General features: G+C 40.2%; 1 protein-coding gene and 1 long non-coding RNA gene across 4 annotated transcripts in view; one reads left to right on the top strand and one right to left on the bottom strand.

Moving 5' to 3' along the window:
• The first annotated feature begins 12,031 nt into the window (after nt 1–12,031).
• LOC128694733 (uncharacterized) lies at nt 12,032–43,511 on the top strand. Its single transcript, XR_008407892.2, has 3 exons — nt 12,032–12,246; nt 40,212–40,308; nt 42,930–43,511. It is a non-coding gene; the product is annotated as an uncharacterized lncRNA (long non-coding RNA).
• A 9,392-nt stretch (nt 43,512–52,903) lies between these two features.
• Nucleotides 52,904–72,089, bottom strand: part of LOC128694732 (sialin-like) — a 48,710-nt gene continuing 29,524 nt past the window's right edge. For 2 of the 3 annotated variants that reach the window (XM_070095910.1, XM_070095911.1), the window contains 6 exons: nt 70,336–70,492; nt 69,988–70,204; nt 64,308–64,440; nt 57,109–57,264; nt 53,477–53,562; nt 52,904–53,215 (listed from right to left, as the gene is read on the bottom strand). In XM_070095910.1, coding sequence (XP_069952011.1) covers nt 53,027–53,215; nt 53,477–53,562; nt 57,109–57,264; nt 64,308–64,440; nt 69,988–70,204; nt 70,336–70,492 — 938 coding nt within the window. In that variant the 3' untranslated portion in view covers nt 52,904–53,026. Of the gene's footprint in view, nt 53,308–53,476; nt 53,563–57,108; nt 57,265–64,307; nt 64,441–69,987; nt 70,205–70,335; nt 70,493–72,089 lie in introns of all 3 variants that reach the window. The other variant, XM_053784996.2, reaches the window with a different exon arrangement.

Below are 72,089 nucleotides of genomic sequence, written 5' to 3'. Positions count from 1 at the left end.
AGAGCTCTGTATATGACATATGCCAGGCCCATCTTGGTGTACGCAGAACCAGCATGGAACCCACACCTGATAAAGCATGTTAAGAAAATGAAGAAAGGGCCGAGGCATGGAACGATACTACCCCCAGAGCTCAGTGGAAGGAACTAAAAGGAAAGACTAAATGAACTAAATATTACCACATTAGATGATAGAATAACCAGGGCAGATATGATACTGTCATACAAAATACTCGGAGAAATTGATAAGATAGACAGGGCTAGACTGTTGGATAGGCGAGAAACGGGTACACGAGGGCTCCTTTGGAAGTTCAGGATGCAGATGAGTCACAGGGATGTCAGGAAGTATTTCTTTAGCCTCATTGAGTCCAGGAAGTGGAATGACGTGACCGATGAAGTAGTAGAGACACGCGCTAGACCTAGCTTTAAAAATAAATATAACAGAACCCAAGAGTCAATGAGGGAGTCATTTTGGCAGATTGAGAGATGGGGCCAGGAGCCGAGACTCGACCTTTGCAGCCATAGATAGGTGAGTGCACTCATACACACACGCCCATACGCTCGCCCGCACGCCCATACGCCCGCCCGCACGCCCATACGCCTGCCAACGACGATTGTTCCTCACCCACCATGATAAGTCACGTTCACTTTGTTGACACGCCTCACCCCTCCCCCTCCCGCCCTTCCTACGCTCCCCCTCCCCCAGTGACCAGCCCTTGCTGGGGTGAGAGAGACAGACAGAGGCAGACAGACAGAGGCTGACAGAAAGACAGAGATTTGAGTGAGCCTGTCTCACTGTCCTAATCATAGTTACCTGCTGTGAACTAGTACTTACAGTTCACCTTCCTCTAACTTTCGTCTGTCTTAGGGTCATGGTCAGGTCATTCTTCTGAGATAGTTCCTGTATCAATGCCAAGAAGCAATTGAATGGCACCAGTCCTCCCTGCATAGTATCTTAACTGAATCTTATAATTGCAAAGTGCGTCTCCAGCTGGTTATTAAATGAATGTGTTGTGTTTACACTAACACTTGCATTGGACACTATTTAAGTAAACTACACTCTATTTTCTAAAATCTTCATTCGCATTTGTGTTGTACCTCTTGCTACAATCTTACATTCTTTTATTTTGGCTTATTGAGTCGCTTTCCACTGCAGATAGTTCCTCGTGTTCTACTGTATCGAATTTTTGTCTTAAAAGGCTTGAAAGAAAGTCTGGTAGCACGTGTTTATCAGTGCCTTTAAAAGGTCTTCCTTCGTATGCTTTGTTTATTAATGAAGGTATGAGCCTCGGTATCTTTCTTTACTGACCAATAGGAGAGATGTGTAACAGTTGGGTATCTTTATTCTTGAAATGTTTCGCATACATGGTAGTTTTCTTCAGTCAGATACAGAGTATAGGTTGAAGGCAGCAAAAGTGACGAGGCTGATGGATTGTTTATATCATATTTACCTCATCACTTTGCTGCCTTCAACCTATAATCTGTATTCGAGTGAAGAAGCCTACCGTTTAGTCGAAACGTTTCGACAGTAAAGATACCCAACTGTTGCACATGTATCTTACTTATCAACTTGTCGGTATTTTATACCATTTTCAACATATATTTCCTTGCACCCGTTCCACTTTCTCTTAACTGTGGACCAAAACCAAACATATTTTATTAAGTTTGATCTAACTAGTGTGTTAAAGACAGTTTTGTTCCTTTTATCATTATATTAATGGTATGCAATACCGACAAGTCGACGAGTAAGATACAACTAAAGCAGTGTGGTGTCTTTAATGACGAGACGTTTTGCCTGCTTCCTCAGTGGAAACACAGAGGATACAGCTTATCTACGTCTCCACAACGTCTACTGTTTCTGTATTCGCCTGCTCAGCAGGCGAAACGTCTCATCAGCAAAGACAGCATGCTGTTGCACATCTGTCATAATCTCCCATTGTGCTATTATTGTGCTGGTTCTGCTGCTCGTGGATACACTGACATCACTGTGCTGGTTCTGTTCGCGGATACACTGACATCTATCACTGTGCTGGTTCTTCTGCTCGCGGATACATTGTCTTGCACAAGTAAGGTGGTTGCTGACGACCACATAAAGTCTATCTCTTCTTTTGTCTCAACTAGTTGACAAATATTTCTCACTCGTGTTTGAGAAAATGTTGTATCCAGAATGCATTATTTGGCACTTGTCAACACTGAAACTCATCTGCCATGTCTCCGATCACTGTAGATGACCACTGATCACTGTAGATAAGCACTGACCACTGTAGATAACCACTTATCACTGCACATAATTACTGACTACTGTAGATGACCACTGACTACTATACATGGCCACTGACCACTAATAAAACTCTCCTTGCGAAGCATTAATTTTAAAATCTCTTTCGAAGTTCCTTGCACGTGGCAGGATATAAAATAAAGTTACCAGTCATCAAGAACTGCAAGAAGCCCCTATCACGTGCTTTTAACATCCTATGGAGAGGGAGCATGGACACTGGGGTCGTCCCACTGTTACTAGAAACAACATAGCCCCACTCCACAAAGGGAGCAGTAAAGCAATAGCAAAGAACTACAGACCGATAGCGCTAACATCCCATATCATAAAATCTTGAAAAAAGGCCTAAGAAGCAAGATCATCACCCATCTAGATACCCATCAGTTACACAACCCAGTGTAGCATGGGTTTAGAGCAGGTCGCTCCTGTCTGTCCCAACTACTGGATCACTACGACAAGATCCTAGATGCACTAGAAGACAAAAAGAATGCAGATGTAATATTCACAGACTTTGCAAAAGCCTTCGACAAGTGTGACCATGGCGTAATAGCGCACAAAATACGTGCTAAAGGAATAACAGGAAAAGTTGGTAGATGGATCTATAATTTCCTGACAAATAGAACACAAAGAGTAGCAGTCAACAGGGTAAAGTCTGAGGCGGCTACGGTGAAAAGCTCTGTTCCGCAAGGCACAGTACTCGCTCCCATCTTGTTCCTCATCCTCATACCTGACAGACAGGGATGTAAGCCACAGCACCGTGTCTTCCTTTGCAGATGACACCCGAATCTGCATGACAGTGTCTTCCATTGCAGACACTGCAAGGCTCCAGGCGGACATCAACCAATTCTTTCAGTGGGCTGCAGAAAACAATATGAAGTTCAACGATGAGAAATTTCAATTACTCCGATATGGTAAACACGAGGAAATTAAAACTTCATCAGAGTACAAAACAAATTCTGGCCACAAAATAGAGCGAAAAACCAACGTCAAAGACCTGGGAGTGATCATGTCGGAGGATCTCACCTTCAAGGACCATAACATTGTATCAATCGCAGCTGCTAGAAAAATGACAAGATGGATAATGAGAACCTTCAAAACTAGGGGTGCCAAGCCCATGATGATACTCTTCAGGACACTTGTTCTATCTAGGCTGGAATATTGCTGCACACTAACAGCACCTTTCAAGGCAGGTGAAATTGCTGACCTAGAAAATGTACAGAGAACCTTCACGGCACGCATAACTGAGATAAAACACCTCAGTTACTGGGAGTGCTTGAAGTTCCTGAACCTGTACTCTCTGGAACGCAGGCAAGAGAAATACATGATTATATACACCTGGAAAATCCTAGAGGGACTAGTACCAAACTTGCACACGAAAATCACTCCCTAAGAAAGCAAAAGACTCGGCAGACAATGCAACATCCCTCCAATGAAAAGCAGGGGTGTCACTAGCACGTTAAGGCCCCTGACACAGTAAGTGTCAGAGGCCCAGGACTGTTCAGCTGCCTCTCAGTATACATAAGAGGGATTACCAATAGATCCCTGGCTGTCTTCAAGCAGGCACTGAACAAGCACCTAAAGTCGGTACCTGACCAACCGGGCTGTGGCTCGTACGTTGGATTGCGTGCAGCCAGCAGTAACAGCCTGGTTCATCAGGCCCTGATACACCATGAGGCCTGGTCACAGACCGGGCCCCGGGAGCGTTGATCCCCGGAACTCTCTCCAGGTAATACTCCAGGCAGCCTGGTGTTCCAGAGTATGGGAAACGACGCCTCGCTTCGCTAGGCGCCCATGAATGTTCCGGGTTAGGCTGTGTGGCGACAATACTGTGCACTTTGATGCAGTGCGCAGGTTCCAGTCCTGTTCCGGACTGAAAATTGCACACGGGATAAAGGAAAAGAGAAAGGAATAATAGTTTTTTTTTATTTTCACTTTGAGTACACAGCAATTTTTTTTTTTACAGTGGTGTTGAAGACATTTTATGGGCGCATATAAAGTACTTTATGTAGATTTAACTTAAGATAATCCAATAAAGTTAAATAATGTGATTTATTTCCAGTCAGCTAGGCCTGTATATCTTGTGCATGTACTTATAAAAATAAATAATAATAATAATAATTTATTTTGACATGATACATGGTTGTACAAATGAATATAATGTTGGGTGCACATGACAAAAGCCCCTTTGTATGCAGAGCATTTCGGGCAAACTTAAAATTAACTTAAGAGTAATGAGACAATAACGGTTCACATGTATGACTTTAATAAGATATTATAGTGGGTCCCCTGTGTTAAAATATTCATATAGTAAGGCATGTATATATGCTATTTTAGATTATAATCTCAGTAACAATTGTAAAAATGAGAGAGAGAAAGAGAGAGAGAGAGAGCTAGAGCTAGAAAGTTACCTAGTAAAAGGAAGAGCCCGCTGGAAATAAGTCACTTTGTCTGACTTTTTTTGGGTTATCCTAGGTTTTCTATCCATATGCTGCCCTTTATGATATATTATATGTAATTGTATTTGTGTATACCTGAATAAACCTACTTACATACTTACTAATATGAATATATGAGAAAGAAAAATAGTTTTACCTATGCGGTTGTTAATACACAGAAAACGTCATTACGAATCAAGTATAAAGAAAACGAGAGCAAGAATTTGAAGGAAGACCCATGTACCTTTATATAGCGCTTGTTTATTATGGCCTTCAGAGTTATTAACCCCGAGGATTATTAAACTCGGCCGGGTAATAACACAAGACAACCAAGCGGTACGACTCACGTAGTAACGTTTTCATCTCATATCTGAAGAACCCGGGTACAATCCCGGTGAAAATAATAATGTCTTTATGAGGGCTCTGGTGGCTAAAGCTTTCGCTTCACACGGCGAGAGTCTGGGTTCGATTCCCAGGCAGGGTAGAAACATTGGGTGTGTTTCTTTACACCTGATGTTTATGTTCACCTATCAGTAAAATGGGTACCTGGGTGTTAGTCGACTGGTGTGGGTCGCATCCTGGGACACTGACCTAATTTGCCCGAAATGCTCAGCATAACAAGGGGCTTTCTATATAATAGTATGTCATTGATGTCAGCTAGGACTGTATACCTTGTACATGTACTTGTAGTAAATAAAGATATTAATAAGTACAAAGTATACAGGCAAGTAAGTTTATTCAGGTATACACAGTTACATTGATTATCATACATTGTAGCGTGTATGTAGAGAACCCAGGATAACCCAAAAAATTCAGAGTGACTTAATTCCATTGGAGTCCTTGTGATAATTATTATTTATATTTAAAAGTTAAAAATAGGTAAGTATCTTAAGTATGTAAAAGCAGTTATAATAAAAGAAGATATACCAGGGGAGAGATAAAATTAGTTATTTTCATACAAGAAATTATTCTCCTCCCTTTCTGTAGCCTTGTTCATGAGGTACATTTTGGCTCTTCTTGAACTGGCTCATGCTATGACAGGTTTTGTCATGTGCAGACAGTATATTTCACTCTTTTATTGTTGAATAGAAAAATGCCTTTGAAGCCTGACCACTGACTCTAGGTATTGCAAAGTTGTTCTCTCTTCCCCGAATTCTTTAGTTGCATTGGTTCCCGGCCTTAACAAAATAGGCCTAACTGACATCAGTGACATAATAAATAAGAAAGTAAGTTTATTCAAGTATACATAGATACAGATACATAGACTATCATACATAGCAGCATATGTGTAGATAATCTGAGATAACCCAAAAAAAGTCAGATAGTGACTTATTTCCATTGAGGTCCTTTTAATGCCTTATTATTATACTATAAAGAAGGTCATATCTTATTATCATAGTATAAAGGAGATATACTATGAATAAGGTAAAATGAGCTATTTATATTTACATGTGTGTTAGCTAAAAAAAATAAACATCACTCTGCTCCCTTTCTGTCGCTACATTCATCAGGCACCTTTTGGTGCCTGTGTAGAAAGCCCCTTGTTATACAGAGTATTTCGGGCAAATTATATCAATTTTGTCCCAGGATACGACCCACACCAGTTAACTAACACTCGGGTACCTATTTTACTGATAGGTGAACATGGACAGCAGGTGCTTTAAGTGGCTTTCTACACTCAAACATGTTCACCGCTGTACAAACATTGTGTCATACTGAAATAAAGTATCTTATCTTAATAATCCGAACAAAATCTTCTTCGCCCTGCGTCCATTATGTTGTGAATTAAATACTATAAGTCACTGCCTTATATTAATTACATTTAAACAAATTTGCTTGTATAATTTCAGCCTCATCAGCACACACACACACACACACACACACACACACACACACACACACACACACACACACACACACACACACACACACACACACGCAGAGGTATGCAACAAGACTAGTCCCGGAGCTAGGGTATGTCATACGAGGAGAGGTTAAGGGAAATCGACTTGACGAAACTGGAAGACAGGAGAGATAGGGGGGGATATGATAACGACATATAAAATACTGAGAGGAATCGACAAGGTGGACAGAGACAAGATGTTCCAGAGATGGGACACAGCAACAAGGGGTCACAGTTGGAAGTTGAAGACTCAGATGAATCACAGGGATGTTAAGAAGTATTTTTTTCAGTCACAGAGTTGTCAGGAAGTGGAATAGTCAGGGAGGCAGGATCCATACATAGCTTCAAGAAGAGCTTTGATAAAGCTCATGGAGCAGGAAGAGTGACCTAGTAGCGGCCAGTGAAGAGGCGGGGCCAGGAGCTATGTCTCGATCCCTGCAACCACAAATAGGGGAGTACGTAGTGTGAGCAGGGACATTGTTTGAGCGATAGGAAACAGGAATACGAGGATACAGCTGGAAGTTGAAAACTCAGAGGAGTCAGCAGGGATGTTAGGAAGTATTTCTTCAGCCTTAGAGTAGTCAGAAAGTGGAAAGACCTAGAGAATGAAATGATAGAGGCAGGATCCATATATAGCTTTAAAAAGAGGTACGATAAGGTTCTTAAAGCTTCTGGCGAGCGAAACTATGTTTATAAGCACATCGTATGTTATTATTGTAAGGAGTATGATATACGCTAACGGTATCGAGGTAAAAAAAAATATTAGGGTTCTTAGTTCTTGCTAAAAACCACGACATATACACACAAGTATGTGCATCTGTGTATATGTACAGATGTGTATATACACAGATAGAGATACACAGTAATGGTGAAGCTGGAGGTGCTGTCCTGGGAGACAGTAATAGTGAGGATGGAGGTGCTGTCCAGGTAGTCAGTAAATATATTCATGAAGGAATGCATATAAATGACCTCGAGGGAGACAGGAGTTGTAGTGGGGAAACAAGTGTAGTCAAGGACAAGATAAAACCAATATTACAAACTAGTAATACCACAGGAGATAGCAAACAAGGGGACTCCACTAGCAATAGTGAGGATATATTACCAAAAAACAAATGGTGAGAGCCTCATTGTTATTGTTAGTGCTAGTGAGGATAGGAAAGAGACAGGTAAACATGCACCAACAGGGAATACAGTCACAGAAACCAAAAGCAAACGAAAACCAAGCCTGTGCACATACTATGCACTTGGTATCTGTAGGCATGGGATATCTGGAAAAACAGATGGGACGTGCAACTTTGACCACCCTAGAAAATGCCGTGCCCATATAACAACAGGAAAATGCAAACTCCCTTCCTGTAAGCTTTTTCACCCTGAAATGTCTCCCTCTTCAGTACAGGAAAGACTGTGCTATAACTTAAATTGCCAGGCACACCATCTAAAGGGGACAAAAAGATACAAAACATCCAGGCCATGGGAAAACCTGGGTAGCCACAGCCACTCAAGAGGGAGAGGTTTTTTAGTGCCAGGAAGGAAAAAAAACTGGCAGGAAATGGCAGAAATCATACACCAAATCCAGTCGTTCCTGGAGTGGAACCACAGTCGATGGCCTCCACTCCAAACCAACAGATACAGATATTAATGCCGGAAAAAAAGTCCCCCCCCCCCAGTACCACCAATACTACCAGTCCGATGACATTCTTCTTTGCAAATATACAGGGTCTAAAGCCAGCAACGAACAACAAAATACCTTTCATCCGTGGACTGCTTGCAGAGGCAAATGCAATGTTCGCGGCTTTCACAGAGACCCACATAAAGGATCACTTGGACAACGAAATATGGATCCCAGGTTACAACCTATACAGATGTGACAGAGTGAGCAGGCAAAGGGGGGGGGTTGGCCTGTACATTGCAGAGTCACTTGTTTGCACAGAACTGCTTAATGCCTCAAATGATGTAGTGGAAGTTTTAGCAGTAAAGATCGAGAACCAAAGCCTAGTCATTGTGGTAGTCTACAAGCCTCCGGATGCTACGTCCCAGCAATTCCAGGAACAGCTGTTAAAAATTGACCACTGTCTGGAAAATCTGCCAGCTCCTGCCCCCAACATCTTGCTCCTGGGGGATTTCAACTTAAGGCACCTAAAATGGAGGAATATAGCAAATAATGTTGTTGCAGTGATAACACCAGGAGGCAGCTCTTACGAGAACTCACACACTCACACACACACACACACACACACGAGCTTTTAAATCTCTGCACAAAATTCAACTTAAACCAGCAAATAATAGAGCCTACTAGACTGGAAAATACACTAGACCTCATCTGCACTAACAATGATCTGATACGAAATGTCACCATATCAAAAACAATATACTCAGATCAAAATGTAATCGAGGTTCAGACATGTATGCACGGAGCCCCAGACCGACAAAATGAGATTAGTCACGAGGGAGCCTTCATCAAATTCAACTTCAATAGCAAGAACATAAAGTGGGACCAAGTAAACCAAGTCCTAACCGATATAAGCTGGGAAGATAGACTAAGCAACACAGACCCCAACTTATGCCTAGAACAGATAAACTCGGTGGCGCTCGATGTATGCTCAAGGCTTATTCCTTTAAGAAAAAGGAGGAGTAGATGTAAAATAAAAAGAAACAGGCGCTCCCTTTACAGGCGACGAAAAAGAATAACAGAGCGGCTAAAAGAGGCCAATATATCTGAAATGCGTAAGGAGTCACTGGTCAGAGAAACAGCAAACATCGAACTTAAGCTTAAGGAATCTTATAGGAGTCAGGAATCGCGGGAAGAACTAAAAGCCATAAATGAAATCGAAAGAAACCCAATGTATTTCTTCTCCTATACCAAATCAAAGTCGAAAACAACGTCCAGTATTGGGCCCCTACTTAAACAAGATGGGTCCTACACAGATGACAGCAAGGAAATGAGTGAGCTACTCAAGTCCCAATATGACTCAGTTTTTAGCAAGCCGCTAACCAGACTGAGAGACGACGATCAAAATGATTTTTTTTTATGAGAGAGCCACAGAATTTGGTTAACACAATCCTATCCGATGTTATCCTGACACCAAATGACTTCGAACAGGCGATAAATGACAGGCCCATGCACTCTGCCCCAGAGCCAGACTCGTGGAACTCCGTGTTCATCAAGAACTGCAAGAAACCTCTATCACGAGCTTTTACCATCCTATGGAGAGGGAGCATGGACACGGGGGTCGTCCCACAGTTACTAAAACGAAATGACATAGCCCCATTCCACAAAGGGGGCAGTAAAGCAATAGCAAAGAACTACAGACCAATAGTACTAACATCCCATATCATAAAAATCTTTGAAAGGGTCCTAAGAAGCAAGATCGCCACCCATCTAGAAACCCATCAATTACACAACCCAGGGCAACATGGGTTTAGAGCAGGTCGCTCCTGTCTGTCTCAACTATTGGATCACTACGACAAGGTCCTAGATGCACTAGAAGACAAAAAGAATGCAGATGTAATGTATACAGACTTTGCAAAAGCCTTCGACAAGTGAGACCATGGCGTAATAGCGCACAAAATGCGTGCTAAAGGAATAACAGGAAAAGTTGGTAGATGGATTTATAATTTCCTCACTAACAGAACACAAAGAGTAGTAGTCAACAGAGTAAAGTCCGAGGCAGCTACGGTGAAAAGCTCTGTTCCACAAGGCACAATACTCGCTCTCACCTTGTTCCTCATCCTCATATCTGACATAGACAAGGATGTCAGCCACAGCACCGTGTCTTCCTTTGCAGATGACACCCGAATCTGCATAACAGTGTCTTCCATTGCAGACACTGCAAGGCTCCAGGCGGACATCAACCAAATCTTTCAATGGGCTGCAGAAAACAATATGAAGTTCAACGATGAGAAATTTCAATTACTCCGATATGGTAAACACGAGGAAATTAAAACTTCATCAGAGTACAAAACAAATTCTGGCCACAAAATAGAGCGAAAAACCAACGTCAAAGACCTGGGAGTGATCATGTCGGAGGATCTCACCTTCAAGGACCATAACATTGTATCAATCGCAGCTGCTAGAAAAATGACAGGATGGATAATGAGAACCTTCAAAACTAGGGATGCCAAGCCCATGATGACACTCTTCAGGTCGCTTTTTCTATCTAGGCTGGAATATTGCTGCACACTAACAGCACCTTTCAAGGCAGGTGAAATTGCTGACCTAGAAAATGTACAGAGAACCTTCACGGCGCGCATAACGGAGATAAAACACCTCAATTACTGGGAGCGCTTGAGGTTCCTGAACCTGTATTCCCTGGAATGCAGGCGGGAGAGATACATGATTATATACACCTGGAAAATCCTAGAGGGACTAGTACCGAACTTGCACACGAAAATCACTCACAACGAAAGCAAAAGACTTGGCAGACGATGCAACATCCCCCCAATGAAAAGCAGGGGTGTCACTAGGGTGTCAGGGGCCCGAGACTGTTCATCTGCCTCCCAGCATACATAAGGGGGATTACCAATAGACCTCTGACAGTCTTTCAAGCTGGCACTGGACAAGCACCTAAAGTCGGTACCTGACCAGCCAGGCTGTGGCTCGTACGTTGGATTGCGTGCAGCCAACAGTAACAGCCTGGTTGATCAGGCTCTGATCCACCAGGAGGCCTGGTCACAGACCGGGCCGCGGGGGCGTTGACCCCCCGGAACTCTCTCCAGGTAAATACATAAATGTGTATATGCGCATGTGTATATCTTTGTGTATGTAACAGAGTTTAGTTTATTCCCCATTTTGAGGCGTTACAATAGTCTAAGTTATAATAGACCGACCTGTATGTTCAGGTGTGGGCTGTCTTCAGCTTGGTTGCATGTATGTTTGTGTGTGCTGGTTGGGCAGTAATCACACATTTACAGTTGAACGTGTGCTTCTTATGTATAAGTTTAGTGCTGGGATAGGGAATGTGGAGTTGTTTGTTTTTATTATTTAATGGATCACGTTACTTTGTTTATGTAACCTAAGTATAGCATACATGTATTTTTTTTTATTCGCTGTTACTCTCCCGGCCCGGGTCTTTTCCAATGTTTATTGTGTTTTTTAAATAAAATATATATATATATATATATATATATATATATATATATATATATATATATATATATATATATATATATATATATATATATATATATAAATAGCGTAAGTGTTTTTTTTTTTTTATTCGCAAGTGTTGTTATGTGTTCTAGATAATAGTTGTAAATATCCTGGTGCTGTCAGAGGTCTTACACTTATCTAATAATTTTATCTAAATTGGTGACAACAGTTTTATGAATTATAAAAATATTTTAATTTATTACAGTTCGTATTTTAGGTAGTGGAACTTTTTTAATGATAATTATGAAGGTACAAGGATAGTGCTAGGATAGTAGGGGGTGACCTGGGGGGGGGGGAATAGTCTACTCAGTAGCGCCTCAGCTGTCATCCAGGGTGGGAGTGTTAACTTCTGGTTGTGTCCATTGTTGTCTGAGGATAACTCCATATATACTAAGAGGTGTACGTTTGTTGTATATACACGAAGTTTACATTTATCCCTGTTTTATGGATTAAATAATTCTTGGCTAACCAGATGCTGCCGATTTTAGGTGAGTTTGTAACTTAAATTTGTTTTAAGTGTGTTGTGAATTTGGTGTTTATACTCCTTGCTGAAAGTAAAGATAAGAACAACATATATTTGTGTAGTTAACAAGTGGTTTTTAATTAGGGAGGTGATAGGGGCATTATTTAACTTAGCTTGTATTATAATTGTTGCTGTCAAACTTGTGGACACTACGACCACACATTAACTAACTCTTCACTCATTACTTGCTCTAAATAGCCTGAGACCTGAATATGACATACTTATATATGAAAATGTGTACAGACATACACAAATTAAGGGGTCACTTATTAAGCTTTTGTCGATTCCCTTTCACATAGGCCTCCAGGAGCATGACAAAGTTGATGACTCGCGAAATCGTAATGACACAATTGCACACAAACCATACTCCGGGTGGGGATAGAACTCGCGATCAGAGAGTCATTAAACTAGCGCGTCGGTCCAGAGTTTTATGACTAATCACGGGTTTTAACCCCGCCCGTGGTATGGTAAAGTAGATGAATTAGTTAAACCACCATTAGAGAATGTAGTGTCAGTTTAGTTCAATTCAATATACTATGCACGCCATACCCATCCTTCGGGAGGTAGTCAAAGGATTAGAGGTACATAATTGGTCCAGGGACTGGGCAAGGTTTTGATAGCTAAATAAATTAGTCTCCTCAAGGAAGGTTCCTTGATGCTGGCGAGGGGCTCTTGATCAGTGCTCCAGTTCCCTGAATTAATGCTCAATACCTTCCCCCCCCCCCACACAGGCGCTGTATAATCCTACTGGTTTAACGCTTCCCCTTGATTATAATAATGAATAAGTTAGTGGTGATTAACTATTTACATGTTTATATCTGGTTACTAGCAAGCAAGTTTAAGGCAGGTAGAACAGTAGGAACCGGCAAATCCATTATCCATCATAATGTGTAAATTCAACATATCTGTGGAGAAAGTAACAAGGTCATTAGGTTGCAAAATGTTACTGCTAGACTTGAAAAGAATACAGCATATGAATGACGTATAAGACACAGCAATATCTTGGGATCTTGATACGGGGAATTTTTCACTTGCCTAACCTATAGGTGAAAAGCTCTGTTCCACAAGGCACAGTACTCGCTCCCATCTTGTTCCTCATCCTTATATCCGACATAGACAAGGATGTCAGCCACAGCACCGTGTCTTCCTTTGCAGATGACACCCGAATCTGCATGACAGTGTCTTCCATTGCAGACACTGCAAAGCTCCAGGCAGACATCAACCAAATCTTTCAGTGGGCTGCAGAAAACAATATGAAGTTCAACGATGAGAAATTTCAATTACTCAGATATGGTAAACATGAGGAAATTAAATCTTCATCAGAGTACAAAACAAATTCTGGCCACAAAATAGAGCGAAACACCAACGTCAAAGACCTGGGAGTGATCATGTCGGAGGATCTCACCTTCAAGGACCATAACACTGTATCAATCGCATCTGCTAGAAAAATGACAGGATGGATAATGAGAACCTTCAAAACTAGGGAGGCCAAGCCCATGATGACACTCTTCAGGTCACTTGTTCTATCTAGGCTGGAATATTGCTGCACACTAACAGCACCTTTCAAGGCAGGTGAAATTGCCGACCTAGAAAATGTACAGAGAACTTTCACGGCGCGCATAACGGAGATAAAACACCTCAATTATTGGGAGCGCTTGAGGTTCCTAAACCTGTATTCCCTGGAACGCAGGAGGGAGAGATACATGATTATATACACCTGGAAAATCCTAGAGGGACTAGTACCGAACTTGCACACGAAAATCACCCACTACGAAAGCAAAAGACTTGGCAGACGATGCACCATCCCCCCAATGAAAAGCAGGGGTGTCACTAGCACGTTAAGAGACCATACAATAAGTGTCAGGGGCCCGAGACTGTTCAACTGCCTCCCAGCACACATAAGGGGGATTACCAACAGACCCCTGGCAGTCTTCAAGCTGGCACTGGACAAGCACCTAAAGTCAGTTCCGGATCAGCCGGGCTGTGGCTCGTATGTTGGTTTGCGTGCAGCCAGCAGCAACAGCCTGGCTGATCAGGCTCTGATCCACCAGGAGGCCTGGTCTCAGACCGGGCCGCGGGGGCGTTGACCCCCGGAACTCTCTCCAGGTAAACTCCAGGTAATAGGCATGACCTACTTCCACATGTGGATTTGTCCACTTTGATATCGCCTACGACTGCTTCACCTTGCCTATCTACAGTATATAAGCCACTTTGTGCATATGCTGTAATTTTTTTTATTTTTTTTTTTAAGATTGATGGACTGATTACATTGACTCCAGACCGAGGGACTGATTACCTTAAACTACTACTGATAATCACTGTTTAGGGCTGATGAAGTCACTGTGTGGTAAAATGTTTCCTAAAGAGATACCCAAATGTTGCACATGTCTAATTTATCAACTTGTTGGTTCTCTGAACCATTTGTCTACACACTTAACATGCTAAAATAAAAATTTTTGGGTCAGTGTGAATTTGCAATCAGGGCCGCCTTAAGAATATATTGCCTACCCAACCCCTTTGAGGATGGGGGGGAAGGCTCCTTGCCACAGCGAAGCAGCTATTGGTCTGAGGAATTGGACCCTTAGGTCTTCCTCAGACTGAACCTAATTACCTCCCAACACCCCGCTTTCCTGCCCCATTCCTCCTATCCCTCCCATAATCCTTTCCTGTTTTCAACCTTTGGGGTCTTTCCCTCAGGCATTCTACTTCCTAGATTGGGGGAAAGGGTACCATGGTTCATACCGTTCCGTTGAGATACTTGGTGGCAGTGTAGTTTGCCATAGAATCTGGATCGTCTGGAGATGTACTGATCCCTCTCCCATCTATTGGGGGGGGGGGAAGGCCTTGGGTGTCTTTTCAGGTGATGGGCTAATCTCTGGAGGCTAGCTGTCAAATTCCAGGAAGTGGTGGCCGAAGGAGGTATGCCCTATGGCGAGCATCTTACTGCCCTCTTTGTCTGCCGAGATGGCTCGGTATATGTGAAGTTGCTAGCCCAAATTGCAATTGCTGGTTTAAGGGCCTCAGCACAGCTAGCAGTGCATGCTAGCTGCACTGAGGCCCTCTTCGGCATGGAGGGGGATTTATGGCCCTTTCATTCATTCCTCCTAGGAGCTACCCCTCCACATCCCTACCCCATTTGCCCTGTATATTCTGCGGGTGACATTTTGTCGCATGTTCCTGATGCCAAGGTTCGGCCTGACTCCTTTGACACGTCCAACTTCAGCACGTCTTTGACCATGCTTCCAGCTTCTCCCCATACAGTGCGATGGGACACTTTAAAAGTCTGAAAGTCGGTTCCTACATCACAACAGTGTAGAAGTTGCTGGCGTTTTGGCCATTCGGTGAAATACTGCAGGTCCATAGCAAAATGCCCAATCTGTGGTGCTGCTGACCATACCATTACATCTTGTAGCCTACCTCTTGCCTTAATTGTAATGAAGCTCTAACATCTTATTCTCATCGTTACTAAGTTTACTTGAATGAGAAATCCGCTGTCTGTGATAAAGGCTTTATGTACGCCATGGTACTGTCTCGTCTGTGCCTCCATGGGAGACTTCCCATATTTCTTATTCTCGAGTTAGTAAGGGGCCTCCAACCTCAGGGGTGGGGGGGGTCCCAACTCCTGCAGTCTCCCCTGTGGTCACGCCTTCCAGTTACTGCTATATGTGTCTTTGCAGTCCTGGACTCAAAGGTCCCTTCCTCGTCACCTCATGCTGTTCTCAAATCTTTGTTTTATCGCTTGCAAGTTTTGATGTCTACAAGACTTCACACAACAGCATTCCCTTTGCCCCTCTACTTCTAAATTCCAAACCATCCACATAATGTAAATCTCTCTTAACCACCTTAATCTTCCTGGACATTTTGCCTTCTCACTCTACCTAGTTCTTCACCTCTTACTAGCTATGTTAAAAGTGTGGAGGTTCATCCTTCCCCTCGTACAGTCCCCTCCCAGATTTCTTCACAACTTAACCCTAACCCCTCTCTCTTTCCCCCCCTCCCTTTGGCAACTTCGTTGCCCCGATCTTTGCTCTCCCCTTCCCTCCTGGAGGAGGGGAGGGGAGAGTAAAAATCGGGAATGCTTGGAGCTACTCAATCTGCACAACTTTCTATTCTTCAGCATTCCAGTCCTTCACTGCTTACTCGTTTTGCACTTTCTCCACATGTGGACTTTACTGACCCTCCTAGTCTGTACACACTATTGCTTCGTATTTCCTGTATCCTTCTTTGCAAATCGTGGGTTATTTATAGTGGAATATTGGAGGCCTCAGAGGTAATCTGGGTAAGTTTCAGGTATTGTTCTCTGTTTTCGCATTTGTTTGTTTACAGGAATCCAAATTATGCTCTGCTGTTATCCATTCTGTTTCTGGTTTTATTACATTCGTTGGATCCTTTTCCTGATGAAACCTTTAATGAAAGTGCACTACTTGTATGTACTGGTATACCATACCATCCCATCAGATCTGTTCTTACTTCACTGCATTACACTGCAGTGCATATCTACTTGAATAAGTGGTATATGGTTTGTTCTTGTATCTCTCTCCTTCTTGGGTATTATCTATTCCAGATGTTGCATTTCTGGTTTCTTCATTACTGCTCATTTTAATGCTCACCATTTCTTCTAAGGGTTCTCACTGTGACCCTCACAGCATTAAGGGCTCTTTTCACTTCTCCCCCCCCCCCTCCATGATTTAACCCCTTCACTGTCAGTGCCGTAATATTACAGCTTGCAAGCCAGTGTTGGTGCCATGACATTACGCCAAAATTTTGGCGTAATGTTATAGCACCAATCTTGCAGAAGAAAGCTGATAGGCCTACATATGAGAGAATGGGTCTGAGTAGTCAGTGTGCACAGTATAAAAAAAATCCTGCAGCACAGTGCATAATGAGGAAAAAATGTTTTTGGTTTAAAATGCCAATTTTGCAGTGTATTTTAGTATATGGTTTTATTCTCGTTATCTTGGTCTCGTTTGATAGAATGGAAGATATATTACAGAAATCGACGATTTTGAATGGTTTACGGACTAAAAGTACCTTGAAATTGAGCTCAAAGTAGCAGATATATTCAAATTTTGCTGATGTTCGAGTAAACAAATCACGTCACGTGTCCAATACACGTCAACTGGTGGGTCTAATATGCTTTCACAAATGCACTGATATTATTTATACCACTTTTACAATAATGGGTAAATGGGTTGTTTCTTGTATTCAATCAATAGAACAAAAGGAGTTCTAGGGAAATAGCTTTGAGTTTGGTCGACTGGAACAATGAAATTGAAATTGGCCTAAAATAGGGCTCAAAGTGAGCGAAATCGCCGATGCATGAATGAGACCTCTACTTTGTGAAAGCGTAATTCTGTGAGTTTTCCATCAAATTTCGTACTTTTGGTGTCATTATCATTGGGAAAAGATTCTCTTATTTCAAAAGAATTTTTTAAATTCTTCGAAACTGAGAGCAAGTTTGTGAGCAGGGGTCTCAACAGTGAAAAGGTTAAATACAAGGTGCTCCCATCCATTTTGACACTCGCACTCGATCTCTTGCATTAGTCTCTGCTCTTCATCAGCTGCACTAGACTTTACCTGGTCTGTACTCAGAGATTTACATAATGGCTATTATGTTCCTATTCTCCTTACTTCATTCGTATTCTCCACCTCCTCAAAGCCCACGTTGGTAATTTGACTGAGCGAATTGGGACCTGTACTCATGTCCAGTTGCTTTTAGTGAGGATCCTTCTTCCTCCATTGATGAACTGTTACCTATTTTTGTCCTCTGTTTTTACCGCAGCTTCATTCTATACCCCATGCTCAAAAATGTGTACCTTGGTGGGCTACTTGTGATCACGCAGTATGTTTGAAATGTGCAGCGTGGGCCAGATATCGTTACAATAGAACCACAGCGACTCCTTGATTTTAAGTGGAAGAGAGCAGTTGCCCACTGTTTCATCCATGAAGCTAAATACTCATTAGCAGGATTTTCTAGTCACTTTGGCTTCCTCCTGAGTGCAGTCTGGGGAAAAAAGTATGGAAACCTGAGTGGTAAATACTCTCCAGACACGGCTCCAATTCTTCGGGTAGCCGGTGTCACTATAGCAAGCCCTCTTGAAAGTTGCCACTGAAATTGGTAATCATTTTGTCCATCTCTGGCTCCACCTATGCTCCTCGTTTCTTTCCTCCATATCTGCCAGAGTTAGAGCCCTTACTTTTTTTCTAGCAAAGAAGTCTTCGTATGCTCCAGCATTTACATCCGCCAGTCCTTGCTGTCATCTTATGTCTGTTTAATTTTATTTGGTCACGAGGAACTCTTCCCCAGCTGTGGAAATTTGCTTTTGTACTACCTTTTCATAAACCAGGTACCTCTGGACATGCTTCCCACTATCGTCTCGTTGCTTTTACCAATGCAGTTTGCAAGGTGATGGAACGTCTAGTAAGTAGACCATTGATGGGGTATTTAGTCTCTCCGCTAGTCAATATGGCTTTAGTGTCTCTTCTAATGACTCCTTACTCCATTTAGATATACACGTTTGTAATGTCTTTGCCAATAACCACTTGGTTATTTTTGATCTTTAAGGCATATGGCACTACTTGGAGATGTAACATCTTGGCTAAAGCTCACTCCTTAGGCCTCTGAGGCGATCTGCTATTTTTTCTTAACTTCTTAGCTGAGAGATATTTTAGTGTCCAGGTTAATAATTTGCTGATACTCCATTGTACCTGTATGGCTTGCATATCCCTGAACACTTCTAATTTGTTTTTTTATAGTACAGTGGACCCCCGAGTTTCGTGATTAATCCGTTCCAGATAGCCTGCCAAAAGTAGAAATTCACGAAACTCGAAACCATTTTCCCCATAAGAAATAATGGAAATAAAATTAATCTGTTCCAGACACCCAAAAATATTAAAATAAATTTTTTCAAATTAAATAGATTTATATACTGAAATCAATGAGAAATCGAGTACAGTGGACCCTTAACCAGTGATGGCATCGATTAACGATAAATCTGACTAGCGATACATTTTAACACAAAAATTTTGCAACTAGCGCTTAAAAACCCGACCAGCGCTATTCGTTCCGTACCATACGCGTCCACTTTGGCCTGAGCGCGCCTCACTTGTCCCTTGGGTGCCAGTGTTTACAAGCCAGCCAGCCACCACGGTCGCTTCCAAACATACAACAACTGGAACATTTCATGTTATCACAGCCTTTGTAGTGATTGCACCTGCAAAATAAGTCACCATGGGCCCCAAGAAAGCTTCTAGTGCCAACCCTACAGCAAAAAGGGTGAGAATTACTATGGAGATGAAGAAAGAGATCATTGCTAAGTATGAAAGTGGAGTGCGTGTCTCTGAGCTGGTCAGGTTGTATAATAAACCCCAATCAACCATCGCTACTATTGTGGGTAAGAAAACGGCAATCAAGGAAGCTGTTCTTGCCAAAGGTGTGGCTGCTGCTGCACCACAGTCAGCTGTTGTTGTTGCTGCACCACCATCAGCTGTATTACTCGAAGATGTGGAGAGTGTTGTTGGTGTGGCTTAACGTGAAACAATTGCCGAGAAACGATTAACCCCGGAGGGTTAGCCACCCAGGATAACCCAAGAAAGTCAGTGCATCATCGAGGACTGTCTAACTTATTTCCATTGGGGGTCCTTAATCTTGTCCCCCAGGATGCGACCCACAACAGTTGACTAACACCCAGGTGAACAGGAAAAAAATGCCTGGAACTAGTGCTCATATTGGTGAGGTTAGTGGGGAGGATGTGGAAGAGTTGGTGGAGGAGGACAATGAAGAACAAACCACTGATGAGCTGCTAGATCATCTTCAACAGTAAGTGGCCACGCCTGAGGAAACTGCTTCGGAGGAGGGGAGAGAGAAATTGAAGAAGTTGCCTACTTCAAAGATTAAGGAAATGTGTGCAATGTGGCTTAAAGTGCAAACTTTTTTTGATGAAAATCACCCTCACACAGCTATTGCAAGCCGTGCTGGTGACTATTACACTGACAATGTTGTGAAACACTTTAGGATAAAGGAACGAGAGGTACAGGCCTCTATGGACAGATATGTTGTGCGACAGAAGTCCAGTGACTCTGAAGCTGGTCCTAGTGGCATTAAAAGAACAAGGGAAGTAACCCCAGAAAAAGACTTGCTACCTCAAGTGCTAATGGAAGGGGATTCCCCTTCTAAACACTAACAAGATCAACGGTCTCCCCTCCTCCCATCCCATCAATCATCACCAGATCTTCAATAAAGGTAAGTGTCATGTAACTGTGCACGTCTTCTTCAGTTTGTGTGTATTAAAATTAATATTTCATGTGGTAAAATTTTTTTTTTCAATACTTTGGGGTGTCTTGCACGGATTAATTTGATTTCCATTATTTCTTATGGGGAAAATTAACTTGACTAACGATTATTTCGATTAACGATGAGCTCTCAGGAACGGATTAATATCACTGGTTAAGGGTCCACTGTACATGCATATAAAAAATATTACTTACCTTTACTGAAGACTTCTGGGTGGATGGAAGATGGGAGGAGGGGATAGGAGGAAGGTGTACACTATTGTTTGGAAGGAGAATCATCTTCCATTAGGACTTTAGGTAGCAAGTCCTTACCTGGGGTTACTTCCCTTCTTCTTTTAATGCCACTGGGAACAACTCGAGTCACTGGACCCGTGTCGCACAAAATATCTGTCCAGAGAGGTCTTTTTCTGGTGTTTCTTTAAGATTTTCCTGAAGTGGGACACAACACTGTCATTGTACATGTTGCAGATATGGCTTGTTTCAGCTTGGTCAGGGTGATACTTTTCAACAAAACTTTGCAACTCATTCCACATTCCACACATGTCCTTAATCACTGAAGAAGGAACCTCCTTCACTCTTTTCCTCCTCCTCTGAAGCAAGTTCCTCAGCTGTGGTCTGATGCTGTTCCAGTTGAAGCTCTTGCAGTTTGTCAGTGGTTAGCTCTTCCTTGTGGTCCTCCACCAACTCTTCCACATCCCCATCACTCACCTCCAACCCCATGGACTTGGCCAATGCCACAACACCTTCCACAACAGGCAGAGGGTCGGCAGGGACAGGGTCTGCCTCAAACCCTTCAAAATCCCTCTGATCGTGTTCCTCACTTTATTTACCAAAGGGCTTGCACTAGCTTTCCTTGGGTCCATGATGACTAATTTTAGCAGTTGCAAGCACAAAGAACAATGGATTATTATGAAATGTATTGTATTGTATGAACCCGCGGGGTGATGGTCACGTGTTGGTAAGCAGTGGCACACTGAGCGTGAATAGCGTGGGAGACTGGCTTGGTGTGCGCGGTGACGGGCGGATGGGTACCGGACGGTCGCTGAAACATGAGTCTAATCACGAAACTCGAGGCCAAATTTTGCCAAAACACTCGCCGAAGGTCGAATTTCGCGAAAGTCGAGGCTGGCGAAACTCGAGGGTCCACTGTATTAGCTTATACCTAGTTGTACTTTAGCTCATTCTAGTGTAACACATAGACAATATCAATTTCATTGTTTATTAGTAACTATACTCTATATGACCAAAGTGCTTTAGCAATATACTTATCCAAACCTCCCACCACTACAGAAATCAGTATTAGAACTCGCCACATAATACAGGATATAAACAACCACTATTTAAACCTAAAAGATGAATGATCACGTTGACCCTGATCTAAACCTCCATAATCTAACACACAATCAAAACTTATTGGAAAGTAACTGCCTTTATTACACAGCATCACAAGCCAGCATTATCCTGAACACTGCTCAAAGTCTATCAGTTCTTAACTACAACATCAGGTCCTTAAGCAAACACTATGATGACCTCCTGGCACTCCTTGAGTCACTAAAGACACCCTTCTGCATTATTCTTACTGAGACTTGGCTTAAGCAGGACACAATAGATACCTACCCACTACCAGGATACACAGCAATCCACAACTGCAGACCATACCAAGTTGGGGGTGGTACTGCAATCTATTACTCTAACCAACTATCTTGTATTAGCACTAATTGCTTTAGTGATGAGTATGGGGAATACATTTTTGCTAATTTTACTGTAAAAAACCTCAAGACTCCTATAACAATCGGTGCCATATACCGAATACCCCATACAAACATCTCAAACTTCAGTGAGAATCTAAAGTCACTAATAACTAACAGACAAATAAACAAGCACCACCTTCTCTTAGCTAGAGACTTCAATATCAACCTTGGCCTACCAGATGATCAGACTGTAACTGATTTCATCAACAAAATGAACAACACACTTCTCATACCAACAACTAAACCAACCAGGCTGACTGAGACAAGTGCAACCATAATAGACCACATATGGACCAATATACTAGTCCCCCTTAAATCAGGGATAATCACAGACAGCACTACTGACCACTACCCATCCTCCCTCTTAACAAACATTAGTAAGCCACCACTCGAATACAACAAAGTTTCATTTAGACTCCATGACAAGGCCTCAATAAGGAATTTCACAGCAGACCTAGAGACTGTTGACTGGCCTACAGAATTCTCCAATGCCAATGGTATTGACTATTGGACAGACATTTCTCTTAACAAAATACTTAGACTATATAACAAACATTGTCCTATAAAAACGAAACTGATCACGAATAAACGGCTTGGTTGCCCATGGCTAACCAGCAGTATTCTGAAATCCATTGATAAGAAACACCAATATGAAAAGCAATATAGACAGGGCTTAATACACACAGATATTCTTAAACAATATTCAGCAGTTCTCACCAAATTAATAAAGAAAACCAAACAACTGTACTACTCCAGCAGATTCACTGACACAAGAGGAAATATAAAAAAGACCTGGAAAACACTTTCCCAGATTCTGGGGACCCACAAACTGAAAAAAACCAAGAATATTGTTCTAACTAAACCTTATGAAACACCACTGCATCCCACTGATACAGCTAACAAGATAAACGACTTCTTCTCAAACATAGGATCTAATCTCGCCAGTAAAATCCCACGTACCAATGCCCATGCCGGGGACTACCTAGATGGGAATTTCCCAAATTCCTTCTATCTTGTACCAATTGAGCCCACGGAAGTCACCGCGATCATAGTCACTTAAAAATAACTCTGGGAATCTGTCTCATGTCCCACCATTATTGTACAAGCGAGCGGCCCATGTCCTTTCGCATGCTATTACATTATTTTTTAAAGTCAATAGAAACTAGCACTTTCCCGACACTACTCAAGACAGCAAGGGTTACACCAATACATAAAGGTGGTGACCCTACAGATGTAAACAACTATAGGCCAATATCAAACTTACCATTGCTTTCCAAAATCTTCGAGAAACTCGTGCACAGGAGACTATATTCATTTATAATGTCACAAAACATACTCAACCCCTGCCAATTTGGATTCAGGAAAAATAAAAGCACTAATGATGCAATTATAAAAATGCTAGACCTGCTTTACACAGCATTGGAAAATAAGGAATATCCGCTAGGAATTTTTATTGACCCAAGAAAAGCGTTTGACACAGTAGACCACGGCATCCTACTCCACAAACTTGACCACTATGGTATAAGAGGCTATGCGCTTGCATATTTTAAATCCTACCTTTTTAATAGGCATCAGTATGTCACCATTAACCCTTTCAGGGTCCGTCCCGTAGATCTACGGCTATTCGGTGAGTGTCCAAACTGTAGATCTACGCCAAAATTCTAGCGCCGTCAAATTTAGCGCGAAAGCGCTCATAGGCCTACATGTGAGAGAATGGGTCTGCGCCGTGGGTGTGCGCCGTAAACAAAAAATCTAGGCGCCTGCATAGCATTGTGGGAACGCCGGCTCATTCACCCTTGTTCACCATGCCTCGTCGCAAGTCATCTCTCACTCCCCGGAAAATTGGGACTCTCCTCTTCCTGTCTGATAGTTCTGACACTGATGGAAGTGGAAATGAAGACGAATTCTATGGCTTTGATAAGTTAGTGACCGAAAATAATGACCAGGATATCGATAATAGTGCAGAAAACCCCAACGATCCTCGACCTTCTACCTCTGGTGTGGGCACTCGTGACTCACGGTCGGGTGTTCCTAAACGTAAGAGAAAACTAATATTTTCCCGTGGCCAGGCCTCTGACTTCAGTAATGACGATGATTCTGACGTGGATTGTGATTTTATTGCGCTCGACGATCATTCGAGTAGTGATAGTGAGGAAACATATTCACCAGTGAAGCGTCGGTATGTTCGCCGCCGCATGCGCTTGGGTAGTGTACCCTATGCTGTGCCCAGGGGACGGAGTACATCCCGTGGCCCTACACCCGTTTTAGGTAGTGATAGTGAGGATGATGTGGCTACACTTGGCATGGATGGGCCACAGGCATCAGTGGATGGTGTTAGTGGTGCTGGTGGTGGTAGTGGCACCGCCATGCGTGACTCACTGTGCCACGCGGGGACCCACGCTGCTGACTCGTCAGTTCAAGGACAAAGCGGAGCGTCACCCACCAGCCCGCCACAACCACAACCACCCGTACAACCAACCTATGATGTCCAGTATCCACCAGCAAACCGTATCTGGGATTGGCAGCAAAATCCCAATTTTGTTCCCAGCCCTCACCACTTTGATGAATCTCAAAGTGGAATTCTACCTACCTGTCCCCTTGGAACCACGGCCAATGAACTGGAATTCTTTGAATTATTCTTTGACCAGCCATTGATGGAAATTATTGCCAGGGAAAGTAATAAGTATTTTCAGTACACCATGGCAAATACGATCTTATCACCACAGTCAAAACTACACAGGTGGAAAGAGATGACTGTTGCAGAAATGTATTTGCTTTTTGCAACAATAATGCTTATGCCTCACGTCTATAAGCATAATATAAAAGCATACTGGTCCACAGATCGGCTAATTTGTACCCCATCCTTCAGTGAAATAATACCAGTGAACAGGTTTATCTTACTCTTACGTATGTTGCACTTCTCTGACAAAACCAGGCCTGACAGAAGTGACAGGTTATACAAGATTAGAAATGTTTTCATGTATCTCAAACAAAAGTTCAGGATATACTTTTATCCATTCAAGAATCTTGTAATTGACGAGTCTTTGATTTTGTTCAAAGGTAGACTGTCATTCAAGCAGTATATACCGAGCAAGAGGAACCGCTTTGGTATAAAATTGTTTGTACTCTGTGATTGTGACAGTGGCCTGGTGTTGGATATTGTTGTATACACAGGTAGTAAAACATTGAAAGATACCAAGATGTTATTGGGTATCTCAGGTGACGTAGTGAGAAACATGATGGCACCTTATCTTGGTAAGGGCCATACATTATATACCGATAACTGGTACACAAGCCCATTACTCAGTGATTTCATGCGAGTGAACAAGACAGATGTGTGTGGCACAGTGCGTTCTAATCATAAAAATATGCCCAGGCTCAACGCAGGTGTTCGTGGTGATGACGTGCAGGTGTTTACTGCCAATGACATCATGGCATTACGGTGGCATGACAAACGAGATGTCGCATTGTTGACAACCATTCACCGTAATGAAATGCAAGACAGTGGCAAAGTTGATCGAGTGACTAATGAACGTATTCGAAAACCAGTGTCAGTGATTGATTATACACAAAACATGCGCTTGGTTGACAAGTGTGACATGCAGATTGGTTTTGTTGACTGTGTTCGTAAGAGTTACAAGTGGTACATGAAACTTTTCTTCCATCTCATGGACATTTCAATGCTGAATGCATATAATATGTACCAAATAAAGACTGGTAACAGACCACCGTATGGTGAATTTTGTTTGTCTGTTGTCAGACAACTCATAATGAAGTACCAGGTAACAACACCTGCAATACAACATGGTCCTCGAATTCATCACAATATACCCAAGCGTTTGAGGAGAGAAGGTGATCATTTCATAATACAGCTTCCTTCAACTCAAAAGAAATTTGCTCAGAAGAGATGCATTGTCTGTGCACAAACAAAACGACGGCAACAAAGACTCAGACACTCGGTTTATGTGTGAGGAATGTAAGGTGCCTCTGTGCAGTTCTAAAACCATGTCCAGTGATTGTAAATATGTAAATATATGATACAACATTAGTATTATACAATATTTGTGCATGTTTATTGTAATAAACAACAGTGGTAAACAATAATATGATAATAACTTTAGTGCAGTTATTGTGTTCAATACAGTGAGTATATATATATCAATTATATACAGTATTGGTCTCTCAGGCCCCAAATGTTAGTAGGAATAGAAAAAAATTGGAAAAGAAAAGAAAAAACAACTAAAACAACAAAATAATATAATACGCGTATGTGGAATTCGTTGATGTTGCCGCCACCACATCATTTTCTATAAACTTCTTGGCACTGTATCTCGGTAAGTAATGATCAGATTCTAATTTTTTTTGTTTTATTACCTTCACAAAAATATGCTCTTTAATTCTGTAAGAAAAAATAATTTTTTTTTTTTTTCAAAATTTCTTGGACACTGGTGCGTGACTTCAGATTTTGGCCTTGGACCCTGAAAGGGTTAAAGACACAGCCTAATCAATACGGCCACTTGATACTGGAGTTCCGCAGGGAAGTGTCCTTGGACCCCTGCTCTTCCTCATTTACATCAGTGATCTTCCAAACGTATCCCAACACCTGAAACCCATTCTCTTTGCTGACGACATGACTTGTCATCTCCCACACTAATCTTGCCACCCTCAATACCATTGTTAATGAGGAGATGCTCAAAATATCGACTTGGATGACAGCCAATAAACTTACACTTAACACTGGCAAAACCTACTATATTATGTTTGGTAACAGAGCAGGTGTTGCACAACTTGACATTAAGATCAACAACACTCTAATTGCCAGACATAATGAGGGCAAATTCCTTGGCCTATACCTCGACAACCTAAATTTCAGCACCCATATCCAACACATAACAAAAAAAGTATCCAAAACGGTGGGGATCATCTCCAAGATACGATACTACGTGCCGCAAACTGCCCTTCTCGCACTATACCATTCACTTGTATATCCATACCTCACCTATGCTATCTGTGCTTGGGGTTCAACTGCAGCAACACACCTAAAGCCAATAATAACCCAACAAAAAGCCGCAGTAAGAATAATCACTAAATCCCTTCCCTGGCAACACCCCCCTCCCCACTCTTCATAGATCTAAACTTTCTCCCTGTTCAGAACATCCACACAGTTACTACTGTGCAATCTATATCTACAGGACCTTAAATTCCAATATTAACCTTGACCTAAAATACTTTCTTGATAGTTGTGACAGGATCCACAGGCATAACACCAGACACAAACATCTGACATTCCCCGTGTTCGACTATACCTTTACAAAAATTCAATGTATTTCAAAGGACCTAAAATCTGGAACACCCTACTTGAAAACTCGAACTGCACACACATTCATCACTTTCAAAACTACAGTTAGGAAACATCTTATCTCCCTGATACACCCCAACAACTAACTCCATGATAACCACCTGGTGGTTCACAATTACTTGCCCACTGACTATAAACCCAGAAATGCTAATCTTAATCTTAAAATAATAAATCCTAACTAGTCATAAGTTTGCCTATGATACTCCAATATAGACACTTTGTATTGTGCCAAAACAAAAGCATTCACATTGCTAAACTCACAAATTATGATGTAGTCACTTAGCCTTAATACCATAATCTGTAAGGATTTAATGTTAAGAATTAATCTAAGTCTGTCCAAAATGCCTAGCCATGCTAGGTGTCATAGTGGCCTCCTCTGTAATTAGTATTTTATAACATGTAAACCACACATTACCCAAAACCTGTAAACCCCACATTGTAACCCTTATAGAGAATAAACTTGAATTGAATTGAACGTAATAGTCGGGTTTCTCGACATTGTTTGACCATCGATTAGCCTGGAAACTTAACATTACCTCCCTGAAGGCAACTTGTCATAGCCAGCTGAATCTCCTTAAAACCCTCTCTCATCTTTCAGGAAGGGGGAAAGGACTGATTGTCGAACTCTCCTTCGACTGCATTCAGCGCTAATCTTATCGAAACTAGATTATGGCAACCAGATATGTTCAGCGGCCCCTCCTGCAGCTCTTTCTGCACTTGTAATCCCTGATGATGGATGGGATCATTTGTCTAGGTGCTTTTCACTCTCTCCTGTTGAGAGCCTATATACAGAGGCGAATATTCTATCCTTGAATGATTGCTGTGATGCTCATTGCCACTATTTTGTCTGTGCTCGTGACTTTTGCAATCCTTCCACACACAGGATAGTATCAGAAGTTAGTAGAGGTCTGTTTGTTCATCGCGCATTTACTCCACTAACTTTTCCCTTTCCCCTTCAGAGGTTTCAACAGTTCGTGTCTTCTTTCCCGCTGCCATGCATGAAGGCCCAAATACCTACAGCTTGTCTTTTTCTTAATCACTTTGGTCTCATTCTCGTGTTGCAGTGTATACTGATGGTTCTAAATCCTTTAATGGTGTCAGGTTTGCAGCAGTGTTTCCAGATAGTGTAGTGCAAGAGCTTTTATTGGACTGCTAGCATTTTTACAGCTGAATTGTATGCAACTTGTAGCAATTATCCATATTGCATCTGCCTATCTTGCCATTTGTAGTTTGACTCCTTTAGTGCTTTGCAAGCTATTTAAAAATTTGATTCACGTCATCCCCTGGTTCTTCATATACAACATTGGTTACACCGCATTTCCAGCAAAAACACTTTTTTTTTTTTGTTGGCTCCCTGGTCATGTTGATGTTCAGGGCAATGAACAGGTAGACACTGCTGTGCGGTGGTCAGTACATGACCTCCGTTTCATATAGGTGTTCCATTCAGACAATTTTGCTGTAATCTCTAACCACCTTCGCAACCGTTGGCAACAACGTTGGTCTGATGACGCACAACCAATTACATTGTCAAACCAATCTTCGATTTCTGGCCATCTTGTCATCGATACCGAGGTTGGAAGACTACGCTCTCCCATCTTTTGTACCGACCACACTCGTCTTGCTCGTGGAAAGGTGCCCTATTCCACTCGAGAATTGTCAGGTTCCAGTTTTGGTTTGCCATATCCTATTGAACTGTCAGGTCTGCCATTGAGCACACAGAATTTCCCTCCGACATCGGCACTGCTCTAACACCCTTACTTTATTTTCCCTCCTTGCTGATAGATCCACCTTTGAGTCAAGACTCCCTTGTTGACTTTTTGACAGCAACTGATTTACTACTCAAACTTTGATACTTCCTTTAACTCTTCACAGCCCCTTTATATCTCGACCCCTGTTCTCTCCACCCTAATGGTTCCTTCATATAGCAGAGCCCCCTGCCCTGCAGTGCTGTATGACCCTAGTAGGTTTAGCACTTTGTTTTGATTATAATAATTGCTTCCTCAAATTATTTTCCTTTGAAACCAGTCTAATTTCTTTCCATTTTATCAGGTACCCTTGGATTATTAAAATTCTTTGCTGCACATGTTTGTGTTCACTGGTTTATACTTTGGCTGTCTTGCCCATGTACAAGAGGGCCCCTGCTTTACAGCATTTCCACTATGCAACAGTTTTCAGTTACACCCATTCTCCAAATACAGCCTCTCCTCACTTAACGATGGAATTACATTCCTAAGTGAGGAGCATACTGTAATGGTAGTGGGTTTGTGTTGACCATCTTTGATATTGTTTTAATGTCACCTTTGAGTTGGACCTTGCTAGCTTGTGATATTAGGTCAGATACCGTGCTCCTTAAGTGAATGTGACCTGACTAGGTTGGGGGCATTGGCTTAAACCAGTAGGAGACTTGGACCTGCCTTGCATGGGCCAGTAAGCCTGCTGCAGTGTTCCTTCTTATGTTCTTAAATGTTTATACAGTAGTGTTTAGAAACAGAGCTGCAAATGTTCCACTTGACATAACGCTAAACGGATCACCCATCACAAGACTTGGAGGGAAAATTCCTAGGAATCCACCTTGACAGTAGCCTCAAATTCCAGACACACAAATTTCTAAGAAAATCTCTAAGACTTTAGGCATACTATCAAAGATATGGTACTATGTTCCTCAATCAGCTCTCCTTGCACTGTATCATTCATGCATCTACCCTTATCTCACATATGGAATTTGTGTATGGGGATCAACATTAAATCACCTAAGACCACTAATAACTCAGCAAAAGGCTGCAGTCAGATTGAAGACAAATTCCCACTCCCGACAGCATACTCCACCAATATTCAAAAGTCTAAAACTGCTCATCATTAAAAACATCCATACTTACTCATGTGCCTGCTACATATATATACCCTCAAACATAAACCCTCCGCTCCAACTTCTCGCCAAACTTAACAGGACACACCACCACAACACGAGACATGGATCTCTTTTTGATGTACCTCATGTCCATATCTCACTGTGTAAAAACTATGCAAATAAAGGGCTCCAAAATTTGGAATTCATTACCAGTAAATACTAAAGTAACAAGGTCTGAACACCAGTTTAAGTTATTTTTGAAAAGCCACCTACTCACCCCAAACTACTCATTACTTAATACATATTTAAGTTTAGCAAAAACCTCCCAATTATCTAAATCTTAAAACTTCAAATCTAGATGCCCAAAGTTCATACATTATTAATACATTATCAATACTCCAACGGCAGCAGTGGCATCCTACCAGCTCTTCTTCCTCAAAAAACATCGCTCATCAAAACTTGTGATGGCCTAAGTGAAAGTACGACTACATGAACCCACGTAGACCACAAAATGACCCAAGAATACTAAGAATGTAACCCAAATTTTGACAATATTAGAAGATCTAAGGAAGACAGCCCTGCTAACCCAAACACTGCCTCCGCTGCCAGACAACCACTTAACCCAAGCTCCGAGAAAACAAGCCTTCTCCATTGCTACACAGTATCTACTTCAGTGATATTATGAAAGGATATCGCAGAAGAAACAACATCAGTAATAAAAGAATAACAGCAAGGACCCTAGAACTCAACTTGTCTACCCAGCAGGATGCCGGTGTATCATCAACCCCCCTCACCACCGCCACCCAGGGAACAATAACAACAAACATGGCTGACTCTCCCTCCAACTCCACTCCCTTCAAAGGATTCACCCATGATAACTCAGGTATGATTATTCCTGACAATATCAAGGACTACATCGTTGCTCTAGAAAACGAAATCAAAGATATCAAAGCAACACTCGAGCGACGAGAATCCAAGATAACCAACCTCGAGAACAAGATCCAAAACCTTGAAGAGAAGATTGCATCGGGAAGTGTTGACACAGAAAATACACTGAAAGCAGCTATAGCCAGTCACACTGAACAAATAACAACAATAAATATGAAGGTTGAAGAAGCAATCAAGGACTGGAATTAGAACATGCACACTCGACTAAATGAATACCTTGATTTCCAAGACGACAAAACTGAACAAGATAAGTTGTCTGATGCAGTCATAATAAACAGTCCACACATTCCTAGTGACATAACCCAGTGCAGAGAAACTGCTATCAGGATAATACAGAACCACGTACAAGTCATCGTGCAAAACAATGAAATCAAAAACACGTTTGCTAGGAAAACCAGGAAGTAAACACAGTATAATGATCCGACTTCATTCATACGATAAAAGAAAGGACCTAATTAAATCAGCAATTACAATGAAAAATGGAGTGTACATAAATGTGTCTAACAAGAAAACGTCAAAACCTTCTGTTCAGGCTGAGAAAACTTAAACAGGAAAACAAAATACATCAGTGTTTCACGCGAGATGGGAAAATACTAGTAAGGAAAACATCAACAGGACAATATACTATCTCAAATGAACATGATTTCTCTACCTTCCTTAGAAAAGCTGACATTTCTGTAACATTAGATAAGTGCCCTTAATACATATATACGTGTGGTGCATATAGTGTACGTTACTATTATATTGTGCAATATTATTTTTTTATTTTTCATCACTAGCTTATGCCAACTACCTCCAGTACTTTATACTTCTTTCTTACTGCTATTAATTGCTCATAATTTTATGTTACAAGTCAAATCTTACTCCAAATTAATATTATTCATTGTTCTTACCTGTCCATTTAATTTTGTTTACCACTACTTGTTTTTTTTAGTCACTTTTTATTGTGTGTGCAATTAGTGTATATTCCAATTACTTTTTTGCAAGTCCCAAAACTATCTTTTGCTAGCTAGTACCAACTACCTCATATTTTTTTACTTTTTATTGTGCAATAAACTGCTCAGCTTATTTAATATTACAAATCAGATCTTACTCCTAAACCAATATTATTTCATAGTGACTATCTGTCCATTTAACTTTGTTTACCATTACTTAATTTTAGTCACTTATATATTTTCTCCTTTATTTTAGCTTTATATAACTACCCTAGTTCATATATTCACAATTGTTAAAATAATCAAGGTGCTATTCTCAGGTGCTAAAGTGTAATAAGTTCACTATTTTGCCATTATATTCCAAAACTCATTTATTTGATTACCACTTTATTGTTCACCACAACTTATATTAGTCCCCTTTATATTGTTTTCCCTAATTCTAACTTTAAAGAATTACCTTTAAAGTACTACCTACTATCATATTCCCAAGCTCCATTATTTGGTCATCACTTTATTTGTTCACCACAAATTATTTTAGTCCCTTTTATATAGTCTCCTTTATTTTAGCTTTAAAAAAAAAAAAAAAAACTACCTTAGCTCATTATTTTTACATTTGTTAAATAATTCAGGTGCTATTTTTTAGCTTTAGACTATTTACTTTGTTTTATACTTAATTCTAACTATAGATTCACTACAAATCTTATGATTACAAGCATTGATCCTGATACCAACCTCTTATTTAATGACTTAAATGAATCAAATGGTTACTGTAATTACTACACAGCAGAACAATCAAAGGCACTCCTCAGAGCCAACAACAACATAACTGTCTTTAACTACAATATCAGATCTTTAAGCAAGCATTACAATGACCTCATAGCATTACTAAATTCCTTGCATGCCAATATGTCCATTACACTAACTGAAACCTGGCTAAAGCCTGATACTATAGATGTCTATGCCATTCCTGGTTACACAGCCATACACAACTGTAGGCCAGATCAACAAGAGGGTGGCACAGCTATATACTACTCAGACCAACTAGAATGTATCACTAATACTTGCACAAGGGATGAACATGGGGAATATATAATAGGTAAATTCAAATTCAAATACCTACAAAAACCTCTCACATTGATAAACATCTACAGAGTTCCACAGTCAAACATTAGCCAATTTAGTCAAAACCTAGGAAGTATGATAACTGATGCACGCATAAACAAAGATCACTTGCTACTCTCAGGTGACTTCAATATAAATCTCCTGCAAGACCAGGACCCACACGTTACTGAATTCACAAACACAATGAGTAACTGCATGTTGCTACCAACAGTAACAAAACCTACAAGAGTTACAGAGACTAGTGTTTCCCTACTTGACCACATCTGGACCAACACCATATCCCCTTTAAAATCAGGCATAATTACAGATAATACCACAGACCACTACCCTACTCTCCTCATAACAACTCTTGGTAAAATACCCCAAGACACTACTAAAGTCACCTTCAGACTTCACAATGAGGCAGCCATTAATAACTTCACAACAGCAGTAACAAACATTGACTGGCACACTTAGCTAGAAATCTATACAGATATTGACGAATGTATTAATAATTTTCTAAAAGACCCAATACCTCTATAACAAGCACTGCCCTTAAAAAAACTAAGCAGATGACAGCTAAGAGACTGAACAGTCCCTGGCTAACACCCAGCATTCTCAAATCCATAAATACAAAACCCTGATATGAAAAACAGTACAGAATGGGTCACATAACCAGAGACCAAACAAAACGTTACTCGTCAATCCTAACCAGCCTGATAAGAAGGGCAAAAAAATTGTATTATGAGAACAGATTATCCAACTTATGAGGTGATATAAAAAAGACCTGGAAAACCCTATCAGAAATTCTGGGAACAAAAAAGATATCACAAAATAGCGAAATAAAATTAGCAAAATCAGATGAACCCCAACTCCCACCAACAGAAACAGCAAACAGACTCAATGATTTCTTCTCCACTATAGGACAAAACCTTGCCAATAAAATCCCAAGCTCAGATACCCCACCAAATGACTACCTTACTGGCAACTACCCGAACACACTGTTCCTAGCTCCGACTAACCCATACGAAGTCTCCCTTATTATCAACACACTAAAAAACAAGGCAGGAGATTTAAATACCTTACCACCCTTTATATACAAAAAAGTGTCACAAGTACTATCACCAATCATTGCAACACTCTTTAACAAATCCATTGAATCCTCCACCTTCCCTACAGTTCTCAAAATAGCAAGGGTCACCCTGATCCATAAAGGAGGAGACCAAACAGAGTTGAATAACTATAGGCCAATATCCAACTTACACCCTCTCTCAAAAATCTTCGAAAAATTAATTCATAAACGAATCTACTCCTACCTAATCTCCCAAAACATACTCAACCCCTGCCAATTTGGATTCAGGCCTAATAAAAATACTAATGATGCTATTATACACATGCTAGAACATATATACACTGCAATAGAGAAAAAAGAAGTCCCACTGGGGATCTTCATTGACTTACGTAAAGCTTTTGATACAGTTGACCATGACTTGCTCCACATAAAATTGTCACACTATGGTATAAGAGGGCACTCCCTCAACTACCTCAAGTCATACCTCAGCAACAGAAGCCAATATGTGTACGCAAATGGGGCAAACTCTTCCGCACAACCAATTACAGTTGGTGTCCCACAGGGAAGTGTCCTTGGCCCTCTTCTCTTTCTCCTATACATAAATGACCTACCAAATGCTTCGCAATTACTCAAACCCACACTATTTGCAGATGACACTACATACGACTTTTCTCACCCGAGCCCAGTCACGCTAGCCAATACTGTAAATACCGAATTACAGAAAATATCTACCTGGATGAGGACTAACAAACTTACACTAAACGTTGACAAAACCTACTTCATTCAGTTTGGTAACAGAGCTACAGATGTCCCTCTTAACATAATGATAAACGGATCACCTATCACAAAGCTAACAGAGGGAAAATTCTTAGGAATCCACCTTGATAATAGACTCAAATTTCATACACATATACAACAAATTTCTAAGAAAATTTCCAAGACCGTAGGCATACTATCGAAGATACGGTACTATGTTCCACAGTCAACCCTCCTGGCCCTATATCACTCTTATTTACCCCTATCTCATCTATGAAATTTGTGCATGGGGCTCAACAACAATTAACCATCTCAGACCACTAATTACCCAACAAAAGGCTGCAGTCAGAATGATAACAAATTCCCACTACAGGCAGCACACTCCACCAATATTCAAAACACTAAACCTACTCACCATACAAAACATCCATACTTATTACTGCACCTATTACATACATAGAACACTTAACTCTGATATTAACCCTTCCCTCAAACATCTCCTTGCCAACCTCAACAGAACACATGACCATAACACAAGGCACAGATCACTCTTTGATGTTCCTCGTGTCCATCTCATGCTATGCAAAAACTCAATGCACATAAAAGGCCCTAAAATCTGGAATTCATTACCTGTAAATATAAAAGAAACACTACCTGTTTATAAATTCAAGTCTCTTCTCAAAGATCACTTACTCACCCAAAACCAAATAAATACTGAATAACTGAACCTTATAAATTGTATATCTTAAATGTTTCTCACAATTATATCACATAAATGTTGAACCTAAGACCCAATCTAACTTTATTTTTTAAATACACTACCTAACAGAATACTCCATTCGACTGAATGTACAGCAATACATGCAACCATATGACCTGTCTTTGTAATACTCATTTGTGCTTTATTGTTATGTTTACAATAATGTTTTATCACTGATTACATCATTGCTTAGTTAATCTTAAGTTAATTTTAAGCCAGCCCGTAATGCTATGCATACAAGTGGCTTTGGCATGCTGCTCTTACCTGTATTTTTTGTACCTCTGTATGTATGCTCAAATTACTAAATAAATAAATAGTATAAATACCTACCCAAAACAATACTGTCTTAAACCCAAATGTAGCATTCACATACTGTAAACTACCATCAACAACTCGCAATGTTATATTCCCATAACATTTTTCAATATTATTGAAACTATTGTAATTAGAGTAAATTACTGTCTAGTATAAATAAAAAGATGTACAAATTAAATTAGGATCAATTTCTTTAGTATTAAGTATTCTGTAAGCCATTAAATTCTGCCCGTAATACCTAGGCATGATAGTGGTTCTTTGCACTGCAACTCATTATTGTAATTTCATAGTCTGTGTGATCTTGCAAAGAAATAAATTTTTTTACTGTATATTATAATAAACAGAAAAGAGGAAATCAGCTCTAATGTATATTATTTAGGTATGCATACTGGTTAGAGCCTGTCGTAAGTCTGAGACGTCGGTAAATGAATGTCGCTAATTGAGGAGAGGCTGTATTGACTTCGTACAGTAAATATATTCAACCACTCCCTATAAGTTAAGAACAAAAAATATTTTAAGGTAAATGTGTATACTGGATATGCAGTTTTTTTTTTTTTTTTTTTGACCTAGCTCCATTGCTCACTTAATATCGTGATAGTGTAAACATGTTACCAGGCTTTTGTATGCATTTGGAGAGAGAGTAAAAGCAGTTTCACTTTACAGCAGCCCAGAACCTAACCTGCTGTATAAGCTGGACCTTCCTGTACACCTTGCCACATCCTCTGCATGGGATACCACGTTTGCACTAATTTCCTTCATTCTGGCTGTTTTTTTGAGCCCAGTGAAGATGGAAAATCAGTGCAGTTCTCATCCTGATACTCTTCATATCACTTTTGTCATTGCCTCTATCACTTACTTTTGTGTGTGTGTGTGTGTGTGTGTGTGTGTGTGTGTGTGTGTGTGCGTGCGTGCGCGTGTGTGTGCGTGCGTGCGCGTGCGTATATATCTGTACGCTTGTGTGCATATGTCTGTGCGCGCTTGTGTGGGTGTATGACCCACTTAATGGAATGGGGACTAGGGTACAATGACTGGCAAAGGGACGGGTACAGTGACTGGCAAGGGGGACTGGGGAACAATGACTGGCAAGGGGACTAGAGTAAAATGTCTGGCAAACGGACTGGTACAAACTGGCAAGGGAACTCGTGGATATGTCTGTGCGTGCGCCCTCGTGTGTGTATGTGCGCGAGCTAGTGTGGGTGAATGACCCACTTAATATTACAATTGTGACCAGGTGTGGACGTATCAGTGGTTCATTACTTTGTAATTTGTTCATGACTGTAACCATGTACTGTACATGTATAGGAGTGAGGCTGATTCATTACCTTTGTAACTTGCCATGATTGTGACCAGATCTACCTGGAGTTCATTACCTTTGTAACTAGTTCAGCTATCATAACTTTGGGGTCCAGTCCCTGGACCCATTATGTACCTTTGTAATCTTTTGAGTACCACCCACAGGATGGGTATGGGGTGCATAATAAAGATATTAAACTACCAAAACTTACTTTTGACACTTGAGTTCATATTTTTACATATCCTTGCAAGTTTTTTTTTCCTTCCATATTGAAATATTAGCCAGGGATAGCCCAGGAAAATGGTAGTACCTAATGATGTACAGCAGACCTTCGATTAGGGTGATAGTTAAGTTCTTGAAAATGCAGTGTTAGACGAATCAGTGTTAAAGGAACTGAACTTGTGAGAAAAATAGGGTTACATTCCTGGGACCCCCCAAAAAACCAAACTTCTTTTTTTTTTTTTCTCTCTCTCTCTCCAAATCTTACAATATTAAAAATAATGCAATTGTTAATTATAGTTACAATGTGTATTTTCTGTTGCTTAACCCCTTCACCGTTGAGACCCCTGCTCACAAACTTGCTGTGTGTCGATGAATTTTCAAAAAAAAAAAAAAAAAAAAAAAAATTATGACATCTTTTCCTGATGGTAATGACGCCAAAAGTAGGAAATTTGATGGAAAACTTGTGGAAGTACAATCTTGCGAAGTTAGCGGTCTCGGCGGCATAATATGCATCAGCAATCTCACCCACTGAACCCTATTTTCAGCCAATTCCATTATTCCAGTCGACCAAACTTGTAGCTGTTTCACTAGAACTCCATTTGTTCTATCGACCGAGTACAAGAAAGAAACCACCCATTAACCAATTACAGCTACACAATAAAATGGTCAGAAATTGGCAATTTGGGCAATTTCACATTCCTGGTGCTAAAATAATTTTCTGTCCATTAGTCATGTTTCCAGGTCCCTCTTGCTTTCCATTTTGGATTTTTATTCACAAAAAAAAAAAATTAGATTTATTGTTATGCAGACTACTACATTATTGTAATAATTGTATAAATAACGTCAACCCATTCGTGACTGCATATTAGATGGGCCAGTTGGACACGTATTGGATGGTGATATCATTTGTGTACTCTTGAACATCGGCAAAAATTGAACATTTCCGCTACTTAGAACTCGATTTCAAAGTACTTTTCATTGTGAAACCAATAAAAATCATCTTTATTTCTGTAATATATCTTTCTATCAAATGAGACCAAGAAAACAAGAATTCAGCCATAAATGCCATACAGAAATACACCTTAAATTTAGCATCTTAAACCAAAAACATGGTAAATTTTTTTCTTCTCATTATGCACTGCTTGCTGCAGGATTTTTTCTATACTGTGCACACTGACCATGCAGACCCATTCTCACGTGTAGGTCTACCAGCTTTCTCCTGTTGGATTTGAAGCTGCTAGAATTTTGGCATAATACTACGGTACCAATACTGGTTTGCAAGCCATAGTAGTACTATGGCACTGACAGTGAAAGGGTTAAGGCTAAAAATGCAACAGATATCATTCTTACCTTAAATTGTGGTTGCTGGTGTTTGTTGATTGTAAAGGAGCGAGTGGAGAGGCATGCCAAGGCCCATCTGGGCCTCGGCATGCCTCAGTAGGTCATTCAAGTCGTTCAGAAAATCAGGTCACACTGTCATTTATCCAGCTTGCAATGCTGAAATTTTTTCCCTACCAAGAAGCAGAACTATATAAATTTAAGTGTAAAATGAAAATATGCTGCAATTTGACAATATGTAGTTTAGTGGAGAAAATGTTTTAAATAAGCAGGTTTTAATCGATGGTCTGTAAATAAGATGAGGAATTATACATGCAACATCTGGGTATTTATTTGCAAACATTTTGCTAACCAGTGGCTTTATCAATAAATACCTAATGATGTATGTGAATGTGGAGCAGGAGGGTTTTTCCTCTCCATCTCCCGCCTGTGCACTAGCTTGCTTTCACCCTGCACTCTTGCCCTCATATTGTGCTTTTTGTCTTATCAATAGACTTTTTATTCTTGCATCTTTATATATTTTTTTTTTTTCTTCAGTCGCACACCCAGGTCACTATTCGAGTTCTTCCTGTTAATTAAGGGATACTCAAATTCTCATATTCCATTACCCATTTTTAGGTGGTCTAAAGACCTCATGTATTCTTATTTGACTGTTTCCACAAACATATTTCCCCCCCCCCCCCCCCCCCAAAAAAAAAAAAAAAAAAAAAAAATCCTGAAATTACTTGTATTGGGTAAACCCTACCTTTTTTTTTTTTTGTAATTTATCTTTATGTACCATAGAATTATCCTATTTTTGTCATTGCTCAGCCAAGGTCCCATTATTTCACTGCTGTAATATGTATACAATATTTTGTGCATGCAGGAAATGTTTTAACTTTTTTTTTTACTATATTAGATATTCTGCTATTTAGGACTGATTGCTACCCATGTTTACAGGCTGTGGAGAGTTGATTGGCTCAGATAGTTTGGCAGCTTGTGCTTGTGGCTCAAGTGGTAGTTACGCCTTCAGCTCACCTGATGGACTTGACCCAACGTGAGTGAAAATGGGCATATTTTCTTACCCCTGTTGACTATTTGCCAACAGTCAGCAGGTACTTGGGTGTTAGCTGACTGTTGTGGATCTCCTGGGGTAATAATCAAATGGCCCTAGTTGAAATAAGCCACACTACTCGCCTATTTGTACTCGCCTATTTGTGGTTGCAGGGGTCGAGTCACAGCTCCTGGCCCCGCCTCTTCGCTGATTGCTACTAGGTCCTCTCTCTCCCTGCCCCATGAGCTCCATCATACCTCGCCTTAAAACTATGTATGTTTCCCGCCTCCACTACGTCACTTTCTAGGCTATTCCATGGCCTGACTACTCTATGACTGAAGAAATACTTCCTAACATCCCTTTGATTCATCTGAGTCTTCAACTTCCAATTGTGACCTCTTGTGTCTGTGTCCCTTCTCTGGAACATCCCGTCTTTGTCCACCTTGTCTATTCCGCGCAGTATTTTATATGTCGTTATCATGTCCTCCAGTGTCGTCAGGCCGATTTTCCTCTGATGGGCTTCCTTTGCTTATCTTGAGTTTCTTAAAATCTACCAGAGACTGTGGTGTTATGTAGCATTTGTGGCAGGATGAGGTAGCTAGCTTACTACCTGTGTGCTAATGGCCAAGATGGTTGTTACAAAGCCTCTTTAGTATAAATGGGATTTTGATACATGAGACTTTGTACTAAGGTTTTTCAGTTGCAAAACACTTCTGTAAGGTGCTGTTGAAGATAAGGGCATACTGATGTACAAGAGATCATTGTGTACACTGTAGATCATAAATGATTAATAAATGTTGGAAGGAGTGCCCTGGGAGTATGAAAAAAGACGTGAAATGAATATTGTGCCTACCTTATTAACCCCTAAATGGTCCAAATGTATATACTATGCGTTCTTACGCATAGCGCCCCAAACATATGTTTTAATATTCCTGCCTCCAAATTTGGCACGATTGGCCTGAGATGCCTGGTCAACATAGAATGGGTCTTAACAATCAGTGTGCACAGTATTAAAAAAATCTAGGATCACTTAGTACCTTGTGGGAGTGCCAGTTAAATTGAGCACCAGCTAGAGCAAACAGTGCGGCAAGCACCAAGGATTCACTGATGTAATGTCATATTAACATTATTCTTTTAAGAGGAAATTGATGTTAACCCCAAGTTTAGGGTCTATTGATCTCTCCCCCACCCTCGTGTATGCTCATCAAACATCAGCTCTTATCAGATGTTATCTTATGTCACTGTCAGGGGTGGACTTTGTTTTTCATGCTTCAAGGGAACTTATTTACATTATTACCTATTATTATTACGTATTCTTCTCCCCCTCATTATTATCATATACTTCCACATATCCAAAACATTGCTGGGACCTATAAATACTTTGTATATATTCCAAGACAATAGTAAATGACCAAGGCAGGTGTAAATGTCCACCTGTCAATGTGTTCGTGACAATTTCAGTACCTAATACTAGTGTCAGAACAAAGATTAGTTAGGAAATGACAAGAACTACTATAAATTGTAATTATCAGAACATAAAAATTATATAAAATATGAAAAAATAGAAAATAAAGTATATCGGCAACACTTCTGTAAGTGGCAGGGCTCCATGTTGCTGTCACATGAGCATCCAGTGCCAACTTCTCTGCCTCATATCTCTAAGTACTGACCCTATTTTTTTTATTCTAAAACTTAAAAAAAAAAAAAAAAAAAAAAAAAAGTGCTCTTTTCTATAACTTATTTTTTTTTTTTCCCCAAAATATTCGGGGCGCTGCGCGAGTGAGCATATATATACGTTTGTACCGTTTAAGGGTTAAAAATTAATAAGCAGTATAGTATAGAGTACAGAATTTTTCAGAGGGGGGAAATCTAGTGAATTACTGGGTATCCTTGATGGGGTACCTCTAAGAGGTGGCATGAATTTCTTTCCCCAAGTTTTAATTTTAAGAAAACTTTGTCTGATATAGTTAAAACTTTCAATGCTGATGTACTGCAACTAGGAAGAAGTCTGTGAAACTGTTGGTGAATGCAGGTCCCCTCTGGTAAATTTTACATTCCCAGCTTTTCTTTGTATATGGTAACTTGAGAGAGCTTCTACTGATTTCAACAATTTGAGTCCTATTTTAAGTCAAGTTTCATTTCTTAATTCAACCAAATTATTAGCAATTTCACTGGTATGCCTTCTGTCAAATGGGCACAAGAAACTGGCCATTTAGCTATCAAAACTATGCTCTAAAGTGCAGTGTGGTAATTTGACCAATTTTATAAAATTCAAAAAAAAAAAAAAAAAAAAAAAAAAAAATTAAAAAGAAAAAATGAGTAGACATTTCAGGCATGAAAATGTTTATTTATTAATCATGTCCCCAGGCCTCTCCTATATTACACTTGCCTGCCATTTTGAATTAATTACAAAAACTGATGATAAAACTTTAAATAATTTATGATTTATGGCATCCCAGTAATTGAATAAGACATTAAAAACCCATGAAACAGACATGGGGTGTAGGGGGGGGGGGCCTTACCTGTCCTCAGAAAAATAGAAATAATCAAATATTTCTGCTAATTTGAACCTTGTTTCAAGCTGCTTCCAACCCTGAAACTAACCAAAATTATTTTTTTTTCAGTAGTTTACTATCTTCTATCAAATGATACCAAGAAACAGCCAATAAAGCAAAAATCCTCAACAATACTTCCCCCCAAAATTCTCTAGAATATTGTAAAGAATTTGAAAAAAGGATAAAACTGAAAAGAAAATTGATACTGAAATTTTGCATTAAGCTTCATGAGGTTAACAAACCTTTAGGTATCTTGTATACTTTTATTCCAGAGCCTGTCAAATACTCATGAACATTATTCTTTTCTCCCTCCCAAGGTTTTCATTTATTACTTAACTAGTGTCCCATTCCCAATTCTGATTTCCATATACGTACGTAATACTTTAATTGCTCCTTAAATGAATGGCTTCAGTATTATAATGGCTGATGCATCTTGTGGGGAAAGGATGAAGCATTTTGGGTTTATGCTATGTAAGGGCAAATGTTTTAGTAAAAGTTAAATTTATAATTGTTGGATTTTGTGCAACAATTGGAGAATGCTTTTCAAACTTTGTACTATGTTTTCTGCCTCAAAGGAGTCTTTGCATTGCATTTAGGTTGTGTATGTTTGAATTTGCAAGCATTTTTTTTTTAATAAAGTGGGTTCTGTTTTCTTTAAGTATTCATTTTTGTTCATGATGGTTTTAAATTTTGAGTTTTCATTGTATTGCCAAGAGTTAAGCAGTGATCAGATTCAAAGAGCTTTACTAATCTCTCGCTTCCTTGACAGTTTGTACTTTTATTAATTTTAAAGCCTCCTCTAGAGGTTCCTTGTGCTAGTGATGGGTTCTTGATCTAAGGAACTGGATTATTGCTCCAATTCATTGAATCAAACCTGAATGCCTTCCATTTCCCCAGGCACTTTGACCCCAATGGGTTTAGTGCTCTCCCATGAATAACTAATTTTAAGGAGTAAGAAAGGTGTGCTTTTAATCTACCTTTTTCTTATATGGAACATAATTACCTCAAATTTCCTGAGTGCTGTATGACCCATATGGGTTTAGCACCCTTGATATTGTATGTTATGTGCCATCACTGAGCAATGATACTCATCACAAATCCTCGTGTACTGTTTAAACATAGGTTCGTGTGACTTCTGCAATTATACTAGTACAATGGAATGTCTACCAAGAGTTTAATCCGTTCCATGACCTTGCTTGCATCTAGATTTGCTCATTTTAAGTCCATTTCTCTCGTTTAATCCTTTGACTGTCGAGGTCGTATGTATACGTCTTACCGTGTTTGACGTATATACTAAGCAACACAGACCCCAACGTATGCCTAGAACAGATTAACTTGGTGGCACTCGATGTATGCACAAGGCTTATTCCTCTAAGAAAAAGGAGTAGTAGATGTAAAATTAGCACGATTGAAGAATTGCGGCACATTTAGCACTTCGTAAAATTAATTTAACACGGTTCAATTTGTGGGAGGGGAAAAAATTTTGAGCCTGTTACCCTCGGGATTGGTTGTGGGCTACACCATTGAGTCAATGGGGGAGGTCTACTGCCACCCTGAGCCACCCACACCCACCCTCCCAGCCGTCAGTTTGGTTCATAAGCGTGTAGGACAATCATCTGGGAGCTCGCCGTGTTTTAAGATACTTATTTTAATTGCCATATCTTAAATCTGCCAAGCAATCATGGCACCTAGTAGGCATAAGAGTGTTGCTGAAAGCAAGAAAAGGTTGAAGCGTGTAAGTCTAGGAATTGCGAAGAAAATCAAGATACATGTGGACCCTCACATACCGTTGGCATCACATAACGTTAAATCCGCATACCGATACATTTTATCGCTAAAATTTTGCCTCGCATAGCGCTAAAAAACTCGCTCAACACTATTCGTCTGAGACGCGTCCACGTGCCGCCTGAGCCAGCCTCACTTGTTCAGTGGGTGGCAGTGTTTACGAGCCAGCCTCGGCGGTCACATCCAAGCATACAATCAGAACATTTCATATTATCACAGCGTTTTTAGTGATTTCACCTGCAAAATAAGTGACCATGGGCCCCAAGAAAGCTTCTAGTGCCAACCCTGTGGTAAAAAGGGTGAGAAATACTATCGTACCACAGTCAGCTGCTGCTGCACTACGGTCAGCTGTTGCTGGACCAGTCAGCTGTTGCTGCACTATGATCAGCTGTTGCTGCACCACGGTCAGCTGTTGCTGGTTCAGTCAGCTGCTGCTACACCACGGTCAGCTGCTGTTGCACCACCATCAGCTGTTTATGAACATGACTCGTCCCAAACCTGTCCGTCCAGCCTGAGCGCCTCAGCTGCCTTGCCGTCATTGTTTACAAGCCAGGGTGGCCGGTTGCATGCATACATTTGATACATTTTGTATTATTCCATTGTTTATAGTGCTTGTAACTGCTAAATAAGCCACCATGGGCCCAAAGAAAGCTTCTAGTGCCAACCCTGTGGTAAAATGGGTGATAAATACTATCGTACCACAGTCAGCTGCTGCTGCACCACGGTCAGCTGTTGCCGGACTAGTCAGCTGTTGCTGCACCACCATCAGCTGTATTACTCGAAGATGTGGAGTGTGTGTTGTTGGTATGGCTTAACATGAAACATTACCGAGAAACGATTAACCCTGGAGGGTTAGCCACCCAGGATAACCCAAGAAAGTCGGTGCATCATCAAGGACTGTCTAACTTATTTCCATTGGGGTCCTTAATCTTATCCCCCAGGATGCGACCCACAACAGTTAACTAACACCCAGGTGAACAGGAAAAAATGCCTGGAACTAGTGCTCATGTTGGTGAGGTTAGTGGGGAGGATGTGGAAGAGTTGAAGGAGGACAATGAAGAACTAACCGCTGATGAGCTGCTAGATCATCTTCAACAGCAAGAGGCCACACCTGAGGAAACTGCTCCGGAGGAGGGGAGGGAGAAATTGAAGAAGTTGCCTACTTCAAAGATTAAGGAAATGTGTGCAATGTGCAAACCTTTTTTGATGAAAATCACCCTGACACAGCTATTGCAAGCCGTGCTGGTGACTATTACACTGACAATGTTGTGAAACACTTTAGGAAAGTCATAAAGGAACGAGAGGTACAGGCCTCTATGGACAGATATGTTGTGCGACAGAAGTCCAGTGACTCAAGCTGGTCCTAGTGGCATTAAAAGAAGAAGGGAAGTAACCCTAGAAAAGGACTTGACACCTCAAGTCCTAATGGAAGGGGATTCCCCTTCTAGACACTAAGACCATCCACACACTCCCCTCCTCCCATCCCATCAATCATCACCAGATCTTCAATAAAGGTAAGTGTCATGTAACTGTGCATGTCTTCAGTTTGTGTGTATTAAAATTAATATTTCATGTGGTAAAAAAATTTTTTTTTTTCATACTTTTGGGTGTCTTGCACGGATTAATTTGATTTCCATTATTTCTTATGGGGAAAATTAATTCGCATAACGATAATTTCGCATAACATTGAGCTCTCAGGAACGGATTAATAGCGTTATGCGAGGGTCCACTGTATTAGATAAACTTAAGAGTGGCTCGTGTGGTGGATATAGTGAGGGCCAATGGCCTTAATGAAGCATCAGTTCGTACAATTAAAGAACAAGGTGAATGTACAAGCTTGTGTAATGAATAACCCAAGATGTCATCTCATGAAAAGAATGACACGTACATCACAACAAGTAAAACAGAAAATTGTTGCTTGAGTGGATCGAACAAAAGACAAAGGTGCACCACTTAATTTCAACCTAATCAGGGAAAAGGCATTAGTTTAAAGCAGTGTGTGATAAGGAAGGCCTGAAAATGAGTGTTTAGCACAGGATGGTTCCAAAACTAAGTTGCATAAGAAGTTACATCATAAGTTTTCTGGTGAAAGTGCTTCAGCTGAACATACACCAGCAAGTAATTTGCTTGCGAGTCAGGTTCAGGACTTTTCACTGAAGAGGACCCTGACAAATCTAGAAGCAGTGCTTTGAAACGGAGTCTAGACCAGCTGATGATGCCTTACTGTCAGTTGTATAATGTACAGCAGGGTAAAAGATCCCAGAGATCTATTACAGAATTTATGCACACTCCAATACAACTATCGACTTCAGCACCAGAGCCTCGACCACCCACTCGCCCCAGTAGGGTCACACCATGCATATCCACTCTTCACAATCATCCACAAACACCATTACCCACAATTTAAGGTCAGAAATACTATTATTTCTATTGTATTTGTAGTCTTAAGAAGTAATATATCACAACAATGAACTAAATTACACAGTTTCATTTTTGCAAGATATGTTGGTCTAAAAATAAAGTTGTTTGGCTTTTCCGGGGCTCCCGGGAACGTAACCCTATTTTTCCCATAAGTTCTTCAGTTCATCTAACGACTTTACCTAGCACGGCGTTTCCAGGAATGTAACTACCATGTTAAATGACGGCCTACTGTATACGGTAGAATGAATAAAATACATGTCATTACGTATGTGGCTAGTGGTGGTGACAGCGGCCATTGTTGTTGGAGTTTATAGGGCCACTAGTGGCCATTCCTGCTCCTGACTAGAAGCAGGAATGGCCAGTGGTGGCCCTATAGCGACAAAAATGGTTGTCACACACTCTTGCTACTTCAGTGGCACAAGAGCTCTTGACATACCTCCCCCCCCCCTCAAGGGAGGTTCCTTGATGCTGGTGAAGGGCTCTTGATCTAAGGAATTGGATCTGTGCTCCAGTTCCCTGAATTAAGCCTGAATACCTTCCATCCTCCCCCCACAGGTTTAGCGCTTTCCTATGATTATAATCTTGACATGCCTTTTGTGGTACATAACTTCTGGTGATACCTCAGTAAAATGAAACCATGATCTCAGTATGTGCCATTCTGCTATAATTTTAGTGACAATTTCCCTCTGACCTTTTGTCAACAGCTTTATTACACCAACTTTTGATATATCAACCCCCCCCCCCCCCCCCCTTTAGCACTCTCCTCTACCTTTACTGACTCTGCCTTTTTGCCTATCCCCTCACTGTTGCTAGTCTCTGATCTTTAGAAAATCCTACCCTGCAGCACTGTATGACCCTTGTTGGTTTAGTGCTTAGTTTTGATGTGTGTACCCTTGTTGCTTCTGATAATTAGGGCAAGACCTCGTGATGCACTGTATCTGATGCTACTTCATAACATGACTAAAACAGCAAGAGCTCTTTACATTTATAAAGTTGACTAGTAGGATCCCAAAACATTAAATTATTCTCGTGACACAAAGTTAACTCGAAAGCTTTGTATCTGATCACTGTACATGTACCTATATTCCAGTGTTGCTTTCATGGGACATTAGATAACTTGCCAGTGTTACTTTTGTGACAGAGTAGTAAGAGAGCCAAGGACATTCATTAAAACTTTAGTTTCACGACTCGAAATAATAAGACATCAGTTCAGCGCTGTACAACCCTAGGGGTTTTTTTTTTTTTTTGGTTTTGACGAGCTGATTTTAGTGACTGACAAAAGTAATGCGACATTATTTTCATGGAATGAGCAGATACAATTGGTATCTGAGCCCTGCATTTTTGACACGAGATCATACACTATTCAAATGCTACTTTTGTGCTACCAAAGCATTCAAATTTTACTTGTGACGAGTAGCACAGAATTTTTAAGTCCAAGTTTCGTACTTCTGTCATGACATGACAGTAGTACGAAATCACCTGCTCTCCAGTATCTTCAGGGTTTCTTCTTTTCTGCTGTACACAAGTATTTACCACTGTTCTTTTATTACCTAGGGTGGGTGCTACTTTTGTGGTAGGCTAAATGTTGCTCATCATGTCACGTAGTAACACTTTCATCTTTGCTGGGTGTGACTTCTGCTACTCCCATGCAAGACCAAATTATACTTTTGTGACATGAAAGCAACCTGTGTATCTTCTGCTGCTGTGGGAAGGGAAGGAGGACTGCTACTTTTGTATCAGGACAAGTTTTTTGTGTTGCAAAAGTAATGCAAATTCATCTGTGATGGGGGTTTGTCAATTTTAAGACCCAGTGCTACTTTCATGTCGTTTAAGTAGCATGCATCCATGTTTATTTCGCCTATGATTTTTGTTACTGTCATATCACGAAAGTGCACATCTGTGCTCTCTGCTGCCTTTTCTCCTGTAGTGGGTTTTCTAGCTACTTTCGTGGTTGCCCCCCCACCACCACCAGTGCTACTTTCATGACAGACCAAGTGCTACTTTTGCTACACAAAAATAGCAAACGTCAATGCCCCTCTTGTAACTTTTGTTGGCAAATGCTACTTTTGTGACACCAGCCATGTTCGTGTTACTTTCGTGTCACAAAAGTAGCATTTGCCAACAAAAATTACATGAGAGGCATTGACGTGCTATTTTCGTGTCGTAAAAGTAGCAAGCAAAAAATATACATGTGGATGTGCATTTCATGTCATGAAAGTAGCAGTTGGGCTGTCATTTGAGACATGGACGAGTGCTACTTTTGACGTGAAAGTAGCACCCATCCAGGTCTTGTCACTTTTTTGTTACCAAATGTTACTTTCGTGACACAAAAGTAGCATGCACCCATACCCCACGCAATTTCTGCTTGTCACAAAAAATTGACATGGATGTGTGCTACTTCCGTGACACGAAAGTAGCACCCCTCCAGGTCTCAATTTTTGCTACTTTCGTGTCACGAAAGTAGCACTCATTCATGTCGTTTTTGACATGCCAGATGCTACTTCCGTGACACGAAAGTAGCACCCCTCCAGGTCTCAATTTTTGCTACTTTCGTGTCACGAAAGTAGCATCTGGCATGTCACAAAAAATGACATGGATGAGTGCTACTTTCGTGACACGAAAGTAGCAAAAATTGAGACCTGGATGGATGTTACTTTCGTGACATGGATGAGCGCTACTTTCGTGACACGAAAGTAGCACCCCTCCAGGTCTCAATTTTTGCTACTTTCGTGTCACGAAAGTAGCACTCATTCATGTCATTTTTTGACATGCCAGATGCTACTTTCGTGTCACGATAGTAGCAAAAATTGAGACCTGGAGGGGTGCTACTTTCGTGACACGAAAGTAGCATCTGGCATGTCAAAAAACGACATGAATGAGTGCTACTTTCGTGACACGAAAGTAGCAAAAATTGAGACCTGGAGGGGTGCTACTTTCGTGTCACGAAAGCAGCACCCCTCCAGGTCTGTTTTTTTCCAGATGCCTCTTTCGTGTCACGAAAGTAGCACTCATCCATGTCATTTTTTTGTGACATGCCAGATGCTACTTTCGTGTCACGAAAGTAGCATCCATCCAGGTCTCAATTTTTTACCAAATGCTACTTTCGTGACACGAAAGTAGCACCCCTCCAGGTCTGTTTTTTTCCAGATGCCTCTTTCGTGTCACGAAAGTAGCACTCATCCATGTCATTTTTTTGTGACATGCCAGATGCTACTTTCGTGTCACGAAAGTAGCATCCATCCAGGTCTCAATTTTTTTACCAAATGCTACTTTCGTGACACGAAAGTAGCACGCATACACGCCACATGGAAAAATCATTGCTACTTTCGTGATATGCCTGATGCTACTTTTGTGACACGAAAGTAGCACTCATCCATGTCAATTTTTTATTGAATGCTACTTTCGTGACATGTCGGATGCTACTTTCACGTCACGAAAGTAACACGCATCCATGCTTTCCCCCCCTTTGTTTTCGATACTTTCCTGAGACAAGACTCATATCATGCTGTTTACCTGGAGTATGTTCCAGGGGTCAACACCCCCTCATGGCCTGGTCTGTGACCAGGCCTCCTGGTGGATCAGAGCCTGATCAACCAGGCTGTTACTGCTGGCAATCCAATGTACGAGCCACAGCCTGGCTGGTCAGGGACTTTTTGCATCATTTTTTTTCTACAAAGACAAACCATATGTTACTGTCACAAAAATTATTCTACTTCACTGGATAACATTTCAGTTACTCTAAAGATATTCTTTACAAAACCACCCCATTACTGCCTTTTGAGTAAAATGCCTATCTTACTCATTCCATGCCCCGCTTATTGAATGGTGAAAAGTAAGATGCTTTCAGTGCTGCCAATTCCCTTTCTTTACCATAAGACACTGTTTTCCATGGACACGATGTGTGAAAGAGCAAGATAACTTACGAATTCAGGGGAACTGTTTAGCTAGATTTTAGTCGTGGATGTGGAAAGGGAAGTGCCTGCACACTGGACAAGTGCTAAACATAATAGGGTCATACAGCATTGCAGGGCAGGGGGTTTTGCTGGATCAAAGAGTATCAAGAATGGAGAGGAGAGCAGAGGTAGAGATATAAATGGGCTGTGAGGAGTGTTAAAGGAAGCATCATCCAAGTTTGTATAGTAAATCAGTTGCTGTCAAAGTCAACGAGAGCGAGTCAGACATGCCCGTCAGCAAACAGGGAAGATAAAGTAAGGGCGTTAGAGTGGTGACAATGGGGTAAATTGTGTGCTCATTGATGGACTGGATAGTCCAATAGAATGTGGCGCCTCTCCACGAGATACCCACGAGCAAGACGAGTGTGCCTGATGCAAAGATGGGAGAGCGTGATCTCCCAACCTCAACACTAAATGACAAGATGGCCAGAAATCTTAACTTGGTTTGATAGAATGTAATTTGTGTGTCATATGAGACCAACACTGTTGCCAATGGTTGCAAAGGTGGTTAGAGATTACAGCAAAATAGTCTGTGAATGGAGCACCTCCATATGAAACTGGGAGGTCATGTACTGACCATGCAGCAGTGTCTGTCTGTTCACTGTCTTCAATGTCATGCCTGGGACCCAACAGAAAAAAAATTGTTTTTGTTAGAAATGCAGAATAACCAAAGTTGTATATGAAGAACCAGGGGATGAGGTTTATCAAATTTTTTAACCCTTTCACTGTTGACACCCCTGCTCACAAACCTGATCTCAGTGTTGAAGTATATATAAAAAAAAAAAAATTAAATGATAGAGAATCTTTTCCCAGTGATAATGAAATCAAAACTACGAAATTTGATGGAAAACTTACAGAATTAAGCTCTTGCGAATTTAGCTGTCTCGGTGATTTTGCCCATTTTGAGCCCTATTTTTGGCCAATTCCATTGTTATATTGATCGAGTACAAGAAACCGCCCAATTACCGATTTCAATTACTCAATCAAGTGACCAGAAATTGGCAATCTGGCCAATTTCATACACAAAGGCCAATTTCAAAATAGGGTCCAGAATTAACAATGCAAACATTCCTAGCACTAAAATAACATTTTCTCTGTTCATTAGTCACGTCTCCAGGCCCCTCTTATATTACGCTTGTTTCCATTTTGAATTTCTGTTCACAAAAAATAAAAGATTTACTGTTATGCAGACTACTGAATTATTGTAAAAATGGTAGAAATATCAGTGCATTTGTGAAAGCATATTAGACCCACCAGTTGACATGTATTGCTGATTGTGCACTGGAAGCAGTGCACAATCAGCAATATTGAGTGACTGCACCATCAGCAGTGTAGAGTGACACTGACACTATGCTTCAAGGAGTTTCATATACTCCAGTATTTCTAAAAATCTCTATTTCTAGACAATAGTATGTGACCAAGGCAGCTGAAAACGTTCACCTGTCAGTGTGTGTATGATTGGTATTCCCTTACCTAATATTAGCTATAAAATCATAAGAACTACTATAAATTGTAATTAACAGAACATATCTGTAACAAGAGCATCTAGTGCCAACTTCACTGTTTTAAATCTTGATAAGTGCTGGCCCTAAAAATTTTTTTGGAGGTGTTATTACACACAGAAAATTGCCCTGTTTTCAAAAAAATTCAAATTATTCAGAACACTAGAAGCAAAATGTAGATCAACATTTGGATGGTTCAAGGGTTAAAGTACACCAGGTGCCTTCCATCTGGCATAATTTAAATGATGAGCACCAAGACATAAATTTAGACTACCTGAAATGTTTGCATAGCTATAGGCATTTCTTTGTAAGAATTATACATTGTTAGCCTATTATTGTAACTAATTTTTCTTCTTGGGAAATAAATTTATCAAGAGCAAGGCTGTCTCAGAAGCTTTTCTTGAAGTTTAATCAAGTACATTTGTTTCAAAACTGAGCATAGTGGCAACTGATTCCACGATTAAATTATTACACAGTTCCATAAGTAGTGCTGCACATTGTATCTCTAGACCAGCAGAATTAGGCATTTTAGATTGTTGAGGTTCTGGAATATCTTGTAGCTGACACAGCTGGATGGTAGAGATCTTAAGATGACCCTTGATGATGTCATGGCTAGAGCATCACAGTCTGTTCTGGAGCATCTATAGTTCTTCCCTGTGGCTGCTGTACTGCATGGTAGTTCCAGGGCTGAACACTACCAGAGCAGAACATGAGGTAGAAAAGTTCAGTGATCCCATAGAGGGGCACACACATCCAGAACACCTTCTGCCACTGACTCATTGTTTGCTGAAGCATAATCAAAATTCATATACACGTAAACAGCATGGAAAAGGAAATTTTTGGCATGAACTTAGAAACTGTAATAACATGAGTTGAACTTGGCAGCTTGAGGCCATTTATTTGCAATTAATGGTACTGTATAATGCAAACATACACAACTGCTCGCCACACTCACCTGATTATTCGTAATGGCACCAACAGCCATGGGTGCAATAAAGGCTGTGATCGAAGAAAATGTATTACTTATCCCAAAGACAGTCCCTGTTGAGTGGACATTCGTACAGTATACATAAAATAAATAAATATATACATATACAGGTGCTCCTTGAATTACAATGGTTTGACTTAGGATATTTTAACTCTACAATGGTGCAAAAGTAATTTCTTTGGAGATGAAACTTAACAGTTACTCAGCACGAAGGTAGCAAGTCCGTAACATGTATACATTTTTTTCAATTTTCAATGCTGGTATTAGTTACAGTAATTATTTGTTTATTTACTTATTCAGTGACAGTACAGGTACCATCCGACTTACGACCAAGCTTGGTTCCGATTAACCGGTCATAAGTCAAAATGGATGCAAGTCGAACCTTTGAAATGGCCGACATACTGGGTAGAGCATAATGTCAAACCTTTCCTATATAAACTACCTACATAGTACTGTAATGTACAATCATTATTTCATTCTTTTTACCCTAATTTACTTCTACTGTTATATTTTAATTATTTATGTATTGGATATAATGTATACATGGTAGTGAACTGTATTGCAAATTTTACAACACATACAGTATCATATATTACTGCTATCTTTATGTATTGTCGACACAGTGGAATGGGAGAATACCACTGGTAGTGTCATCTTGCCAGAATGTAGTATAACCTATACCCTAAGTAAAGAGAAACAACTCTGCAATATGTGTAATACGTATCCGGCTGGTTGGCTGAATGTGGCTGTCTCTCTCTCTCTGTATCTCTGTATCCAGACAAAGTGCTATACAGTGGATCTGTGCTCCAGTGCCCTAAAATAATAATAATAATATTATTATTATTACAATAATACATATGTACTAATAATAATAATATTATTAAACTATAATAATCGTGTCCACTCATTACTTTCCTTAAAATATCTGTAGTCTTAATGTAGAGTGAGAGGTGAGTAAACAAGATTAAATGAATAAACGAGAATGAGAGTGTAGAAGGTTCGTGAGTTATGTAAACAAACGTAGTTGTTGTTGTTGTTACCAGCCCGGACACGAATGGTTTTTGTTCACTCTGTCAAGCCGACCAGAAAACATCTCATATTTGTTAATTTATGTGTTTATATGCTATGTAGCATGTTTATTATATAATTTTGAAAAAAAAATCATATATGGATTAAGCAAAATGTTTATATTAACGTTTTATACACATTTAATGCGCCTCAATGATTATTATTGTGTTATTATCATTATTAATATGGCATCTTCAAGACCAATTACACTCTTAATGAGTGGCTCTGAGACAGACAAGCAGACACAGGTAGACAGACAGATAAAAAGACACACACACAGATATACAGGCAGACAGATACAGACAGGTTTATGTGCAACAGTAAAAACAAATAGAGTTTGAGAGAGCCTTTCTTGCCACAATCTCCAGTGCAAGGTTCAGACTTCATCTTAGGGGCCATGGTGAAACTTACTGTCCAGTTAGTACAGTTAATACAGTACGATACTGCTGATAGGGAAGGGTTACTCAAACTGATGCTGCCTGCATGACGCATTGCTGCCGCGAGTATCGTCAAATATTGTACAGTGGTGTGCATCAGCCAGCCCAGCTGCCAGATGCACGGTTTTAAGTCGAGTGGATGTAAGTCGAGCAGGTCGTAAATCGGATGGTAGGTGTAGTTATTTATTGGTTTACTTATTTAGCACATCATATTCATATTTGACTTAAGATATTTTCGACTTACGGTGGGGTCATTGGAATATAACCCCATCGTAAGTCGAGGAGCTTGTGTGTGTCAATGCACCAAACAGAAGTATACACAGAGAAAGATCACAGCAGGATTCAAACCCATGTTTGGAAGGTGGTATAGTTTCCCTACATGACCCCTTAGACCACTCGTCCAAAGATGCCTCAAAGCTGGTTACAGACTATGTTTCTTCTTAGCACTGGGTACACCAGTGGGCCTCAGGCATGGTTTCACCTCCTGTATGTTCTGACCACAACAAGCAATGCTATGTCAATGCACCACACAGAAACAAACATAGGTACATACCTGTGCAAGGAAGAAACATGGCTTGTAACCAAGCTACCTGTGGCTAAGGCGTCACATAGGAACTATGCCACCTTCCAAATGTGGGTTTGAATCCTGGTGACCACAATCTTTCTGTATCTATGTTTGTATTTATGTCATGCCAAACAAACGAGTTTAACCTATTCAGCAAGGGTGTCCCCCCCCTCTCTCTCTCTCATATATATACATATATATTCTTTTTTTTTTATTATCACACTGGCCGATTCCCACCAAGGCAGGGTGGCCCAAAAAAGAAAAACTTTCACCATCATTCACTCCATCACTGTCTTGCCAGAAGGGTGCTTTACACTACAGTTTTTAAACTGCAACATTAACACCCCTCCTTCATATTTTTTTTTTTTTTCAACAAGTCGGCCGTCTCCCACCGAGGCAGGGTGACCCAAAAAAAGAAAGAAAATCCCCAAAAAGAAAATACTTTCATCATTCAACACTTTCACCACACTCGCACATTATCACTGTTTTTGCAGAGGTGCTCAGAATACAACAGTTTAGAAGCATACACATATAAAGATACACAACATATCCCTCCAAGTTATTTGTGGGTTTTCTGTAAATTTTAAATTTGAATTCATTATTACCCTTAATAATTAAAACATCTAGAAAAGGCAATGAGTTATTTTCTTCAAAATCAACAGTAAAGTTTATAGAATGGGCTAAGCTATTTCATTTGCCAAGGAAATGGTGTATATCTACATTCTTGGGCATAAGACACAAAATATCAACATATCTGAACCATTTAGCTCTATTAGGGAGGATTGTGTTAAGCAGCCTTGTTTCAAAAAATTTCATGTATAGGTTACTAAGAACAGGTGAAAGAGGATTTCCCATTGCCATACCAAACTTCTAAGTGTAAAACTTATCATTAAATACAAATTTTGCATCATTAATTATGATTTACCATTGCCAGTTCCTACTACCATTAAACTTATTAAACTTTGCATTGTTGATGCAAAATCTGTATTTAATAAGTTTTACACTCAGAAGTTTGGTATGGCATTGGGAAATCCTCACTCTCACTCCCTCCACTACATCGAAGGCTACTCCGTGTCTCACCACTATTAGCCCCAACAGTGACACGATGAACCACCATGTCTCACCTCCATTATTTCCACAGGGACACCCAGAATAAACCACTGGCAGCAACTTTAACTGCAGCATATATTCTTGACTGTACACCAACATTCACTCACTTGACTATTCCTCTAGTTAGCAAAAAAATACTGTTGAGGGCTAGTGCTACCATAACTAATCTACAATTACAAGCAAGTTTCAAGACTAACAAGCATTAGCCAGCATGTAATGTTTAAGGATAATAAACACTAGAGATTAGGGAAATTTGAATGATAATAGCCATATAATAGGGAGAAAGACTCAATGGTAATCTATAAACAAGATAAACAAAGAACACGAGCAGCAAAATGTAAAAAAAAAAAAAAAATAGCAAGCAAGCAAGCAAGCACCAAACAGCAGGAAAAGTTGGAGATGAAGAAGTAACCACTCACCAGAATAATTTGGAGCAATGTCAGTGAAGTTGACAAGTAGACTGGTGGTGATGGACCCATTGAGAAAGAGACTCAGACAGAGTAGTGACACTGCTAAAGATGCATCACAACCAGCATAGGACACCACCAGCAAGACTGCAGCTGGACCCAGCATTGCTGTTGAGGTACTCTGCTTCCAGTAACAGGTAGATAACACTGCTTTTTAAGAGTGAATATATGCTATTTGGAATTTATAGGAAATTGTTAAGCTAATGTATGCTAAATTGGATTCAATACTCACAGTGCAATATTTTGGCCTCTGATCCCTGATTAGCATTTTGAGTACTCTTTTTTGAAGCTAAATGATAATGAATGGTGATAGAAGAGATACAAAGGTCTGTGTTCCTACTATGCATTTCTACTGTACAGTAGTCCCCCTGTATCTGCAGGGGATATGTTCTAAGACATACTATGATTACCTGAAAATGTGGATAGTAGCAAACCCTATATTTAAGTCATTTGTCATTTTTCATTTACATACATACCCATGATAAAGTTTAATTGATAAATTATGCAAAACAAGTCTGATGGGAAGTATTTCACAGAACTGCCAGCATCACTACTTTTGCACTTTGGGGCCAATATTAAGCATAATTAAGGGTTATTTTTGGGCTACAGCAAACCGTGGATAACTGAAACTGCGAATACCGAATCTGTGGATATGGGAGTTCTACTGTATATTGTTGGTTAAAACAGTACTATATTCAGTTTATCTGGTTTAATACAAAAGTTTTAATAAAAATATATGAAACAATAGCCAAACTTTGCAGGATTGAGCAATTAAGGTATGTATATATACCACATCTCTGTCGTGCTACAAAAAAAAAAAAAAAAAAAAAATCCTCACTGGTTTACAAATATCCAGCCCAATGGAGATGTGCCTTCAGACCTTAACTCAAGGATGACTCAGGTACCTGTGATTGGACTGACCCAATTATTATTATTCATTATGAAGTACTGAAACCTATAGCATCCAATGGGAGGTAATCAGATTTGATCCAAGGAAGTGGAAGGTAATTCCAATTCATTGCATCAAGATCCCTTTATGAACATCAAGACATCTTCCTGGAAGAGGAAATGAACTCATAAAAAGCTTTATTTTAGTCCTTGTGCTCTGCATGTACAACTTTACTTTTGCTGGGGGTTTTCTCTATAAAAATTACAAATGAATTACAATTACCTGTATGCAATATGTATACAGCATGGGCCCCATTTGTACGGGTCTTAGGTTCCCAACCCTGTGCAATAAGGGAAAATCAGTGGCAGGTGGAAGAGTGGTTTTTTCAGTCTCAGTTGCATAGAACACCTGATAACACGTTTACACTATTAAGTGCTCAATATAGCTAGGCATAAAAATAAATATACAATACAGGAGGGCCCTGCTTATACAACAGGCTAGGTTCCAGGCTACCACTGTGTGTGTGTGTGTAAAGCAAAAATTGCTGAAAAGTGAATCATAGTCTTTCTTCACTTTCAAATGCATATAAAAGCCTGATAACATGTTTATACTGTCATATACAGTGGAGCCTCTGCTTACGAATTCCCCGCCATGCGAACTTTTCAGGATACAAACCGTCGTTTGATCAATTTTTTGCTTCTGGATAGAAATGAAATTTCAGGATGCGTACTTCCCCCTCAGGGGAGGTTCCTTAAATAAATAAAATATTTATTTCTTTGCAAAGGTTACAGTGTGTGTGTTTACATATCATAATATGATTGGAGCAAAGTCAGCCACTATCTTGCCGAGGCATTTTGGGCAGATTTAACCTAATACTTATAGATTACTTAAGTCTAGACAGGTGAAAAGTAGTGGTTACCAATGTTTTGCTGATGGTGGCGCCAACTACTGTTGGCCTTTTGAAGTTTCTCCTTACTGTTATTATTATTATATTGTATATTATTGTTATAATAATTATTATTATTATTATTTTATTATCACACTGGCCGATTCCCACCAAGGCAGGGTGGCCCGAAAAAGAAAAACTTTCACCATCATTCACTCCATCACTGTCTTGCCAGAAGGGTGCTTTACACTACAGTTTTTAAACTGCAACATTAACACCCCTCCTTCAGAGTGCAGGCACTGTACTTCCCATCTCCAGGACTCAAGTCCGGCCTGCCGGTTTCCCTGAACCCCTTCATAAATGTTACTTTGCTCACACTCCAACAGCATGTCAAGTATTAAAAACCATTTGTCTCCATTCACTTCTATCAAACACGCTCATGCATGCCTGCTGGAAGTCCAAGCCCCTCGCACACAAAACCTCCTTTACCCCCTCCCTCCAACCTTTCCTAGGCCGACCCCTACCCCGCCTTCCTTCCACTACAGACTGATACACTCTTGAAGTCACTCTGTTTCGCTCCATTCTCTCTACATGTCCGAACCACCTCAACAACCCTTCCTCAGCCCTCTGGACAACAGTTTTGGTAATCCCGCACCTCCTCCTAACATCCAAACTATGAATTCTCTGCATTATATTCACACCATCATTGCCCTCAGACATGACATCTCCACTGCCTCCAGCCTTCTCCTCGCTGCAACATTCATCACCCATGCTTCACACCCATATAAGAGCATTGGTAAAACTATACTCTCATACATTCCCCTCTTTGCCTCCAAGAACAAAGTTCTTTGTCTCCACAGACTCCTAAGTGCACCACTCACCCTTTTCCTCTCATCAATTCTATGATTCACCTCATCTTTCATAGACCCATCAGCTGACACGTCCACTCCCAAATATCTGAATACATTCACCTCCTCCATACTCTCTCCCTCCAATCTTATATCCAATCTTTCATCACCTAATCTTTTTATCCTCATAACCTTACTCTTTCCTGTATTCACTTTTAATTTTCTTCTTTTGTACACCTTACCAAATTCATCCACCAATCTCTGCACCTTCTCTTCAGAATCTCCCAAGAGCACGGTGTCATCAGCAAAGAGCAACTGTGACAACTCCCACTTTATGCGTGATTCTTTATCTTTTAACTCCACGCCTCTTGCCAAGACCCTCGCATTTACTTCTCTTACAACCCCATCTACAAATATATTAAACAACCACGGTGACATCACACATCCTTGTCTAAGGCCTACTTTTACTGGGAAATAATTTCCCTCTTTCCTACATACTCTAACTTGAGCCTCACTATCCTCGTAAAAACTCTTCACTGCTTTCAGTAACCTACCTCCTACACCATACACCTGCAACATCTGCCACATTGCCCCCCTATCCACCCTGTCATATGCCTTTTCCAAATCCATAAATGCCACAAAGACCTCTTTAGCCTTATCTAAATACTGTTCACTTATATGTTTCACTGTAAACACCTGGTCCACACACCCCCTACCTTTCCTAAAGCCTCCTTGTTCATCTGCTATCCTATTCTCCGTCTTACTCTTAATTCTTTCAATAATAACTACCATACACTTTACCAGGTATACTCAACAGACTTATCCCCCTATAATTTTTGCACTCTCTCTTTTGTCCCCTTTGCCTTTATACAAAGGAACTATGCATGTTCTTTGCCAATCCCTAGGTACCTTACCCTCTTCCATACATTTATTAAATAATTGCACCAACCACTCCAAAACTATATCCCCACCTGCTTTTAACATTTCTATCTTTATCCCATCAATCCCGGCTGCCTTACCCCCTTTCATTTTACCTACTGCCTCACGAACTTCCCCCACACTCACAACTGGCTCTTCCTCACTCCTACAAGATGTTATTCCTCCTTGCTCTATACACGAAATCACAGCTTCCCTATCTTCATCAACATTTAACAATTCCTCAAAATATTCCCTCCATCTTCCCAATACCTCTAACTCTCCATTTAATAACTCTCCTCTCCTGTTTTTAACTGACAAATCCATTTGTTCTCTGGGCTTCCTTAACTTGTTAATCTCACTCCAAAACTTTTTCTTATTTTCAACAAAATTTGTTGATAACATCTCACCCACTCTCTCATTTGCTCTCTTTTTACATTGCTTCACCACTTTCTTAACCTCTCTCTTTTTCTCCATATACTCTTCCCTCCTTGCATCACTTCTACTTTGTAAAAACTTCTCATATGCTAACTTTTTCTCCCTTACTACTCTCTTCACATCATCATTCCACCAATCGCTCCTCTTCCCTCCCGCACCCACTTTCCTGTAACCACAAACTTCTGCTGAACACTCTAACACTACATTTTTAAACCTACCCCATACTTCTTCGACCCCATTGCCTATGCTCTCATTAGCCCATCTATCCTCCAATAGCTGTTTATATTATTATTAGTACGTATGTAATGAGGGCTCTTGATCTAGGGAATTGGATCTGTGTTCCGGTTCCCTAAACTAAGCCGGTATACCTTCCATCCCCTCCCACCCACAAATGCTTCCCCATTATAATAATAACATAATATAATAAAATACACATATTATAAATAAAAATATGTAATATAATAATACGTATAATAATGTACTATAATAATTATAATAAATGACGGCTTTGAAAGGCTGTCACAAGATGGCAGTGAATACCACAACAATGTGGGAGCAGTTATGGCTGCCTCCACTTGTCACATAATGACATATTTTATTCATTCTAGAGTATATATATCAAGTTTCTATGTTATTCATATTGCTTATTATGTCATATTAGATCAATTGTGATAGATAAATAAGCCACAGAGCTGATATTAGCATTATATTGAAGTGTATTTTTCCTGCCTCTGAGAGCAGGAATACTGCCAGAATGGATTAATGGCTTTTCAATTAATTTAAATAAGAAAAATTGACCAAGCATACGAACAAATCAGGATACAAACAAGGTCATGGAACAGATTAAGTTCGTAAGTCGAGGTTCCACTGGATTAATTGAGTAGTATAGCTGGGTCTCAAATATACATATACAGTACACACTTTACAGTGGACCCTCAACCAATGATATTAATCTGTTTCAGAGAGCTTATCGTTAGACGAATTTATTGTTAGTCGAATTAATTTTCCCCATAAGAAATAATGGAAATCCAATTAATCCATTCCAGACACCCAAAAGTATGGAAAAAAAAATTCACATGAAATATACATTTTCCTAGACAAAAACAAGGATACATGTACAATAAATACTGTACTAAATGAAGAATAAGTGACACTTACCTTTATTGAAGATGTAGTGATGAGATGGGAGGAGGGGAGATGGAGGTGTATTATTTTTTGGAAGGGGAATCCCCTTCCATAAGGACTTTAGGTACCAAGTCCTTTTCTGGGGTTACTTCCCTTCTTTTTTTAATGTCACTGGGAACAACTTGAGTCACTGGCCCTTTGTCCATATAGCTCTGTACCTCGCATTCCTTTAAGATTTTCCTAAAATGGGCCACAACATTGTCATTGTAAAAGTCACCAGCATGGCTTGCAACAGCTGTGTCAGGGTGATTTTTATCCATAAAGGTTTGCATGTCAACCCACTTTGCACAAATTTCCTTAATCTTTGAAGAAGGCAACTTCCTCAATTTCTCTTTGCCCTTCTCTGAAGCAATTTCCTCAGTTGTGTTCTCTTGCTGTTGCAGATGCTCTAGCAGCTCATCAGTGGTTAGTTCTTTATCGTTGTCCTCCACCAACTCTTCCACATCCTCCCCACTAACCTCCAACCCCAAGGACTTTCCCAATGCCACAATAGATTCCACAACTCGCATAGGCTTCTCAGGGTTAGCCCCAAACCCTTCAAAATCCCTCTCTTCTACACACTGTGGCCACAATTTTCTCCAAGCCGAGTTCAAGGTCCTGTTAGTCACTCTCTTCCAAGCCTTACCTATAAGGTTCATGCAACTGAGGATAGTAAAGTGATCTTTCCAAAAGTCTCTTAGAGTCAATTGACTGTCTGATGTCACTTCAAAGCACTTTTGAAACACTGCTCTTGTGTACAGTTTTTTGAAATTTGCAATGACCTGCTGGTCCATGGGCTGGAGAGGAGAGGAGTGGTATTAGGAGGCAAAAACTTGACTTTCATAAAACTCAAAGTCTCCCACAATTCACTCTGGCAAGTCTGAAGGATGACCAGGAGCAGTGTCTAATACCAGGTGGCACTTAAGGTCAAATTTATTTTCCAGGAGATAATTTTTCACAGTGGGGCCAAACACATGGTAAAACCAATCATAGAAAATGTCCCTAGTGACCCATGCCTTACTGTTTGCCCTCCATATCACACACAAATTAGCCTTGATGACACTTTTTTTCTTGAACACTCTGGGAGTTTCAGAGTGATACACGAGTAGAGGCTTCACATTGCAATCCCCACTAGCATTACTACACAACATTAAAGTAACCCTGTCTTTCATATGCTTGTGTCCTGGGAGTACTCTTTCCTCCCGTGTAACGTATATACTGTTCGGCATTTTCTTCCAAAACAGGCCTGTTTCGTCACAATTAAACACTTGTTGGGGTTTGAATTTTTCAGTGTCTATGTACTCCTTGAATTCCTGCACATATTTTTCAGCCGCTCTTTGGTCCGAACTGGCAGTCTCACCAAGCCTTACCACACTGTGTATGCCACTATGATTCTTAAATCCCTCAAACCAACCTTTGCTGGCCTTAAATTCAATAACACCCCCACTAGTTGCAGGCATTTTTTCAATTAAATCATCATGCAACTGTCTTGCCTTTTCACACATGATTGTTTGAGAGATACTATCTCCTGATACCTGTTTTTCGTTTATCCACACCAATAACAGTCTCTCAACATCTTCGAGTACTTGTGATCTGTGTTTCGAAAACATTTGCACCTTTCGCAACAACAGCTTCCTTGATTGCTTTTCTGTTGGCCAAGATAGTAGTGATGGTTGATTGGGGTTTGTTATACAACCTGGCCAGCTCGGAGACCCGCACCCCACTTTCGTACTTTGTTATCTCCTTCATTTCTATTGTAATTCTAATGTATAAACACCAAACACAATGAACACTGTCTCAACTGAAAGCCATTGAAAACACGGAACACCGAAAAGAGGGTGCCAAATACCTGGGTCCCTCTGTTTATTATTCTACCCCTAAGAATTGATAAAAGTACAAGTACAGGGCTCATGAGTGCCTGTCAAGTCTTAGCCCCTCTGAACATTCTGGTTTTCTTAGCTAAAGAAAAGACGAGAAGATAAGGTACACAGGATGGTGAGTTAACACATACCTATAGCACTGTATATCCTGCGGGCATTAACAATAGTCAGGTAACCATGCCCAACTAGCCAGTCACCACTAGTGCTGGAGATTACTCCACCCATGTAGCGCAAGAGAAACGGTAGACCCGATAAAAACCCATTCTGGAAAGGATAATACTGCATTAGGTAAAATAAAAATACAGTAGGACCCCCCGTATCTGCGGGGAATACAGTGGAACCTCGGTTATCAACTGTAATCTGTTCCAGAAGGTTGGCCTAAAACCGAAATGGCTGAAAACCAAAATAATATTTCTCATAAGAATTAATGTAAATACAATTAATCCATTACAGACACCCCAAAAATATTAATAAAAAATACATTTTTTAAAGATTAACTATAGTTTTACATACACAAAACAATGAGAAAAATATAAAGCACTAATTTTACTAATAAGTGAATATTACATACCTTTATTGAAGACTCTTGTGGGCATATGGAAGAAGGCAAAGAGGGGTTACTTCCCTTCTTTGTCTTTTACTGCCATTAGGACCAGCTTGAGAGTCACTGCACTCCTGTTGCACAAAAAAACAGTCCACTCCCTGCCTGCCTGCTACACTCCCTGCATGCCTGCTACAGTCCCTCCCTTCCTGCTACACTCCCTGCATGCCTGCTACACTCCTTGCCTGCCTGCTACACTCCCTGACACAGCCAGACTGACTCACAAACATGGCGGAGCGGTGGGTGGATGCATCCAATACTCCCTGCCTTCCTGCTACACTCCCTGACACAGCCAGACTGACTCACAAACACGGCAGAGCGGTGGGTGGATGCATCCAATACTCCCTGCCTGCCTGCTACACTCCCTGACACAGCCAGACTGACTCACAAACACGGCGGAGCGGTGGGTGGATGCATCCAATATGACCGATCTCCAAAATAACGGCTGATAACCGGGATAGAGTTTCGGCCAAAAAAGTGGGTGAAAATAGAATTGGCCGATATCCGGAACGGCCGATAACCGAGGGTCCATTTCAAGAACCTCCTGCAGATACTGAAACAGCAGACAGTAGCGAACCCTATATACAAGTTCTATATATACCTATTATAAAGTTTAATTGATAAATTACACACAATAAGTGGAGAATTATTACTTTATCACTGATGGGAAGCACTTCACAGCTTCTCTTAGGCTTTGAAGAGCTTCCACCATTACAACAGTGGAACCTTGGTTTTCACATGACCCATACAAAACGTTCGGTTTTCCTAGAGTTGAAAATGGTCTGTACCAAACGTATCCTTGTGACTCAGCCACTCAAGTGCCCACACAAAGCATCCTATGCGTTCGTGACTCAGTCTGCCTTTGTTTCTCGTTGAGTGAGCATCACCCTGCGCATTCATCTGAAACATTTCGTAATAATCCATTGTTGTTTGTGCTTGTTTACTGAGTGCGACTGCTAAATAAGCCACTATAGGGCCAAAGAAAGTTCCAAGTGCCAGCCCTTTGATAAAGAAGGCAAGAAACACAATAGAATATTGTCTTTGGGGAAGTCCATGGGGTTGGATGCGAGTGGCCAGGATGTGGAAGAGTTGGTGGAGGACCACAAGGAAGAGCTAACCACTGAAGAGCTGCAAGACCTTCAACTGGAATAGTAACAGACCACAGCTGAGGAAATTGCTTCAGAGGAGAAGGAAGAGAGAGGGGAGAATGTGCCTTCTTCAGTGATTAAGGACATACAGGTCTCCCTCAACATTCACGTTTTCAACTTTCACGGGCTTCACACATTCGCGAATTCCCAACCGCCAAATCATATTTAAGTTTCCCGCCACCTGCAAGTCCCTACTACCTTCCCTCCGACCCTTGCAACTGGCAGCCAGCCCTCCCACCACTCAGTGTGGTGAGTGTTTTGTTTGTTCATTATTTACTATTAAACTACAGTATAAATAATGTAAACCCATTCATGACTGCATATTGGAATGGCTATTCAGACAGGTATTAGACGGTGACATCATGTGTTTACTCTTGAACACTGCAAAGAATTAAACAATTCTGCTACAGCTAATAATAACAATAGTAATAATAATAATAATAAATATGATATAATTGAAGAAGGAAATTGTACAAAAATACGAGGGAGTGGTTGACATTGTCAGTGTGACTTTGTTTATGCTGGAGTGAGCATTAGTCTCCCTGCTCTTCCAAACATTTCACAATAATTCATTGTGTTTGGTGCTTGTAGATTGAGTGTGACTGGAGTGGTAGAGGCAGTGATTGAGGCAATGGTATTTAATAACATACATGTTAATAATAATACATGTTATTAATAATATGTACTATTATTATTTATAACACATATGTTATTAAATACATACATGTTAATAATAATACATGTTATTAATAACATGTACTATTATTATTTATAACATATACAGGAGGGCCCCGCTTTACGGCGTTCTGCTAATACGGACATTTCAAATTATGACCAAAACTCGCTATACGGCTCCCCCCACCTGTCTTTCTAATACGGTCACAGCGGCCCACCGAGTTTGTTTACATTCTCCCTGAGCACATCTCCTTATTATGTCTGGAAACTTTCCAAAATTTCAAATGTTTTAAAGTTATTGTATATTTTATATGTATTGTACTTGATAATTAAACTTGTGTACACCTGTACCTAAATAAACTTACACACTGTGCTGGCATGTAGGTACACATTAAAATCACTAAAAGTCTCTCTACTCTTGATGCAATAATAATAATAAAAATAATAATAATAATAATAATAGTAATAATAATCTCTTGGGCGCATTAATGTCGCATATTACGTTAATATAGACATTTCCCTTAATCTATCTATGATATTTTTTTCAAAATTATATAAGAAACACATTATGTAACACACAAACATGATACATGCACCCACAGTATAAAAATTTATACAAATATATATGAGATGTTTACCAAACGGTTTGTAGAAGTGTCGGAAGAATTACGTTTTCTCTAGCCCGTCACCTGTTACTAGGGATAACTGTAGAAAAATATTCCTTTCGTATGCCTTCACTTTATAGCTATAATACTGTACTAACTTGTACACAGTGTAAGAGTATTTGTTTCGTGATTTAATTATAATAATAATAAAAATATTATAAGGTAAAAGTTTCACAAACTCTTACAAATGTACATGAATGAACTAAAACTGGACACGTATTAATACCGTCTATTTCGCCTGACCGAGTGATCGTCCACAACCTGTTCAGTTTGTTTGTTTACGCTGTCTGAGCTCGGTGTATCATTAAATGTTGTATATTACGTTAATATACACATTTTCATTAATCCATCCGTGATATTTTTTTCAAAATTACATAATAAACACGATACATAACATAAATACATAACATATGTGTAGAGAACCTAGGATAACCCAAAAAAGTCAGAGTGACTTACTTCCATTGCCTTCACTCAGAGCATCATTTCTTCTCAAAATGATGTTACATGAGAATGGGAGTGTTCTTCTTTATTTATTCTACCGTATCAATGTAGAGACAACCTGTACACAATGTAACTTGTACACAAACCAGACGTGTACACTGTTTACAAAACTTACCTTCGCCTGGTTTGTTTACATAACTCTGCGCCTGTCCTCTCTCATGCACTCATTCTTTTTCTCTGGTATGGTAGCCTGGCTGACTACCATACATACCACACTTGATTTTTTACAATAAACACTACTCATCTCACCCTATATTTTAAGGTAATGAGTGAACTGTATATACATTTTATCGCTCTGGGATGCTTAAATATCATAGAATAGTATGTGTGGGTGGGGTGGCCTGGTATGGTAGCCTGGCTGACTACCATACATACCACACTTGATTTCTTACAATAAATACTACTTGTCTCACCCTAGATTAAGACTAAATATTTTAAGGTAAGTAATGAGTGCACTATGTGTGTATTGTACTTTTTTATTGTTTTTTGATGCCTGGTTCTATTGCTAACATAATATATGTTAGTGTAAACTTGTTATCTAGTGTTTGTATGCATTTGTAAGTGGAAAAAAAGGGTGTTCCACTTTACGGCGGTTTCCGCTTTACGGCGGTAGCCTGGAACCTAACCCGCTGTATAAGTGGGGCCCTCCTGTATGTTACTAAATACCACTGCCTCAACCGCTGAATTATTGTGAAATGTTTGGAAGAGCAGGGAGACTAATGTTCACTCCAGCATAAACAAAGTCACACTGACGATGTGTCAACCACTCCCTCGTATTTTTGTACAATTTCCTTCTTCAATTATATTGTATTTATTATTATTATTATTACTATTGTTATTATTAGCAATAGCAGAAATTTTCGATTCTTTGCTGTGTTCAAGAGTAAACACATGATGTCACCATCTAATACCTTTCCTAATAGCCATTCCAATATGCAGTCATGAATGGGTTTACATTATTTATTCTGTAGTTTAATAGCAAATAATGAACAAACAAAACACTCACCACACTGAGTGGTGGGAGGGCTGGCTGCCAGTTGCAAGGGTCGGAGGGAGGGTAGTAGGGACTCGCAGTGGTGGAGGCATTGGTGGAGGCAGTGGTGGAGTCTGTGGTATTTAATAACATACATGTTATTAACATACATGTTATTAAATAACATACGTTATTAAAGCATAACATGTATATATTTAGTACAATTTACGACGTTTTCATGTATTTTATGATTATTCATGGTTCAACAAGTTAAGGAAGCAGTATCGTAATATATTTCCCTACAATATATTGGGGCACCAAACATTCACGGTTTTTCAACATTCGCGAGGCTCTTGATCCCCTAACCCTCTCGAATGTTGAGGGAGGCCTGTATTTGCAAAGTGGAGTGAGTTGCAAAGTTTTGTGGAGAAATATCACCCTAACAAAGCTGTTGCAAGCCGTGTCTGCAACATGTTCAATGATAATACCTTGTCCCATTTTAGGCAAATCTTAAAGAGACGCCAGAAACAGACCTCCCTGGACAGATTTTTTTGTGCGACAGGGGTACAGTGACTCTCAAGCTGGTCCTAGTGCCAGTAAAAGACAAAGAAGGGATGTAACCCCAGATAGGGCCTTGATATCTGAAGTCCTTATAGAGGAGGATTCCCCTTCCAAACAATAACCTCCCCTCCTCCCTCTCCCCTCCCCTCCGACAAGAGTCTTCAATAAAGGTAAAAGTGATGTTAAATGTTCATTTATCCATTTCATTAGTCATTTATATTTATTTCTCATTGTTTTCTGTATGTAAAACTATATTCTCTATAAAATGTATTTTTTTTTTAATATTTTTGTGTCTGGAACGGATTAATTGGATTTACATTATTTCTTATGGGAAATATTGCTTCAGTTTTCATATGATTCAGTTTTCATCAGACTTTTTAGAATGGATTAATCACGAAAACCAAGGTTCCACTGTACTTTTGCAGTCTGAGGCCATTACTAAGCAGATTTAGGGGTTATTTTTGGGCCATGATAAGCCAAGGATAACTGAAAACGCAGATAACGGACCCACGGATATGGGGGCCCTATTGTAATACTTCTGTTAAAATCCAACATTTTTCTTTTCTTTTATGGTGACTGGTATTTGAAATTGTTGGTCTCACTGTGGTTTTTTAACTGACAAAGAACTCTGAAATGAATCTGTGGATAGCCAAAGTAAAAAACACCTTCAAAAAGAGGTAAGTATACCTTTGTGATGGAGAAGCCGAGGACATTCTTCATGTAGGTGGGGAGTTGTGTCAAGAAAATAGTGAGGCCAAAGGAGTTTCCTATGTCACAAATGATGATGGCCAGCACAGGGAGACTGGTAGCAAGCTTTAGCCAGGGAACATGCCTCAATGTGGTTCTTGTTACTCCACTAGTTGTTACAGCAGTCTCTATGTACTCTAACTCCTTAGCACTGATTCTGAAATATGAATAAATTACTATGCATTTACCTCTTAGTTTCTATTGATTTATTTCAATTTATAAAAGTACTCATTTTTATTCTCTTTGTCCTGCTCATGTGCACTCACCACAATAACAGATCCTTCTCACCGTGGGTGTTGCAGTGGAGTATCATACATCAAGGGAAACCACAAACAGCACCAGCCAAGTGCCAGTGACCCTGTCAGGTAGAAGGTGGCATCCCAGCCGTGGGTCTCGATAACATAGCCACAGAGAGGCAGGGTGAATGACACACTCAAAGTACTGCCTAATAAGCAGTATGTGTGTAGAGAAGGTAAAGATGCATGCCAAGTCAAGCCCAGCACAACCAGCAAGGAAAAGAGAAAATGGTTCTTAAATTATGGATAATTGGGAGAGGCATGGAGATAAGGAATGATATACAGGTTGGCCATCACTAATCCAGCATCATTGGGACTTGTAGTGTGCCAGATTAGTGAATTTGGTGGATTACCAAGTGGTTAGGTTAGAATATGCTTAATTAACCTATCAACAGAGACTCTTTCTGCTACATCTTCCTCATTCTCATCACTGCTTTCTCGTCCACTGGCCTGCTGCTGTAGATTTACAACCATCTGCACAATTTCTGAGTCAGTATAATGATGAAATTTGAGTCAGTATAATGATTTGAGTCAGTTTAATGATGAAATTATAAATTATGCTAGCTGAAATTAGTGCCGGATTACTGATGGAACTGGATAACTGATTGCTGGATTAGTGATGGCCAACCTGTATTATTATAATTAAATTCATGAAGAGCACCTAAACCTGCAAGGCTCATACATCACCTGGTGAATGGGAAGAAATCAGGGTTGATCCAAGGAGAGTAGGATAGCTTCAACTGCTTGGATCAAGAGCCTTTTGAAACAATATCATGGTAATCCCTCCTTTTCCACTGAGGGAAAGGAATGATGTGGGAAAAGCACAAGAACAAGCAGTATGTTATATACAATAGATGTGAAAGCTTAAGCATGAATACATGTCCTGAGCATAAATATATATGGAAATGTGAAAATGTATATTTTTGCTTCTTAGTGTGAACTTGCAAAATTTAAATAATAAAACTGTATATATGCAAACTGCACACACATCACATAAATAATTGTACTTTAGCCCATTAACTGTCCAAATGTGGATCTACGTTCTTACTGCTAGTGCTCCAAACGTAGATCTACATTTTATTTTTCTTGCTTCCAAATTTGGGACGCTTGGTCTGAGATGCCTAGTCAGTATAGAATGGGTCTTAACACTTGCTGTGTGCAGTACTAAAAACATCTGTGACCACTTAGTACCTTGCGGGAGCACCAGTTCAATTGAGTGCCAGCTAGAGCAAAGAGTGTGGCAAACACCAGGGATTCGCTGGTGTCATGTCGTATTAACACTCCCCTTTTAAGAGGAAAGTGATGCTGAGCCTGAGTTTAGTGACTTTGAGATGGATCTGGCCACAAGTGGTCAAGGAAATATCAAAAATTTCGATAATAACCCATGTGCAACATCCTTTCAATTTTGATACTACTGGCAGTGTCATCCTGCCAGAATGTCCTATAACCTATGCCCCAAGTAAAGAGAATTCTGGAACATGTGTAATACGTGTCTGGTTGGCCGGCCAGGTGGCTGATTGACTTTGGCTGTCTCTATCTCCATCTGTCTGTATCTGTCTCTCTATCTCTGTCTATCTGTCTCTACCTTACAGGTACATATAAATAGTTATTATACATTGTGTAGATGTAAGGAATAATAAGCATGACTGACGAGTAATATGCATTTTCACCTGTTAGTTCATGAGTGGCTCTCTGAGACAGAGAGAGAGACAAGCAGAGAGAGACAGGAAGACAGACACACAGGCA

The sequence above is a fragment of the Cherax quadricarinatus genome, chromosome 51 (assembly GCF_038502225.1).
Source record: "Cherax quadricarinatus isolate ZL_2023a chromosome 51, ASM3850222v1, whole genome shotgun sequence".
In the NCBI taxonomy this organism is placed as follows: domain Eukaryota; kingdom Metazoa; phylum Arthropoda; class Malacostraca; order Decapoda; family Parastacidae; genus Cherax; species Cherax quadricarinatus.
Note: the sequence above shows the minus strand (reverse complement) of the source record. Positions and strands in the feature narration are given on the sequence as shown.